Below are 72,089 nucleotides of genomic sequence, written 5' to 3'. Positions count from 1 at the left end.
AGAGAACCAGTGAGGGAGCAGTGCCATCTACAGGCTGTGTCCCTGCATCCCTCAACAGGGCTGGTTATCACGGTCTCCTTCAGGCACAGCCATGAGTAGCTAAAGTGTCTCTCAGCAGCCTGCAGTATGTATCTGAACAACTGCTGGGGATGCTCTGAATAAATTTCGCATTTTCCATTATTCCTTCTGGCTATGGGTTCTTTCTAGCATGCCCAACAATCTGAAGGTTCCTCTGAAGATGGGAGAGTGCTTTATTTTGCATTTTTGAATTGAAATCTCTGAAGGGCTGCAAAACACTCTGAGAGCAAGAGTTTTCAGTGTTGAAAGGAAAATAATTATTTCCATAACACAAATAATTTTAAAAAATCTCCGTTGTTGAGGAGACGTCAAATCAGTAACATGTATCTATGATGTTCTACTAGGAGAAAAAATGTCCCTAGTAGACACCAAAGCAAATATGATACAGAATATTTAAATAAACAAGTACAACTAATTTGTGGAACTTACTGCCAGAGGTTACTGTGGAGCTGGAGTTATATGGGTTCATAATGGAATTAGACCACTGCAGAGACAGGAGCAGCCGGTTCTTAAACGCTATTGAAATTAGTAGCCTGGATCCAACTTTTTTAAGGAAATCTCTAAATTTCTGAGCTCCTTTGTGACATCTTGTGCACTGATGCTTGTATTCATTCTCTAGACATGTCTTTGCTGCTAATGGGGATATGATAACCAAGTGTAGTGGAATTTCTCATTACTCAATGCATCCATTACAGTTGTATTTGCAGAAAAATCTGAGCATGCTTGCAGGAACTAATCTTTGTGCGATACTAAAATCCTGAATGCAAAGGAATAGATGAAAGGCCAATAAAGGTCTAGTAAACCATTGTTAATGTCAATGAAAATAATAGGCTATGCACAGAACATTCTCCACTGTAATAAGTTTAAAAATAGTTTATCTTGCCAGATGTTTCCCCCCAACAGGTTTGTAAGCGTAGAGACTGAGAAGATGGCCAGAGCAGAAGATATCAGAACATGAGTAAAGAGATTTTGTCACTCTGAATTTCTATTGCATAGTGATGATAAGAACTGAAAAAAAGTGATTGCAACAATAAGTCTACTCCATCTTCTTTCAGGAACCCAAATAGATCTCCTCCTACATTCACCCCATCTCTTTAAGGTTGTGAGGAGTCTGTAATTTGCTTTGAGACAGAGATGTAGACACCCATCTTCAGCAAAAATGTTGTTGGTAGGATTCATGTATTTTCTTTCATTTCCTTTTATGCCTAAAAAAATTCCCATTGTTGCTCATAAAATACTTCAGCACAACTAACCATGAATGTCTTTGTATTTTTCTCTTACTCAGATCAGAATTCTTCCATATTCTGAGCAGACATGGGGGTGCTGCCCACCACCAGAGTTTTCCACATTCTTTCGTTTCCTACAATAACATTTTCCTTTTGTCTTTAGAATGGCAGCAGCCCTGAGGTGGTTAGTGAACATCTGATAAGCTACAGGAGATTCACATGGTACCAATCTGAAGCTATTCTTTTTTTCTGTCTTCAAAGAAATGAGAGACCTGATAGTTCTCATTTAAAATGTGTTAATTTAAAGGCTATCACATTCCCTCTGGAGTTCTCATACTTTCTCTCTTCTCAGATATAATCAGAGGAGGCTTCCAATGTTAATCTCGATTCTCTTAATCAAAAGAATGCAAATTTTACTGTCCTATCTCAGTTTGACATCAGCAGGACTGATTACTACTTAGGAACAAGGGTTATACTAAGCTTATTCTTCCAGGGTAGAAATAATATATAGCTTTATGCTGTTCGTACGATGCCATGCTATTGTCCTTCCTTGTTGTCATCGTCACTGATAATGTTCATGTTTGACTCAACATCATCATTAAATCTTACAGTAGTAGTACTGAATGACCGTTTTTGTTGCAAAGACTATATATATATATACATATATATGCTTTTCTCTAACTGTTTTGTCTCTGCTAGGGAATTTAGGAACAAATTACAATTTAATGCCAGATATGTTCTCCATTGTGAGCTGCATATATTTATTTGGTCTGGAATTGGTAATCAATAAAATGATGTGCTACATTGTTTGCTGTGTATGGGCTTGTTCAATTCTCCATGCATGCTCTGGTTACTTAAAAAATAATGTTGTTTTCCAAGGAAGGTGTTCTGCCTGTATTCTGTTTAGGATTGTTTCTGCATTTCCTTAATGTTGTTCACATATTCCCTAGCTGCTACAGATAAGAGCATAGCAACCGTTCTGGATGGGAATGCTAACTGAAGGCAGATGAAACAAGGAGATATGCAAGAGAATCGACTATTCAGAAATCAGACTTAGAAGGCAGAGTTAAATGATTAATAGTCTACTGAATTTTACCAAAGTAAAGCTCAGTGGTTCTTTTCAGTATTACTTAGACCTTTCCATGTTCAAAGTACCGGTTGTACCACTGTAAGTAGTCAGCATTATGCAAAGCTAAGTCCCTAATATTAGAACTGCCAGTAAATAACTTGTGTAAACTCAATTTTTAATTGATGCATCAGGGATGTGTTTCAGTGTACTGCAGGAAGAGAAATCTGAGATATAAACAGGGATTGTAAATGGATCTTCTTTTATCTTCAAGTTGACAAATACACCAGCCACTTCCAAATATGATAAAGCCTACTTTATGGAAGGAGTTTGTACTTATTTCATCCATGCTGGGACACACCAACTACCACCCAAAGTATTATTTAGAAATACACAACCCACAGACTTGAATTTTAAAGTGCTCAGTCACCTAGTCCAACTAAAAATATGCGTGTTTTAATAACTCATCTGTCAGAGCAATGGATAACAAGGAGTTGAATAAATAGCAGGTTTTTTGTTTGTTTGTTTGTTTGTTTTACTTAAACCATAACAAAAACCTAACCCTATTTCGAAGTACTGCAACTGAAACTAAAACAATTGCATTCACAGCTGAATCCAAACTGGAATAGATCAAAGGTGTTTGTTATGTGAGCCCCATATCTCAGATGCTGAAGAACAAGAATGTAATACCAAGATGGGTTTATGAAGTCAGTGATATTCTGGTCATTTTGCTCCGCTCATTCTTAGCTGTCTAATACCTTTCCATTGACTGGGTCATTTTTTTTTTTATTCCTACTAAACTAACAGTAATGCCATTTTGGTTGATGTAAAATTGCATGAATGAACTATGAGATGCTAAACCATGGCAGAAAAGAAAATTACTGGAAAAAATAATAGAAAATTTACAGACTTTGCATTCCTCCTGATGCACTTTTCAGACAAGCTAACACTAGCCAAAATTACCCTACCCCTAAACATTTTATTTTCTACTGTCTGTCAGGCTAGAGAAAACATCATTGAATCTGACTCAGAAAACATGAAAATTTAGAAGTTGATTCTGCCCCTTTTGAGCCTTTGCAGTACAAGGTGTCATTTGGGGAAGCTTGGATTGAAAGAAAACCCGAGCGTATGGAAGCTGCCTACAGCCAACTGAAAAAGCCTTGCACAGCTTTCTCTTGAACCTGCCTGGGAATGGGTGGAAGAGTGGGGGAAGAGTGAGAAGAATCACAGCAAGTATTGCAGGACAATTTAAGCTGTTTTGAGGCCTGATTTCTGTCCTGAAATACTTGCTTCGTGCTGTAGCTTAGTCAGATGCTTTGTCAGAACAAGAAATAGAAATTTTATATGAATGCTGGCAAATCCTATATGGCCTTTTTCAAAAAAATATTTAGAAAAATGCACATTACCTTATCATAAACCTTTGGTTTTAGTCTTTCTGTCACTTCTCTTAATCTGAGCATGTTTATCAGCATCATCCCTCCTGGGCTGCTCCTGTAGGGTTATAACGTATTCTGATCACATAGGGTCTATTCCTCCATAATGCTCTTGAGTCAGTTACAGTCATATTTAAGCATTTGATAGTTTAACTTTGAAATAAATGGCAGCTGAATATCTTTTCACCACACCCAAATATGTTCCTGACTAGTCATCAGTTTTTACTTCCATTCCCCTGTCATTATTATAATTCCATTTTTACTGCAGAAAATCTCCCTCTTTAAAATATTGTTCATCATCCAGAAATAAATGCCACCACCACAATGCTTAATATACACTAGTTTTGTGGGGGTGTTTGCCCACATGTGGGTGGGTGAATGCATGTTCTTTCTGAAATTTTGTCTTGAAGTTAAGCTGAAAATCTGTGCTTTGGTTCCGAGCAGGAAAGCAGCCGAATTCCTAAGGGAAATAGGGAGACTAAGAGCAGGCCCTGCTGGAGCAAAAGCAAAACAGCTACTTGGCTTCAACAGCATCAGAATTTTTCCCTCCTTGCACTGGAAATATTAAGATATGAAGGACTGAACAAATAACTATTTGCATTTTACAAGGAATACTGTGCATCCTGGAGTATAAAAGTCGATGTTATTTGTCAGTAATTACCTACACTTTGTAGGAACTACATGCTGTTTATGGGAACTATACCTGATAAGAACTACTAAGAACTGCAACCAGTAAAAACATTTTTAGGAACTCATTCAGAAATACATGACGATTTTCCTTATCATCCTCTATTCTCATATGGGTGTAGTGGTGCCTCATGTTAACCCAACCCGGTATTAACAGGGCTCAGTGAAGGAGGCTGTTCAAAAACCAGTTTTTAGGCGCCACCTGAGCAATGGATAATTATTCCCTGGCATGTGTCTGTACACCTCTTGAAAGCTGCAACTACGTAGGAGTTAAAAGGAGTTTTGTAAGCTGTTTATGGTTCATATGCTGGAATCTGGACTGCTCTGAATCAGAAAGTAGTGTGAACCCTTGCCAGCCGTGAAGAGGTTTTGAATGCACTAAAGAGATGTGCAAAAAGCATTAACTAAAGATGAAATTTTGAAAGTACAGAGTCATAGAGACAGTACTTCTCCTTATTATTACATGTCCTTATTCTTAGATATCTTTAATGTTAAATTACATATTCCTACACAGCAATCTTTCTGGATATCTTAGTAAGCTATAATTTAGATCTTTTTCAATCTACAATAAATTTACTTTGCTGATAACTTTCACTATGTTTTCTTTTTTTTTTTTCTTTTTTTTTGTTATTCACCGTATGAAAAACCTTACCAATGAAACTCCTAAGCCTGCATAACAGGTCAACTGGCAAACAGAAGTCTTATTATGACAATGACAGTGCAGTCTGTTTATGTTTTTCTCCAGATTAGGTATTTGACAGTAATTTGCCAAAATATAGTGGACTTATAAAACTGAAAAAGCTAGAGAGTCCACACTTGCCAAAGACAGGAGTTCATTAAATAGATGGACTAACAGATAATGAAAAACTTTTGTGCACTACAGTCCATAAAAACAATACACTCATAATTACCAATAGTGAAATATTCAGGAACAAAAGTTCAAAGTTCAGATGATGGAAGAAATCTTAATTTTCTTTACAAGTCTGTTGTTACTAAGGAAAGAAAGCAAGATTGCTATGACAAGATTCAGTTTTATTTAGCTCCCTTGTTTGTCATAATATTTCTTCAAATATTCCAACAAATTTTTAAAGTCATCTCTGTAGATATCCAGGATCATGGCTTCAATTGATGAAATCAGGTTTTTAAGTTACTTAGTTATAGCAAATTATATAGAGATGATCCTTTTAAATTATAGAATTTTTATTAATTAGAATGGAGTGAATAGTTTTCCTAAGTCTTTTTAATAGTCTTTTGAGATTCAAATAGGTATTTTTATGCTGTAATTGAGCATATTGTGAAGTAGTTAAGGATGTTGATATGGTCTGTAACTGAGTGTAAGTTTTATGTACTGAAGCAAGACACCCACTGAACTACTAAATTTTAAGTACAAAAAAGTTGTTTAAAATAATCTAGACTTTATTACCACACAATAATAGTAACATCTAGAAGCAAACTGACACAATCATCTCAAATTTTTCAGTCTGTCAAACTTAGATTGTCTCTGCCCCAGTAATGCCTCTTTTGCTAGTTTTTGCTGCAGGTATCAATGAATGTTTCAGTATTACTTTGTACTCTGAGAGGGATTTTCACAGTGTGCTTTTCTCTTTGGTGTCTTTTAAATCAAGCAGCCAGCAAGGTGATTGCCCTGTGTGGATGCTATAGGTTGAATTGCTTCTCTTTCCTCCCAATGGTATTTGGGAAAAGCTATTTTTAAGTTTCTGTTGCATTTTGACATTTTCCCTCACTGCTTTGAAGTGCTGCATTCTGAAAATGTTACTGGTATGTGCAAATTATGTTTGGTTTATTGTGGTTTTGTTTGTTTGGCTTTAAATAAAAATTACAGACTTAGAAAACAGATACAGAAAAAACATCTCAGGGGAAGGAGAGCTTACTAGTATAAAAAGGATGGCTTTGAGGTAAAGTAATAAAAGTATTCTGCTACCCTAACAAAACGATAAAGAAGACAAAAAAAATAACCTGTAGTAATTTGCAATAACTATTTCTTGGAAAATCTGTAAAAAGTTATGAGAATAATTAATCAAATGGAAAAAAATACCGAGGATTTAGGAAGTTAATACAAAGCAAAAAGTTACCCTGCCTACACTACAAAATAGATTAAAGTTAGTAATGAACATAAAAACTGGAGAGTTACCTGTAAGGAGTCAAATATTTTACTGATGCTTGACAGATAATAGCAACTGGATACTATTGTATGTACTAAATAACATTCTTAGGACTGGGAAGTCAAAGAGATGTTTTGTTGCCATCTGATAATAGAGAACTCATATTTATTGCCATATTAAGCCTTCTGAAAATGTTGAGGAAGATGAATAGGAGATGAGATGATGGATAAACAATCCATTTAATCCATTTACTGCCACTGTTGTCCCACGTGTCTGTAAAATTCTCATTTCCATATGCTAATGAGCACTTATTGTCAGTCCCCAATAAATTTCATATTTAAGAATATATTTGTTTATCTCAAAATTGTACTTACAGGGCCTTCAAGTACAGTCAAAAATTGACATTGCAAATCCTCTCACTTCTTGCCCCACGTTACAGTATTTTAGCAGCATCCGTTGACTCTTTCACCTGCTCAGTTTTCAAAGCACTGCCTAAGGTACAAAACCTGCTCTTTACCAGTTTTACATTTCACAGCTGCCACACCAAAGCAGAAGTGAAGAAAATTTGTTTAATTGTGTTTCCCCAAAGCAGTGATCTGTTCTCTTCCCTGCCACCTTTTTAATGCATTTTTATTTTCTTTACTACAAGTGCAGCAAAGATCATTGTGCTTTCTCAGTAGGCTACAGAAAGCTTACAAGCACATTAGTGTCTTAAGTGTGGCTTAGTGGTATATTAGTGTCTGAAATCTGGCAAGAGGGCAAGACAATGGAACTTAGATCTGGGACTTGAGAGCACAGTGTCTCACAAGCATAGAGGCTTTGATAATTATAATAAATGGCTGTCAAACAAGAATGAGTCCTCAGACAATTTAGACATAGATTTCAGAGGGATCTTCCAACCACCCCCTCTGACCCCTTCCCATGCGTGCACACTGAAGTGCCCTGCTCCTTAGCAGCTTGTTTGCAGGGAGGTGCCATTTGACAGATACTTACCAGAACTATGTCATAAAACTGTGTTATAAAGCTGTGTTATTCTACCCTCTAGGCAAACTTAACCAGCAAACACCTGTATATTCAGCTCATGTCTGCATTTTTGTGGGACCCCGCTGGTTGTGTAAGGTAGTTCTTTTATTCAGAACAAAACATGAGTCAAAATTTCAGATGTGTAAAAAATATGAGGCTTCAGTTTCCCAAAGCAGGAGATAAGTTTTGTTCTGGTTTTACTTGCAGTCCAAGTGTTCAGTGATATTTTCCTGCATCACTGTTTCATGGAGCTAAAATACATGCGATGCTCCAGTAAGAAATCAAAGCCAAATTTACACTGCAGCTAAAACAGAGGCCTCAGACCTTAAAGAGAGTGAGTGGACAGGACCTGGCATATCCTTAGCAATTAAAAGAGTTGTGTGGGATGTGCTGCAGCCAAACTCCTGAGAGCGGCCAGACCTTCTCATCACAGTGTAGCAGCGTGTGGTCAGGGCTGCAAAGGCCAAAACAAGAATCTCAGCTATTTTACCATTCCTGCCAGTTACTGTTTATATGGTATTAGAGTCCAAACTGAGTCCAGAATGAAAAGTAACTCCAAGAGCATCATATGAATATAAATATATGCAAACACATAACTTTGTCAAAATTTATTTTAGTATAGCTGTGTTTACATAAATGCATTACATATTTGTATTTATAAAAATTAAATATAGGTATACAAATATAAATGCTCATCTTGAAATAGCTGATTGAAATTTCAGAACTATATTTTCCACATAATTTTAAAAACCTACCCCATAGGACACTAATCTAATGAACTGTTTCTGAGGTATTTTCCTGTATTAAAAGCAGCCGTGACAGAAATGTTTCATGCCAGGTTTGATCATATGGGCAATTTACGATAGGATACAGAATTAAAATTGATTTATTCCTAATTCAGGTATGCAGTTTGATTCACTGTGTCTTTCACACTCTTTGTGGTTCCTATTCACATTAACATTATTGGAATAAAAAAGGAATATTTCTATTTTTTTTTCTTGCAACAGAAAATTCAGACAGCTTATTCCTTTACAAATTAAAAAATATAAGATTTATTTCAAAAACATAAAGTACTGTAAAAAAAATAATACAAGCTCTTTGGTTTGCTTTTTTTTCTCCTAATTTTTTTCAACTGGAAAGGAAAAAGCACACTTCCAGGAAATTTAGTGCTTCACTGAAGTAAGGGAAGCAGCAGTCATGAAATACGGCATGAGAAAACAAAATAAAAAGTTAAACTCCTTTGTGACAAATTACACTACTTGAGGAGAAGCCGTGATATTATTGGTTCGAACCCTGATGGCAAAATGCCACAATTTTCCTCTGAGGGCAGTGATCATGTTTAACAAAATGCTCCTCACCTCTTCTGTATCTGTTGATGGCAGCAGCATATCTTTTTTCACTTACAAGAATATGCCTGATATTCTAAGAGAAGTATATGCAATACAGGGAACTGCTGGTTTCATGCAAATCAAACAATTTTCAAAAGGATTGTTTGTCATTTTTTTTACTTCTCCTAGGACCTTTAGCCTCAGTGTGCCTGTGTGACCTTCAGTGGACCTCCTGGGAAGGTGATCACTGTGACTCAGCCACTCTGGCCAACATGGGGTGACATGCAGGTGACCACTGAGCTGGTCCACATCCACACCTGCCCTGCAGCCTCCACAACTGGTGTCACTCAATTACCAAAAGCTGTGTTCCCTTCTTTACCTTCCCCAAGACATCTCAGCTTTCCAGGTTACACACCTTGTTTATGTATTTTCTGTAGCCGATAGTTATGTGTTTTAATTTCTCATGGCAATCATGTAAATGTAGATGTTATCTCTTTATGCAGTCTCTGTAATTGCTTCTCCCTGTGGATATGTAGGTTTGTTAGTTGGAAGCATAAGCTAAGGAGATAACAAAATGAAGGATATCATACCTACACTAAGGCAACAAATTTGCAAGTTCAGTCTGTTTATAAAGCCAGATGGACCATAACATTGTAAAGATTGTTTAAGGTATCAACTCCAAGGACTGTTCAATGCATGCACTCTGAGAAGGCAACAGGAAAAGAGAGGGGCAAGATTGTCTTCCCTTTCTCACAAAATGGGCATAACAAAAAATCGAAGGATCTTTCATTCTCTGTTTCCTTGGTATGGCATCAAAATCAGAGCTGAGAAGGGGAAGTCATCTCTATGACCAATGAATATGTGAAAGACTGGCTTTTCCAAAACAGCGTTAGCCTAACCAATTATCACCAGGTCCGGTTTTGTTAAGTTTTCTTAATCACCTCTCTAGGATTATTGTTGGAGATGGCTGACAAGACTGTGCCAGCATGGAACAAAGGCTCCAGGACTGCAGTAAAACCTGCCTGTGGTAGAAGCTGAGACACGGTGGGGTCAAAGACCAAGCCTCCAAGCAACACAGGAGGACCTGTAGAGTGAAACCTTGTGCTGAAGACCTATTATTCACACTATGTGCCTTAAAGATATTTTACTTTGAACTAACTCTAGCCTAGTCCTGTGAACTGGATGCCTGCAAGCAGATGGATCTCACCTCCTGGCTTAGTTTCATCTGAAGGGAATTCAGCTCCTGCTCTTCAGGCCCTGTCCACGCTGTGAGCCAAGGCATGGTAAACAGGAATGACCAGAAAATTCACTTCAAAAGCACACTCCCAATCCAAATAATACTGCTAGTGTTGACCAGATCCACAGGGACACTAAGATAAAGTCTTTTTTTGAAAATAGGACAGCACATCCAGCACCATATTGAAAGAAATTAGAGGTTTTTAGGTACAAAGCAGAATTATTTGTTTCTTGCAGTATCACTTTGAAAACTGCAGATATTTTAATCTAGTCTGAGGATGGGTTGGGGGCAGACTTTGTTTGGGTAGGGTATGTCTATATATATGAATTCTACAAAGCTAATTTAATTCTCTTTTAGGCCTAAAAAATCCAGGAGTTCTGAGTGAAATACTTATGTCACCTGTCTGTGTGTTGCCTGAGTCAAGTCAATTCTGTTAGTTCCCAACTTTCCCATTACTTCCCATCTTTAAAAAAAAAAAAAAAAAATTAGAAAGTAATCTAAGAAGAAGGTCCTGGATTTTTTCTATTGTTGATTTTTAAAAGAATTTTTAAAAACTATGAAGAAAAAGAAACAACATACCTGGATAATCACAAAAGTTACAACACTGTAGTCATTATCTTCTTGTATTTAATTTTGAAGGAAATAAATTTTTCACATGTTACAATGCTGAAGGGGAAAAGAATTTGTGCATGTAACAACTTTTATTTCTGCTGTGAAGTAATATACCTTAAACAGTAGTAAACATTCTAATGAAATAGCAGCTGGAGCAGTAGAGCGTAAAATTAATATTCATCAAATGACAAAAAGGAGATGATCACTTGATGGGCTGTTCCATAAAGTTTGCATGCATAATTCAAATGATGTTTAGCAATTCATGGATCTGAGTTACAGCCCTTTTTTATTGTCAAGTCACAAAGTATATTTGTTCAAGTAATAATATCACTTTTTTTCATGGCAAAGTTTAAACAATTCAGATGTCAAGTATGTGATCCACCCATGAGTGCTTTACAAATGGGGGGCAGGGCTTTGGGGGAACAAATATAGCAAAGATTTTACTGAATACAAAGACAACAGAGCAACTTTTCACTTTTTTTTTTTAATATATGTATAACTTCAGCATAACTTCAGCTCCTGGGGAGAGACTTAAACTAAAAGTATTCCACTTTACAAATCGATTAGGTGAAAATTATTGCGACTGAAAAGCCTGCAATTAAAGCTGTGAAATACAATACCATACAGATTGCTATAGAGAAAGTGTTGAAAATGGTTGAGACATAGAGCAATTTGTATATGATACACAAAAAATTTATATGTAGTAACTGAGAAAGAGTCTGACATATTCTGCTGTTGGCATTTGATACCCAGATAGGAATAAAATGTTTTTCTTAACAACAAAATCTTGAGCTTTAGTCCTTCCAGCCTAAGGATTATAACACAGACACAAAATGATTCCACTCCTTGAGTGTTCAAGGATAGTCAGCAATGAAAATGACATGGAAATGTAATAGCGAGGAAGATATCAAGAAACTGATATGTTACTGTTACGTATCTGAAAATATGGTTGGATTCCTAAAAGAGGGAGATTAATGTAGCAAAGGAAGAGGCAAACAGCAGGTTACTATACAGCCACGCAGATCTCTGCTAGTTGGAATAAGGAGAGCACTGAACTTAGATATTTGGAGAATTTAGATTTCATTAACATTTTTTTATATAAATTAACTGGGTAATTAAACGGAAAATAGCACAGTCAGTTGGACTATGAAAAGGCAGTATAAAGACGGTTTTTATTATTTAAGTACCAGTGTGCCATTGGAAACCTTATCATCACAGGTTTTAAACTAAATAATTTATCTTGTTGTGGGACTTTGAGGAATATCTTCCACAATCAAAATGCCTGAAAGAGGCCAAGTTCAGGTAATATATCGACTAACCAGAGAATCATTAACCGGGAAAGAATATCCAAAAGGAAATACTTTAAAATGTGTCCAAACGTTTAACTTGCCATCAGTGAAAGAAAAGTCTAATAATATGGAAATTCTCTTTCACAGTTAATTTCAAAGCTGGCTTTGTTTTGAATTGCAATGAAACACAGCATTTTTTTACACAATCTGTGGAAGACCTTATTGAGGGTAGAGGGGAAGAATGCTGTCTGTCAATCAAACCTACTTCTTGCTACTTCATACCGGTGCTCATCAAACTTAAAATATAAAGACAAAACTAGACAAGCAATTGGAAAACAAAAAGTGAAAAAATGGATCTCTTGTTTCAGTGATATTGGAAGGATGTTTGACTATCAAAAAAACCTCATGGATTTCTTTTTACATAAAATTACTTTCAAATGCACACAATTCTTGAAATTTTAGTATTGCTAGAACTGCACATTCTCAGAGGATTTAGCTCTTCTGACTGAGAAGCTCCTTTTTAAAAAAAACAGCCACTAGGGCCCATATATTAGGAGAAAACAAAAGTATCAGTTGAGCCACAGGACTGTGCTACCTATAGATACAGAACATTTCATGCGTCTGGATTGCTGAATGGGTCCCCAAGAGACATTTTACTCTATGTAGCCCTGAGAAATAGAGTAGATATACATGATATTTTTGAATCTATTCTCCCTCTCTAGAGGCAGAGTACGATTTACATAGTGCTCCAAGTTATGAGTAAGAAAATGTATTAAACTTATTTGGGATTCTTTTTGGACACTTTTAGTCATGTGAGATGAAATCCTAGATATGCTGAATTTGCTGGGAGGCTCAATCATGATTTCTTTCACCCATTAGTGGCTATTTCAGCAAGGCAAACTTGCATTTAGCCTTCTTAGTCATTCAGATTCTCCCCTACTGACTAGAAGAGAATGATTTAATATTGTGAGAATAAAAGTTGAGATCCCCAAGTGTTATACTTTCTTTTTTTTCATTATGTGCTCTCATTTTCTTGTGATTTTATCCCTTTGTCCTCTCCTATTTGATTTTCTTGCTAAGCATCCATTTTAATAAAGTGCCATGTTCAATGGAGTTGCAGTGAGCTATTTAAATAATAGCAGGTGTAGATGTGTAGGAATTTTGATTGTAATGCGCTACTGTGAAGAACTCATGCATTTATAGTGCAGTATATTTCTGAAACCATTATGGCAATAAGCCAATCAGCTTGAATGCGCCAAAGGCACTTCTGCAAATGCACAGAGTTGATGGAATTCATTTCAGTCACCTATTCTTGAGGTAGGATTAGAGCAAATTCTGATCAGTTCATGCATCTCCAATTTGGCCTGTAGCTTTGAGCTCTGGCTACAGCAAAGCTCTCAGGCTGAGCGCAGATGGGGCTGGATAGTATCTGGGTGAGAGGCTTCCAAAAAAATCTAAATGCTGCACTGTGTAGGTGTTGGTAACTCAGTAGGCAGTATGCTTCCCTCAGATCTGCTCCTTATATCTGTGCCTTTCACCATGGTAGCAAATGCCAGCTTGCTAGAGGTATTTCCTTTGAAGATAAGAGATAAGATCGAGTCACTTATCAGTTGAAAATCCTATAATATGTTCTCCAGTACTAGTCTTGATATCGTGTCTAGCTTCCAACTCAAGAAATTCCGTTATATTATCTGCTTTTTCCCATTTCATTTTCAAAAGTAGCAAATTAGAACTGCTGTCAATACAGAACAGCTATGACTGCATTTTGCAGAGACTATCTGCAAAAGAAGAAAGGGTATTAGAAGAAAGGGGATTTGTTCTGGGTAGTAGGCAGAACCAACTGCAAAAGCTCACATATATGTTGAGAAGCTCTTACCTTTAGGACTGTTACTTTGTTAGTATAATCTCTATAATCTCTTCAAATTATTCCAAGTCTTACAGTTAAGCTTTATATTTTGAGCTATGACTTCAGTTGTACGAGAGGACCTCAGTTACAAGTTCAAGCTGCATTGCAGCTGGGAATACTTTCAGCATACTATGTAGATAAATATAACGTGATTTACATCTTACTTATGAAACATTTGCACATCCACTAGACACAACGTTGAACAAGAACTAATATGGACTGCCCTGGGGCAGAGTAGAAAAGGTCATTTCTGAGGTGCTTGGCAGCATGTCTTACCCATTGGTTTTAACACTACTTTGCAATCCGGGATAGGTGTTTCTCAGATCCACTTCTAACACTTTTGCTGCTTAGGAAACTCTATTAAGGTCTTCAAATCTGAAAGACATTTTTACTGAGTTCTCTCACACTGCAGCTGTCCATGGAAACTGGAAAGTGAGTTTGGTGCCCAGAAGCTATGCTGAAATACCACTGGGAACCGGGGGGTGGATGATGTGGCACCATGGCTGTGTGAAATGTCAGTCATGCCATGGGCCAAATTGTGCTTGAGTTACTTTTCCTGCCTGTAGAAAAATCATTTGAGTTGCATGAATGTATACTAACTAAGCATCTAATCCTGAATTTGCTAACCTATTGACATTACTTTGAAATTACACAGTAGATCACTGAATATTTTCCTGCTTCACATTGTTTACAGGTAAAGTGAGTTGGACAAAGCATAGGTGGATGTAAGAATGACACTGTGAAGTTATATGGAGGAATGTTACTTTTATGAAGTGCTTAGTAATCAAAACCTGCCTTTGCACACACTGACACACCATCATCACATCTCAGTAATCCACCCCCAAAACTAACAAATGTAGACAGGATGATAACTGATGTAATTTTGGTGATGAAATTATATATGATCTACCAAAATTTATTCAAGAGATGTTGTAATCCTGCTCTTTTTAGAAGAAATACAGAAAAAAATAATATTTTATGTATTAATGGGAGTGTGTTTTGAAAGACAGGAGTTAAAGCAGCCTAATATGCAAATTATATCTGTAATAGAATGGCCATAGATATTGTGTATCTCTAAAACAAAAGCAGGCAAGATATCAAATTTCTCTCGGAAGGCAGGTGGTTAGGATGGGTTATCTCTTTCATTCTCTTGAAGCAGAGTTATTTTTTCACTCTTACTGAGTTTTTGGTCACTGTAGTTACAAGACAAACTGAATGTGTCAGGTTATCTGCACACCCACAGAGGCTCAGAGAGACAATGGAGCGAGGAAGACCAAACAATACCCTGCCTGGCAACTGCCAGGTCCATCATAGGAGTTAGCAGCCCATCAAAGCCCAGGAGGAGGAGCACAGGGACATGACAGCAGGAAGGGCGGGAACCCAAACTGAAGATTCAAAGGGAAGGGGACTCTATCCAGGCCCCTCCCAGGGCTGTCCCAGCAGAGCCTCCGCTCTCAGGTGTGAAACCTGTCACCATGAGTCATTGGGGGAAGCTTTATGGACCACCTTGTGGACTGAGGGTGGTTGCTGTCTAGGGGTGGGATGCATGGGAAGAACATTTTAGGATTGCACAGAATTTACTGGGCAATATTTAAGGGAAGAAGAGGAGAGAAAGACGAGGAAAAGGGAGGGATTTAGGCAATTTGTGGCAGAACTAATGGAGAGATAAAAAAGTAAATGGGTCCATTTGTGTGTAAGCAAAGTCAGTGCAGTTGTCTGGCCCTGCCCTGCATTTGCTCATCACAGTCTGCCTGTCTACTTATCAAAGTCCACCTTCAACTGCTTTCCAGTAAGGAGCTCTTTACCCTCTGTGTGTGTGTGGCTGTCTGTCTGTCTGGGGATCTGTGGTGCCAGCAACTGGAGAATGGTTGCAGCCTGGGAGCTCATGTGTCCAGGTGCCATCAGCTAGGGAGACTGAGTAAGCCCAGATGCTGGATAGATCCACTTTGTGGAGATATATATATATATATATATATATATATATATATGTATATCTATTCCGATTAGTGGTCCTGTGTCCTACCCAGCCAGAGAAGGGAACAGGACAAGGCCATCGGTGCTGCCTGTGTTTTATGAACGCTCTGAGTGTCCATCTGTGACCTGCACAGCCAGCTGTCTGTCTGTATATGTATATATGAGGTGCTTGAGTGGGCTCTGTGTGTGGGTGCCTGCTGAGAATATGTTCTCAGCCTCGATACCGGTTGGACCTGGGGACACATAGTGGTAGCAGCCTTGCCTCCCTCAAGCTGTCAGATCTGGTGTGATATACTTTATATTATATTTGGAATTTCCCATTCCAAATCCCTCTAACAGAACAAAGACCGATTTTTAACGAGTTTGAGCAGGTCTCCTGCTCAGCCTCCTGAATGCAGTTCTTTGCTTTGACAGGACAGATTTATTTCACTTGTTGGAAATAATGTCTGTCCCAAGAGTCCACTGGTCACCATGATAGCCATGATATCCTCAATCAGTGCTAGCAATCATAATGTGCAGATTTTAAAAGTCCCCATTAAAACTACTCAGATACAACCAAACATCTTAATACATCCTGCCATTTAAGTGTTAGATTATTAAAAGTTCAGACAGAGTTCAGTTACAAATGGAAGAGGTTCTTCAAGGTACAAAGACAGTCTTGTATATCTATCTTTCAAAACTCCATGTGTTAACAGTGATTGTTCATCCAAATTAATAACTAAGTACATTAATGAGGACTTGCTTAGATACACAAAATTTGCGTGATTGCATGTGCATACGATAGCATTGGAAAGTGTTGTTCAATGGGAATAATTTCTTTATATGAATAGTCATATGCAAAATATCTTGAGGGAGAAAACTACTTAAACTCAGAAAAAATACTTCAACAGAGATTAAAAAAATCAGATTTCAAGGAAAACTGAAGGGTGTCACAGAACATAATAGCTAAAATGCTGAGTTTCATGAAGTTACACTGTGAGTTATAGAAGAAGATTAATATTCATTGTGCAGATTACTGGAAAAATCCATAGATGTTTAAAAACCTTAATTGGCTATTCCAGTCTCAAGAGAGAGGGGGAAAAAGCCTGTTATTGAAAAGTGCATGAGCAAGAAAGAAAGCTTTTGATAATGTCAGCATGGATCCCAATCGCTTTTTCACTGGCACAAGGTGAATATTGAGTAGTGTAATTTCCTTCCCTTTTAGGCTGTGCTTTTTTACACTTCTGTAAGGATGTTCTGAAACAGGCTTCAGGGTTGGGGTTTTTTTCTCGTTTCTTAGGATGCACACAAACAGCATCTTCTTTATTCCCCAGCAAGAGCAATGACATTTTACTATTCCCTTAGTTTTAACCAGTTTAATGTGTGGAAAAGCACAGTGTTGCACAATGTCAGCAACTCTGTAGAGCAAAATGTTGATGGAAAAGGCAGACTGCTGTTAGAGGCAGTTATGGGGTTACGGGAATCCCAGACTCTGGAAAAAAAAAAGAGTCAATGAGGGTCTCTGGGAAAATATGGAGCAGCAACATCTGTGTTTCACTGAGCTCTCATGAGAGAAAGCATTCTGGATGCTTTTTATTACAGGCTTTTGATGAAACTGAGATGGCACCATCAAATGTTTCCAAGATTAGAAATGTTAACATTTCCTTCACCACATTTGAGAGCTGCTTTTGATACAGTATGGCATAGCAGACAGAGAGAGACCTGCTGTGTTGCAGATTTTGCCAGGCTCTATAGCAGCCATCGTCATACACTCCTTTAATCTTTCTGCTTTTGTTTTATTTCATTTCATTCCCTAGCAAAATTCCTGATGTATAAAAGCCCGTGTTATTTGTGAAGCAGAAGTTCTGCTGTAATGACAGTGTTTAACTTTTGATGTAAACATTCTTCTTTGGGCACGTTGCAAATGAGATTAGCTATTTTCCTTTCGTATCCTCTGCATATTAATTCCTGCAGAACTGCTACGTTACATAAGCACTCGATTCCTTTTCTCCTTTTATTTCCCCTCTATTGTTTAAGACAGTTTAAATAAGTAAATTCAAATCCACGGTTAAGTGGAACCTGATTATTTCGGGAAAACATAATAATGGTCATTGAGACAACTGCACATGCTGATATTGTAATGAACTGATGTCATGCACTGCCTCAAGGAAATTAGGCACTGAAAATTACCCACCCACCAAGTTTCCCCACCCACACTGACAGTTTAAGAACAGTCCCTCTAGGGTATTTCTAAGTGTTTTGACCAGTCTATTTGTCACTGGGGCATCCCAAAGTCGGTTTTAGGCAGACAACAAGTTCCAAAACAGTCTTTATTGTAGCTGGAGAAGTGCAGCCAATAAACTCACTAGAAACAGGGTTTATACAATTAGTTAGCACTCCGACAGCATAAAATACAGGTTCATATATCAGTTGAGAAGATTATTGGGGTACAGCAAAATAAGAATAATGAGGATCCACAGCGTGCACAACTCACTAGAAACAAAAGCAGAGCCCTCTGACTCCAGGGTACCCAGAAGAAATAGTCACTTGCCTGGGTTAGGCAAGGACTCATTCAAGGATATATCCAGTAAATAACCACTCACCCAAACAAGGAGGTGAGGCCCTCTCGGTTTCTGGGAAGTCTTCTTAGACGGCGTCCCAGTCTAAGGAGAGGGCTCCAGTTCACAGACCTGCTGCTCCAAGAAGGCCACCCCAAGGGACCTTTGGTGGGAACCCCATTTTATAGTGTGGTCAGATCTGGCTGTGGGCATTACAAGAAGCTTTGCAGCTACTCTGGGCACCTTCTCTGCTAACGACCCTGTCAATTGATTCAGCGTCCTGTTAAGGACCCTGTCAATTGACCGAGGGTCCCACTCCTCCTGCCTCACCAGCTGGTGGAGGTGAAGTCACCCTCCCCCTGGGTAAGGGAGGACTTGACTATCAACACCTTGGTACCACCCACTGTACCGGGGGACAGGCACAGTGGGGCACAAAAGGTGCTAAAAGAGCCATCAACTACCCCACTTAGGGCTCCATATCTCAGGCGGATGTGCAACTGCCACACTGTTTTTTAAACTTCAGAAGTGTCAAGACCACTTCTAAAAAAGAAAATGCAAGAGATATCAAATACTACAACCATGAGATTAGAAAAGTGTTCTGATTTACCAAAATGCAATGTATATCTACTCAGAGTGTTTAGAAATGCAGCTGGAAAATATGTTTTAACCCTGGTTATTGACTATCACAAAGTACTACAAAAGTATACAAAAGAGATATAAAAGAAATTAGTACAAAATATTATCTGTAAAAGATTCACTGTGCTGTTTAAATTTTGACAAAATATATAAAGGAATTCTAGAGAAATATTATTCATAAGTAATTTTTTCCATTCCAATAGAAAATCTTGAAGTTGTAGTTCAGGAGTTATATTGAACAAATGTGTGTCCAGAGGAGGTAAGAGGCCTAAGAAACATGAGTGGTTGAAAGAATAAAGAGAAGTAGCTTTCCACAAAATTATGTGTAAGCTTAAAAGCCTTCAAATATGCGAGGATCTTCTGCCACAAAGTTTATCACAGAATGTCAAGGATTGGAAGGGACCTCAAAAGATCATCTAGACCAATACCCCTGCTGGAGCAGGAACATTTAGATGAGGCTACAGGTGAAGGTGTCCAGGTGGGTTTTGAATGTCTCCGGAGAAGGAGACTCCACAACCTCCCTGGGCAGCCTGTTCCGGTGCTCTGTCACCCTCACTGAGAAGAAGTTTCTTCTCAAATTTAAGTGGAACTTCTTGTGTTCCAGCTTGATCCCATTACCCCTTGTCCTATCATTGTTTGCCACTGAAAAGAGCCTGGCTCCATCCTCATGGCACTCACCCTTTATATACTTATAAACATTAATAAGGTCCCCCCTTAGTCTCCTCTTCTCCAAACTAAAGAGACCCAGCTCCCTCAGCCTTTCTTCATAAGGGAGGTGCTCCACTCCCTTAATCATCTTCATTGCCCTACGCTGGACCCTCTCCAGCAGTTCCCTGTCCTTCTTGAACTGAGGGGCCCAGAACTGGACACAATATTCCAGATGTGGTCTCACCAGGGCGGAGTAGAGGGGAAGGAGGACCTCTCTTGATCTACTAACTACCCCCCTTCTAATACATCCCAGGATGCCATTGGCCTTCCTGGCCACAAGGGCACAGTGCTGGCTCATGGTCATCCTGTTGTCCACCAGGACCCCCAGATCCCTTTCCCCTACACTGCTCTCTAATATGTAATTTCCCAACCTATACTGGAACCTGGGGTTGTTCCTGCCCAGATGCAGGACTCTACACTTGCCCTTGTTAAATTTCATCAGGTTATTCTCCGCCCAACTCTCCAGCCTGTCCAGGTCCTGCTGGATGGCAGCACAGCCTTCTGTTGTGTCAGCCACGCCTCCCAGCTTAGTGTCATCAGCAAACTTGCTGATAGTACACTCTATTCCCTCGTCCAAATCGTTAATGAATATGTTGAACAATATTGGCCCCAGTACTGACCCCTGAGGCACTCCACTAGATACTGGCCTCCAACTGGACTCCGCACCATTGACTACCACTCTCTGGCTTCTCTCCTTAAGCCAGTTTGCAACCCACCTCACTACTCTATTGTCTAGACCACACCTCCTCAACTTAGCTGTGAGGATGCTGTGGGAGACTGTGTCAAAGGCTTTACTGAAGTCAAAGTAGACCACATCCACCACTCTGCCATCATCCATCCACCTTGTTACATTCTCATAAAAGGCTATGAGGTTGGTCAAGCATGACTTACCCTTGGTAAAGCCATGCTGACTGCCCCTAATAACCCTCTTATCCTTGATATGCCTCGAGATGGCACCAAGGATAAGCTGTTCCATTACTTTCCCAGGGACAGAGGTGAGGCTGACCAGTCTATAATTACCCGGGTCCTCCTTCTTGCCCTTTTTGAAGACTGGAGTGACATTTGCTTTTCTCCAATCCTCGGGCACCTCCCCCGTTTCCCAAGACTTGGCAAAGATGATGGAGAGCGGTCCAACAATGACTTCAGCCAGCTCCCTCAGCACCCGCGGATGCATCCCATCTGGACCCATGGATTTATGGATGTCCAGACTATTTAATTGCTCCCTAACCCAGTTCTCATCAACTAAAGCAAACCCCTCCATTGACCTGGCTTCGTCCGGGGTCTGAGGGGTACAGGGCTCCCCAGGACAGCCTCCAGCAGAGTAGACAGAGACAAAGAAGGCATTCAGTAATTCTGCCTTCTCTGTATCTTCTGCCACCAGGGCACCCACCCCATTCATCAGTGGGCCTACATTGCCTCTGGTATTAGTTTTATCCGCTATGTATTTAAAAAAGTTCTTTTTGCTGTCCTTGGCCCCTCTCGCCAGCTGTAATTCTAAGGAGGCCTTGGCTATCCTAGCTGCCTTCCTACATCCTCTAACAGCAGCCTTGTATTCTTCCCAAGTGGCCAGCCCCTGCTTCCACGACCTGTAAACTCTCCTCTTCTGCTTGAGCACACCCAACAGATCCCTATTCAACCGCGCAGGCCTCCTGGCTCCCTTCCTTGACTTCCTACGTGTGGGGTTGCTCTGGTCCTGAGTGTGGAAGAAGCAATCTCTGAATGCAACCCAGCTATCTTGGGCCCCTTTTCCTTCAAGCGGTCTTGCCCATGGGGTTTCCCCCAGCAATTGCTTGAAAAGGCCAAAGTTAGCCCTGCTTAAGTACAGGGTTGCAATTCTACTTGCTATTCTGTTCCTGCCACCCAAGATGCTGAACTCCACCATCTCGTGGTCACTGCAAACCAGGCAGCCCTCAACCTTTACTGCTTCGACCAGACCCTCCTTGTTAGTGAGGATGAGATCCAGCAGTGCACCTCTCCTAGTCGGCTCCTCCACCATCTGCATGAGGAAGTTATCACCTCCAGGCAGGTTTTGAATGTCTCCAGAGAAGGAGACTCCACAACCTCTCTTGGCAGCCTGTTCCAGTGCTCTGGCACCCCCAAAGTAAAGAAGTTTCTCCTTCACATTCTGATGGAACCTCCTGTGCTTCAGTTTGTGCCTGTTGCCCCTCATCCTATCATTGAGCACCACTGAAAGAAGTCTGGTCCCATCCTCTTGACAACTACCCTTGAGATATTTGTAAATATTGATGAGATCCCCTCTCAGCCTTCTCTTCTCCAGGCTGAACAGACCCAGCTCTCTCAGTCTATCCTTATAAGAAAGATGTTCCATACCCCTAACCATCTCTGTAGCTCTCCACTGGAGTCCCTCAATTTATGTGCAGTTTAGCTGATCTGGAAATCAGATAGAAAAAGTTCATACAGTACAGGTCATAAATGCTTCCTCACGCATTTCACCTTGTTTGGGAGTAGCTAACGCTCACAGCTCAGATCCCACCTGCAACAGGATTTTGCTGTCTTGACCTTATTTGAGAGTCAACTGATAGAGAAGGAGGATTTCCACCTAATCATTCCAGACATTAGAAATGCAACACTGCTCCTCACCTTCTCAGAAGTCCTCTCTAACGATCACCTCTAGCTCTGGTTCATCTGGACACTGGAGTCTTTGACAAAGGAGTAGCACAGTGGATGAGTGCTGCCTGCCAAATTCCATCCTTTTGAACACAGACTCATATCTGTTCCTATGGTTTCCTGACTTGGTAAACATAAGAAAGAAAAAGGGGAAAAAAAAAAAAATAAAGGAAAAGAGAAGCATCCTCACTCCAGCTCGCTCCAGCACTGATCATTTTGGACATTTGGTCACTCGCTCCTAAGAGCTTATTTCAGTTTCAAAAATAATAAGAAGATTTGACAGCTGGGATAATATAATCTGGATTCTCTCTTTCTTTGAGAAATGGATTAATTTTTTTAGTTCATTCTTATTTAAATTTGGCAGGTATTTATTAATTGTGTACTTAAAGCCTAAAACAGGAGGCCTGCCAGCTCCTGGCATGAGCGGGGTTACGTGCATGAATGTTTCCTTTCTAAATACCTCTGTCTTCTACGCTTGTATGCTTAACTGATTTTTTTTGTTATTTCTCTTATCCCAGCTGCACTAGAAAAATAAGATAAGAATTGTTCTGCTTTATTTTGCTATGTATGTGTATGTGTGTATGGTCACATGTATATGTGAGAAGCTGGACCACAGTCTCAGATGAAATCAGAGAGCTGAAGATTTTCCAGAAGTGAGGGTGACTCCAAGGGCTCCAAGTTTTAACTTTGCCAAACTGCAGTGACTGACAGTTCTGTGTATAACCTGAATCTATCCCTACTCTGCCAAGTATGAACCAATAACTCCACCGTAAAACAGGTATGCTGGGATCAAATGCCATCTAGAGGTCTTCATGCCTCTTAATTCACTCTGAACAAAGCCCAGAAGTCCCGAGATAACTGGATATCAAATTTTCAAGCAGTTCAGTTTAAACAAGGTGAAATTCATCCTGTGTGACAAAAGGGTGAGTGGTAATACAAAAGGAAAAGACAGGTTATTTTTCCTGAACCTGAAATTAGTGTAGTTTTTCTTATATAAAATAAGGAAATAGCATAAGTACACACAGAAGAGAAAGTGTCTGTATACCATGTGTGCTTGTATAAACACTTGCGAGGTTATTTACCTACATCTAGACATGGTGTGAATATGTAAAAGAAGCTGGGCCAATTTGATTGCTGACAGAAGCAGTGACAGGACTGCTGATTTGTATCAACAACATGAATGATTTGTGGATTTGTGCACAGTGCCATCTAACAAGTTATAGACCTGTGTCCTCACAGTGCTTATTGATTAAGAACATTTTTGTTGAAGTTCCTCTGTCGGTCTCTAGTGGTTTCAGCTATTTAATCTTACTTGTGTACATTTCACATTTAATTATTAGACTTCCATAATTTAAAATAAATGTTAAGAGTGCTAAGGCAATATGTGCATGCAGATTGCTGCATCTAAAAATTTCAAAATGTCTTGATATAATATTTGCTTACACTGTTTGGTAATTTTTTTCAAGGAAAGAAAAACAGATCACCAACTGGCTGACATTTTAATTTATTTTAATTTATTTTATTTAATTTTTGGCCATATATTGCAATGCTTACAAGGTCCACTAGAGGAATAAATTCTGTCTTTGAAAAGAAATAAAAATGACTGACCGTGTAATAAATTCCAGTCAGTACATGAGGCCACTTCAAAAGAAGTAAAATTAAGCTTCAGAACCACACCTTTGGGAGCAAAGTTTCTGCTTGTTAGGCATTAACAACGTTCATAGTCTACTCACAGCTACAAAGTGCTGTGAAATTTAAACTGTTAAAAAGACTACCCAAACAAAGGTTATATATTAAACCTCGAAAAGTAAGATTATAAATAAATGCCATGCTTTTTCTTATCTAAAAGAAACACTCCTAACCATATTAATGAAAAATGCAAGTTGATTTCTAAATTATACTTTCTCAGATCTCTCCAGAGAAAAGGACATTGCGGGGCAGCAACCTCTGCCAAATGGTGATTTGTGATTAGCAGACGGTGTCTGGACTGCTGGTGTCACAGCCCTGACCACAACCAATGGGCATCTACGCTGAGGTGGGTGGGAATGGCTTTACGTAGAGCACTGCTTCTATCTAGCTGTGTCAGTCACTGCAGAGATTGCAGGACTAAACTGCTTGGCAGGCTGTTCTTAGTTAAAATGTCTCTAACATCCTGGACAGCTGAGAAAAAAAAAAAAAAAATGCTTATGAGAAGATTCGTGCCCAGATGCCAGGCATACAGAGCAAACAGAGAAAATGCTTAAAAGTCCTCAGAAGTCATGTTAATATCTGAACTGGAAAGTGGTCTTTAATGATACATTTAAGAACAGGAGGAGAAATGTTATGCTGAGTCTAGCGGCGCAGAGCTGACAGCGTAGCACTGTTTATCAGAAGGTGGGGCTGAAGTCAGGCTACCACTTCTGCAGGAGACCCAGAGACCTGACAGAGGTCTCATCCACTACCCCTTTGGGCAACTGAAGCTGTGGGAGGCTCTCAGCCCTTGCTCTTTCTGGTAAAGGCTGCATTATCATGGGAGCATCCTTCTCCTATGCCCAGCCTTCCCTCCTTCTCTGCCTGTCTGAGGCCTTCAACAGGTCGTCCTACAACGGTTGCCAAGGATATCCAGAGAGATCACCTCTTGTGCACAGCGGTGGCCATGGCCATGTGGGCTGTCCAATTCAGAGTTCATCCACCCTGCACAGGACAGAGTAGGGGCAGAAAAGGATCTGGCCCAGCACTTCTCCTGCACAGTGGAAAACTGTGCTGTAGACCACCCAGGGTCAAATAACAGTTTTGCTTTCTTTGAGCATGCACCACATGCTCACAAAGGCTGAGCAACTTGTTCTTCGCATCTGCACAGCTGCCACTATGGCCACTTCTTCAACAGAGGCACTAGTGGAGGAGAGTGCAAGACAACCAGCCATGTCAGGTTGGTGAAGATGCCTGTGTCCCTCTCTGTGTCAGCTTGTGGGGTAGGTTCTTCCCCACTCTGCAATGTTTTCTGCACTTGACACAGAGTTCTCCCACAGGCACCCTTTTGCTCAAAGCTCTGGCTTGTCTTGTGAGTTACAATCACTCTCCATCTGCTTCCAGTCAGTTCTTGGCACATTGTCCCCACACTAAAATCAGACCCTTTCCCACTCTGTTCCAGAACCATACTAGTCTCTTCTCTCTCATTCCTGTGTGGATTTCCAAGTCTTAAGCCTAGTTTCCCCATAAGTCTTTTAAAGACTTCTTTCCTTGTCATTCCTATTCCTTTAGCCTATGAACAGATGCGCTTTTTTTGCTTTTCTCTGCAGAAAGCCTCGACAAATTGGTTTTCCCATACACATTTCCTATGTAGTGTTCCCAGATGCTTCCATTTGAGTAGACAACAGCTAAATGAGTAACAGTATTGCTAGTACAAGAGAAATATGATAGAGTACAGAGAGTTCAAGGTAGGTTCGTTGTGCACAGAAGCAATATTTTTCATGACAACTTCAGAAAATTGAACAGAATACACAATTTGTTCAGAGGGAGATATTTCTGCTTATCAAACCTGGAGAAGTAAGCAGGTCCACCTGAGTCATGGAAACTTTTGTTTTTAGTGGCACAATAGATCCAAACTGTCTCAAGGTGACTATTCAGCTGAAAAATCCTTGCCTGTGACCAAGGTTCAGCTATTACAATTCATTGTTAGGACTACTGCCAACAACTCTCCTCTGCCACTCGACAGAAAAGTCTGAACACTAGTGTGCATATTAACAAATTCTGAGGCTGTCAGATTTTTTTTAGTCCTTACCCAAGATTCATCTTCAGCCACTAACCACTATTTAAATGTTTTATCATTTTGCTTTGTGCTGTCATGAAGAGATTTCTTTGTCAGGCATCCTTGAAAGCTAGCTATTGTAAGCTCACATGCTGTTTACAGAGAAACAGGGAAATACATATATTCATGTTACAGACATGTTAGGCTCAGAAGCCATTGTAAACTCACAGATCACTTATACACACACAGTAAATATTCTCCTTATGTATATGTTTATATTTGCTATGTGTGTTTACATGCATGTGTGTGTACATATAAAAGCATCAACTCACTATAAAGACTAAGTCTGCTCTATTATGGTCTGAACTGGTCTGAAGTCTGAACTGGTAGTGAAGAGCACTTCACTTATGTACTTTCTGTTATCTGCAATTTTGAGGAGCTCCTCAGGGTACACAACTCTACCCAGAGCTACGCGAGCACCAGAAGAGTGTCTATTTAAGCTACTCCATTGTTTATCAGCATAGCAGTTGTATTTCTTGCTTTGTTTTGTTTGTTCAGTGACAGTATCCTTGTTCATTATGAGATTCTTATTCCCATGGCAATACAGATCTCCATGATAATACTTATGAATGGATGAACTTGTTCCCCTGGAGATGTTTGGTTACCTCTCCAAAGGTAGGGTAAGTACAAGACAACAAGAGACCCCCCTGCTCCTTACCTGAGTATAGGAGCTGTGATTATCCCTTGCGCAAGGTGGCAGCAAAAGAAAGCTCTTCAAACTCATTCCTCCCCTCTGCACACCTCCTATTAAGGAGACTAACTGCCTCAACTATGCTACTTGTGTTTTAAAAAACACTTCTTATTGCTAGTGGCTAATACATATGTGAATGGTACATAGACTTACTGATATATTTTACTTTGGGAACACTATTATACTTCTCTCTACGTTTTTTACCAATATACCCCAGGGGAAAGGCTAGAAAGCTGCACACAGAGAAAGGAAAACCATGAAACAAATCCCCGTTAAATCATTGTTTTTCACTTTTAAAAGAGGAATCTTTAAAACAAACTAACTAAATCCCTGCTTTAGGTGAAATGATCAAGTCCAAGACAAAAAAAAAAAAAAAAGAAAAAAGAAAAAAGGAAAATATGTAAGCTTGATGCTTAATTAAGACACCTTCATGCTAGCTGACAAATTCTGCTGAATGTACCAGCAGTACACCATGGTTAAGCATAATATTTTTTTAAAATTTCTATAGGAATAAGCAGTGTGAAGAATACAGCTTTTGAAATCCTAGCTAGCAATTACCTAGATCAAAAGCAAAGAAAAGCGTGGAGTGCACATCACTAGTTGTCCTGACATTATTCAGCATTTGTTGTTTGGATATCTTTAGAGGTCTTTTTGTTTGCTTGTTGTTTTGAGGAACAGAGTTGCTTTATCTCATGGAGCCAACGTGTGTTGGATGGAATGTTTTACTGCAAGTGTTAGAGCCAGCCAAGCTACTCTAAATCTCAAACAATTCCAAACACATTTTCCACATATGGAAGAAAACGTTAAGAGAACATTTTCTTTAATATTCTTTATAGACTTCAGCTCTGTTAATGTCAATAGAAGTTGTTCCCTGACTGCAATAAGCCTTTGATAGAGCCAGTACTTGAACTATGAGCAGAATTGACTACAGTATCCCAACATTGCTGAAATATGTGAAGTAAATAGCTTGTTCATTCCCTCTCCTGTGTGCCAACTATGTTAAGAATGTAAACCTAGACTGCTGCTAATTTTGAAAAAACGGGGATTATTCACCCTGAAAGTACAATATAGCAAGTGTGATCTTTATTCAGAGACATGGTAAAAGAATAGCCAGTTGACTTTGGATATGAACATTCTTCACAACCTTAAAGCTTGTTTTGATGCCTGTAATCTTATTGCAAAAACAATGTTTAACAAAAATTGATTTCAGAACTTGAAGAATATTTTATTATGGAATACAAAAATACTATCTATGTAAAAACAATAAGTTAGTTTATTTACAGTACTTTACATTATTCTGCTCTAGGGATTCCTTTGCATTTGTTTTATTTTCATTATTTTATGTGCTTTTACAATTTTGCACAAAGCATCTCCAAAAGCATGTCATCCATGTTAACTGCTCCGATGATGGGCCTAAAGAATAGTTCAGCAATCACATTAGCATTAATAGATCTTAACAAGGATAGAACAACATTCAGCTTGGCAAATCTTGCTTCATCACCTCTGTGAATGAGTCTGACATGTTCATTTAAAGCTTGTTGTGCTTCCCTTTGCAGTCCTTCAATGTACTGTGTACACTGCAGTCCAGGTAGATCTGAAAAGAAAAATAAATTATTTTGTTTACATAAGTTTTGTGTATAAAACGAGATTCTTCTCACAGAACAAGTACGAACAGCTTACAGATCATATTTTTCACCAAGAAATGAAACAAATGTAGTTGCTAGAGGACTTCTTGTATGCAGAATCAACATGCCAAATTTTATACAGCAGTTCAAAATCTTATCATGTTGGTGTTCCGGACATTCAATACCCTTCTTTGCTACACAAACTTGAAATAACAATATTTGCCAACATTCCTTTAAGTGTTAAATAAGTTAACTGCTAAAACAAATACTTTGATTGAAGAATGCCCTTCAAAACACCTTTAGAGTGACAAACGCAACCTGTAAGCAGCGAGAAATACAATAAAAATGCATTGTTAACTTGTTCACTTCTACAAAATGCATCGTTCACATTTAAGGCATCTTTTGACAACTGTTGCTGAGTAGCTCCAAGCAACAAGTGACAAGAAGCATCAACTCCAACGTATGCCAGAAAGTTTCCCGGTGAACCACAGTTAAGGACTCCGGGACAGAAAGTGAAGAATTTCTCCATTTCAGTCTAACACTTTGACAGTGGGGAATGCAGGAAGAGCCGTGTGCCACATTCACATGGCAGGACACACTTAGGAAGTGCCGTATCCAGACTGCCGGCTGCCTTTCAACTAAGTCATGGACATGATAATCACTTGTTAGAGCTGCATCTATGGAGGTCTCCACAGAGAGATGGAAAACAAAACAAAACAAAACCAGACAAAAAACCCACATAACTCATCATAAATGCTACACACAAAGCCGAAACAGCACTTTGTTCCCGGAAGCCCTGAATCTTTTCTTGCTTTCCTTCGTGCACGCAAACCTCCGGGACAGAGCAGCCTGGACCCGGCACCCTCGGGCGGCCGGTGACCGCGCCGGCGGGGAGGGTCCGGCAGCTCCAGCCGCCTCCCTCTGAGCAGACGCCGCCGCCAGCAGCCCCGCTCGGGAACGATCAAGGAACCCCTCCTGCTCCTAATTTCCCCGAAGCGGCTGCTTCATGTTTGTTTCGCTCTTGGAAAGACTCTCTGGAAAGCGCCAGCCTCCGGGACGCAGGACCGAGCCTCAGCCAGCTGGTAACGGCAGGCGGGGCAGCCGGCGGCGCTCCCTGCCTGCCAGCGGGGCCCTGGGGAGAGCACCGTGGGTGAAACCTTCCTCCGCGTCCCCCCCCCCCCCCCCCCCCCGTGAAGAAAAGCCCCGGATTTTTCGGGGTACGGGAAGGCCCACCCCACCACCCCCCCCCGGCCCCCGCCGCCCCGCCGGGTCACTCACCCGGGTTGAAGAGCACCGTCCCCTTGAGGTAAGCGTACTCTTTGGTGCTGATATCCAGGCTCCAGCACTTGGCCAGGAAGCCCTTGATGGTCTGAATCTCGCCGGCCGAGGGCAGATGCGAGCCGCCGCCGGCGGAGCCATGGTGCGGCCGGCCCTGCGCCGGTCCCAGCGGCGGGGACTGCTCGCCCTGCCGCCGGGTGGTGAGGATCCGCTGCAGCATGCTGGGCTCCGCGCTCTCCACCGTCTCCAAGTGCACCCGGTCCTGCGCCAGCCCCAGCACCAGCAGAGGCGCCCAGCAGCTGCGGACCAGCAGGAGCTGCTCGTCCAGGGGCAGCTCCTGGAAGCAGGGCACGTTTTGGACGAAGCGCAGGGTCTTCACCAGCACGGCCGAGGCCGCCTTGCATGCCACCTGCGGGCTCCTCAGGGCCACCCGCCGCCGCGACCCGCACGGGCAGCCGCGGGACGCCTGCCCCCGCCTCGGCCCCTGCCTCGCCGGCGACGCCGCCCGCTCCTCGCTCCTGAGGATGCTGTAGAGGATGCTGCTGTGCCGCCTGCTGTCTGTGCAGCAGCGGCAGCGCTCCACGCACGCCATGGCACCCGGGGGAACGGCACCCAGGGGCCGCGCCGGCCGGGCTGAGCCGCCCTGGAGGTTCGGCGGGGCAGCAGCAGTCCCTGCCACCTCGGCCGGCGGAGAGATGCGCACTGCTCGCCCTCTGCCCGGAGCTTAACTTATAGCCGGCGGCTGCGTGTGTGTGTGTGTGTGTGTGTGTGTGTGTGTGTGTGCAGCCTCAGGCGCTGTACCAGCAGTTCAAAGGGGCAGACACTCTTTACTGGCTGGAAAAGAGAGAGAGAGAGGAGGGGGAAAAAAATGGAAAAAAAAGAAAACCCTCCTCCTCCTTGCCTGAGACTGCGATGCCTAGAGGGAGCCGGCGAGACGGCCCCCTTGCCTATCGGCTGCGGCGTGATGAGCGGCCAAACACCCACCTCCCTCGCCCAGTGCGGGGCGGCGGGACGCCCCTTCTCTACCCTTCTTTCTTAGCCCGGCCCATTTTATATTATCCAGGGCCTCTTTGAACAGGTCAGGGCGGGACAAAGAAGGCAGCTCACACTGCCTTCTCGTTTTGCCCCCGCCGTGCTGGGCAGCTCCTGCTGCCCCCTGGGGTCCCCGCGGGCCCTCGTCGTAAAATGGCCACCGACCCCGCTTCCCTCCCGATGTTTTTTACCCGAGCGGTCTGAGGCAGGAGTGAGAAAAGGTGTCCTGTGGGGAGGGAGAGCAGAATTCGTCCAAATAATAAAATTTCAGCAGGATGGAGAAAAGGAGACACCGCTAATGATACCAAGGGCTTTGGCACATGCCTGTCCTAAGGAGTGCTGTCCCATACACCGAATTCACATAGTGCTGCTGTGTGTGGAGGGAGATGCAGGCAGGTTCCTGCCCAAACTAGGGTGGCGCTGTGAAGATAGGATGCAAGCAAGGCTCCATCAGGGTGCCCTGGTGCTGGTGCCCCTTCAGCATCTATGTGGATCCCCTATGAAACCCTCTCTCATGAACAGTTCCCTTCCTCTGCTTTTCAATACATGGCCCATCTTTGTGATCTCAGGTTGTTCCACCTATCAGTTTAAAACATTTCCATTTTCCTTCCAGACTTCACTTGTTCTGAAGTGAATCTTTCCTCCAAGACTTACATACACAGTTTTCTGCAACTCATGTCCTCCAAGTGGCATATGGACTTCAAAACAAGGAAGAAATCCTTCCAGGACTTGATGTTTACACAGGAAGGATAGGAGAATAGTGATTATCCAAGCATCATTTTACTCTTGAATGAAAAATAAGCACATTTACTTTCTCTGTAGGGCTGACTAAAAGTGAGTGTAGTGGAGAGGAGAACTTACTACAGAAGGTAAAGAGTTCCGTCTCTGTGCCACATAGGGGCTAAACCAGAAACATTTTACATTTCCTGTCATCTGGAAGAATCTTGTCAGAGTTCTAGAGAAAGTAGCCACTTGCAAGCAACCTTCTGTGCCTGCTCCATCAGTATCTGCTACCAAGGGATGTCTAAATCACCGCTAGAAAGCTGCATTTTCTTATAATTAAAGTATGCATGGTTGTTTAAGCAAACATCGAGTACTTCAGATTTCTTAGAGACAAAATAACTTTAGGCTGGATCTCAACAATTTCTTTTCCCTGTGATGTCAGTCCTACTCCATCAGCTTATATATGTATAGAGTCATATAGTAATTTCTAAGTATTTTTTCACATGTGGACTCAGAAGAGATATTCTTTACAAACAGCACAAAAGGCACTTTTATATAAGGCTATATAAAGCACTGGTGAGTTATCTTCCTCAAGTAAACATTGTTTTCCAGATACAGGTTGTCCAAAATCTGGATTATTATCCCTTTGGTTTTATCTATGAAATGCAATTTTTTCCACAGACCCAAATGTGATAAAGTCCTTTGTTGGTTTTGCATTAATGGAGAACGGTTACATTGCACCAAGGAAGTGACATCCGCAGTTAGCAGACAGGTGAGCTGGGTCCCTGGAGTAGAAAACAACGATGTTTCGCCAAACATCCTGTAAGAAAAAGAAAACACTTAAAATTCCAAAACAAATTTAATGTTATCAAATGTTACCAAATTTTTCATTTACAAAGATTCACTGTTAGCTAGAAAACAATCCTTTATTTGTCAAGGACATTTCCTTGCAATTCTAGATTGTTTCCTGTTATCTTCATAGGTATTTTCTGAAGTTTGTTGTATTAGGATTTTAGAGGGTTTCTTTATTCCTTTTTTGTCTTTTTCCTTCTTAGTTTTTTGGGGGTTTGTTTGGGTTGTTTTGTTTGTTTGTTGTTTGCTTCTTTGTTTGTTTGGGGGGGTCTACTAACTTCAGAGAGAAATCTTGCCAGGCATCCCTAAGCTTTTAATTGGCTTCACTAGCACTTCTTCCATGAGGTATATATTAGTAGGCTCACTGTGGAATCTAACAGTGTTTTCTATGAGCCTGTAAGTTGGAAGGTATCTACGGGAAGACTTTGTACAGTCGAGACTCAGGTCATTGCCTTTGCAGTTTCAACCTTGGATTCCAACTGTGGGAACATTCAGCTTCTTATGAGAAGATGCTGCTTACACAGGGCCATAGACAAAGGCAATATTTAACTTTTATACCAGGTCTATAATAAATGCTTTTCCTGATTTAGCAATATGGGTTGTAGGTGTTTCATTTTTCAAGGCATTGCTTTTTCAAACAAGTCTCAAATGTAGATGCAGTTCTACTGTCACATAATGTTTTCGCTGCTACAGTTAATTTTCTAAACCAACTTATACAGAAAGGGTTTATCTTTGATAATAACATCAATATGGGTATCCCATACTGAAACTGAAACTTAATTTACTATACAGTGCCAGAAATTACATTACTGCAGTTATAAGCGTACCTCCTTCTCTCATAAGTGAACATAAGCATTCATTTTTGTCTTCCTAACTCTTAATGTATCTTAATGTATCCTAATGTACACGGCATTTTATTCAGGATAGATCCTCTCTTTCCCAGGTAAAACATCAATAATATCCTACAAATACATATTACTGTTTTTCACATTGATATTTAGCAATTTGAACAGTTTTTATTTTCACATCCAAGTTCTTCCTATTCATAGCATTCAAGCTAAATTAAAGGTAACAAAGCTTTCTATTTAAAACCAAGACAGGTAATTATGTTTTGACGGAAAATGCATGAAAACACTTTTAGCAAAAAGTGGATGTATCCAATTTCTGCTAAAAGATCTAATGTTACATGAGTGTTACGAAGCTCCTTGTGGTACAGTCATTAATAGATTTGCATGCTTCCAGACGAAAGATTACTTATTTGTGTATTTTTTCAGTTGGTCTTGGTTTGGGTTTCTTCTGTGTTTGTTTTGTTTTGTTTTTAACTCAGACAACAGCCTTGATTATGGAGGTAAGACAGTGCAGTCTGGGCAGTCTTACTGTTCCATGTTGCTTTTCAGTGTCTTTGTATCACTCATCTGGTAGCACATTTGGTTCTTGGCCAGAGGGCAAAACTTCAGTTTCAGAACAAGACCAAACAAGCATTTGTTTTTATGCAGTCAGTGCTTCAGCGTATTATTAGCTTGAGAGTGAGCTTTTTTTGCAGAGGGGAATAGGATCCTGATGTCCTCTAAATACCTACTATTCCTTCCAGTAAAAGTGCTGAAAAATAAAATTTGATCTTAAGATTAGATGTAAAACTGAGACTCAGTTTAGTGATTAGCAAAAGAGAAGTTATTTTTTTCTCTGGAAAAAAAAATCAGTGTGGAATATGTTATGAGAATATGATTAGAAAGATAGCTTTTGTATAAGACAAATACTCTATTAAAACAAGGTTTTGGAATTCAAGTATATTGCTGGTTTTTATGTGTTTCTTATTGTGACTGTCCATTTGTTACACTGTCCACCATTCATATCTCCCCTATTTTACTGGGATGTTTACTTGAAAACAAGTGGGGATTAAGTGAAAAGGATCACCATGAGCAATGTTTTACCTATATGCTGTGCCAGGTATTCCTGATGGCACTGTTGTCTCCTTCCTTGATGGGCAATGGATTCCTTGGGAGGATATTGAGAGCCTGATTGACGCTGCCTGAACCAAAGACAGTTGATGTGTACCTGGTCAAGGGATGATGACCTGAATTTACAGAGCTTTTGCATCTGTAAGGCTGTGATTTGACTATCATTACCATATTCCACCACCAGCTCACCTAGTGATATGTGTTTGTTCTGGATCAGGATGAGCATATGGTCACATTTTTATGGAATTAGCCAGAGTGTATTAAAAAGGGTTTATACCAGGTTTTGACCTTTCTGCCAGCAGCTTGAAAGCAGGTGATGTTTAATCAGGTATAAACTGTAATGATGCAAAATCATCCCTTGAATATTTCTTAAACAAAACTGAACCTACAAAATGGATTTTTTTTTTTCTTTGTCAGATGTGTGCTTTGCATCATGTGGCCATGGCATTTTGGAAACAGAAGCAGGAATTCTGAATTTAAATTTATTGTTACTGGACTGTGCACTTTACTGTCATATTTCCACTGGCAGATAGCCTTTATATATACCAGACCTTTTTTTCTCTCAGCCATATGCTAATTCACTTTAGTTAACACAGCTAGGATTCAGGGGAGGCAAAATTAGGGGAAGAGAAGAAACACTGTGAACTTTTTTCCAGTTGAAAGCACTCAGCTTCTTCCCATTAAAAATAATTAATTGATCTTTGGGCTCTGAAAAGAGCTGTGGGTCCCAGCAATCTAAAACCGTTTTGATATGCTATTGGGGGATGGCCGTTGTAGTGTTTAATTATAAGTAATACACTTTTTTTTTTTCCTCAAAAGTGAGTTCATACAGCTCCCAAACATCTGCCAGTGTGCCATGCTTATGGTTGCAGTCCCTTAAGACTGACAGAGAACAATTTAGTACCTCACTGAAGCTGGAAGAGGTGACTCCCACAGACACCCTTGTTGCCACTGTGTTCCTTGTGCCGGCTCTGGCACTCACCTGACACCTTGGTGAGCCAAACCCTGTTACAAAGCTGGCAGCATTTTTATAACAGCCAACACAAGAAAGGCAGCAGAGAAACAAGATACTCTGAAATGTGCTCTCCTTGCTTTATTTTCCCCCTTGATGCTTTTCAAGTTTCTGCCCAACCTGACAAGTTTTAACACTTATGTGATATGGCAGACCTCTGCTTGGCTGAGTCAGCAAAAATCCTAACCCTTCAAGAAAAAAACATGTCGTTTTCTGCCAGTTTACTGAGTTTACTCAGTAACACTGTACTGAAATGTGCTAAAACCTGTAGTGTCAAACTAAACACAAAGCCACTGTTTAACACCAAAACTGGCATAACCTCCATTTGAATGGCCTTGAAGAGAGGGAAAAGTCTTTTTAAACAAGGCAAAGTCTGAACAAGAACTTTTGCTTAAGATCCAAAACTAAAGAACAGATCAACAGAAGATTTATTAAACCTTTTATCTGAGCTGTACCTGTAAGATCTCATGGTGGAAGGAATGTTTGAGGAACCAAACATCTCTGCATTATACAGAGAGTGATCAGTAGCTGGGGAAGGAGGTGGGTTCAAGATCTAGGAAGAGCAGCAGTGTGAAAGTTTGGGTTAATTATACAACTCTACTTATTTTGTAAATTTTATTGATGTTTTCACCCTGCCACTCATCCTTATTTTAGTTTCCTCGCTGCCTGGGCGGGTAAATGCACTTTTAAAGATCACAGAAGTTCATTACCAGACTTTGCTCTGGGCTTAGGTACACTGCAGGCAGCCAAAGTTCTCAAAGCACAGGGAATTTTCTTCCTTGTCACACACATTATTACCTGGAACAGTGGGGTAAAGCTGGAAATTAGACCCAGTTTTACAGAATCTCAGTGCACTTTCTTGAACATAAGGACTGAACTCATTCAGCCAGGGATTAAACGAGTGCCAGAGCGGGTGGAAAGGAGTGTTGCGAGTTGCCTTCCAGGAGTGGGAGGAGAAGGGGGGAAGAGCAGGACCACTGCTGCAAGCCATTATTCCACTCAGCCACCATGTGGAACTGCTTCCTCAGGGAGGTAAAACCCTAAAGCCTGAGAGCAGAAAAACTAGAGGTAGGAGAGAGAGGGGTTGGAGTAATCTTTGTTTTTTAATTGTTTTCTTAAATATCGTCTGAAATTGATCTGTACTCTTGCTAATGACACTTGGATAGCAGAATCATGTTATATAATGTTAGCGTAGAAACAACTTTCAATTACTGAGCTTATTACATTTATTTGCCTTGAGGAATATGTTGCTGATACAGAACAACAGATGAATAACAGGAAAAAAATGGCAAATTAAGCTCTTTAATGCACTGTTCAAGGTTGTGGCATAAAGAAGAAAAGACATTCTACCACTGGTGTTGCAATAGGACACTATATATCCATTACGCTAAATCCTGAGTTGAAATTTCTGTATAAATACGTATGTTATTGGAGCTGATTGTCTGAGACCGAAAAGTTCACAAATATATTTGTGAGTAATATCATAGGATACACTGCTGATTGAAAAAAAAATCAAAAAACAAAACCAAAACCAAAAACAACCAACCAAACAAAAAAAAAACACCAAACAAAACCAACATTTAAATAGGCTTACAGGTTAGCCTGCATTTTATTTGCAAATCAATGTGAAGGCTTTTAAAATCCATACATCTTTCTGTAGGTTTTAATTCAGACATATTTCACCCAAGCTGGGTATTTAAAAATACCATCTGTCTGGTGAATCAGTGATTTAATTTCTCATTAAATCAGGTTCATGCTATGGTTTTATAAAATCATTAATTTCCTTTTCACCATTCTTCATACATGAGTTTGACAGATGCATAGATGATTTATAGGTTCACCCTAAAATATAAAATCTGTATCTCAAATATTTATGATCTTCAAATGACTTCTGCAATTCTTTGGCTACATTCTTTGCTTCAGTCATGATCCACCAGGTTTCTAAATCTGTACACATTCTGTAGCTAACAGGAAAATCATTTGGCATTCTTTTCTGCTGGCAGACAAGACAGACTACATCTTCAGTTTTGTCAAAATAATCATGTTAGCTTACCCTCTTTAAAGATAGGACTTTGCTAACCTAGATAATTTCAACAAAACTGGATTATGGAGTGAACCGGCAGTTACGCTGGTACATCTAGTGTACTCGCAGTCATTGATAGCCCAAAGTACAGTGAGAAGTGCTAACATCTTAATCTGTCTCAGCTGCAGCCAGACAACATCCTTGGCTAGTGTGAGATCCAAAGTCTCTAACGCTGGCTTGAACCATCAGCTCCCTTTGTTGGACTTCCTAAAGGCACTGTTAAACACTGAGCTTTTGTTGACTCAAGTGCAATTTCTGCTCGTCAGTGTGCCTCTGCAGGAAACCATTCAATTTTGATTTGAAAACTGAGTCCAAGAGATAAAAGCCTACAACCCCACTGTTTGTTTATCTAGGATTTTATCATTCTTACAATCTAAAATTAGCACTGTGCTACTCCTTTCCAGATTCAGCTTATAACTTCAGTTTATAACTTCTAGGCTCCTGTTATAACTTTCCTACTACTTTAAGAACACAGGAATTATTTCTATCAATAGTAACTAATTTTTTTTATAAAGTAAAACATATTTTAGGTTACAGACAGAGCTTGCAAGCTAACACTTTGAACTTTTTTTTTTTTTTTTCTCTTAAAACCTATTCTGTTGTTATCCTCCATGGCTATTGCAAAGCTTTTGCCAATTTTCAACACCCCTTCAAGTATGAACATCAGAACTGCACAGAGTATACTGATTATACTGATCTCACCAGTACTATAGAGAGATATACATTCATTCCCCGCCTCACATTCATTACTCTAGGTTGCATACATTAAAGGATCATGTTAGCCTTTTTGAGTCATTATTGCACTGGGAACTCATGTTGGATTGCTTATCTGCTTCAACTCCCTAAATACTTTTCAGATCTCCTTCTTTACACAACAGAGCCGTTTATTAACAGAAGTAGGATGCCTTGCTTGTTTCAATTTTGTATTTGGCTGCATTACAATGCATTTCATAGAAACAGGTTCAGCAATCCAAGAAGAGAGCCTTTTTGGACTAGGATTACTTCTCATCCCCATTGATCATCCTCATCCCAGAACGCCTAGGCATACAGTGAGTTATGGGTGGAAATATTCTTCTCCATAAGTGTGTTTTGTCCATTTTATTTTTAACTTTGTTAAGTCCTTTTTTGGTACTGCATAGTGCTGATGTTTTAAATGGCATGTCATATTATCTAAAGGATATTCTATCTGCATGATTACTTTTGGCAGGGCCTACACACTGTGGCATGGTGTACTACATGATGCCCTTGTTCATATTGTCCAGACCAGGGACTGAACCACAACACTCTGTGGTTTTCTTTCAGTCCATGCATGCAGGGTGCCATGGCCCTAAGTGAAGTGCCGAGGTTCTGCAACACCTTTCCCCCCACCCTTAGTGTTTAGCTCCTGCGCTGAAAGCCAACTCTGATATGTGCAGTTATGTAGCCTTAGATCAGAGCTATGTGAGACAGAGCTGTGAGAAACCTTATAGGGGCCCTCCCATACTTTGTTCGGGAGTTGCTTTTATGCTTAGACCCAGGCTCCTTGTCCAAGCGGTGGTGTAGACACGCCTGTGCCTGACCCTGTACTTTGCTATTGCTGACTGTGACCTCTCTGACTTGACTTCTTGGCTTGACCTTGGGCCTGCTACAGCCTTGCCTGCTGATCACTGAATTATGGCCAACCCTGGCCATTGTTACTGGACCTGCTGCATTCTGCTTGTTGAAGTACTGTGAGAATGCACACCTTGTCAATGACGAAACAGGCCCTGTCAACCAATCCTCAGCCTCTGGCTCACCTTCCCTTGCTATGACACCCTTATCAAACAATTAACTCTGAAATGCCATATGATCCTGCTTCCTGACACAAGGGCACTTCACATGAACACCAGGAATAAGAATGGAAGAGGAAGAAGTGCTGCCTGCTTGGTGTTCACCCAAATCAAGAGCCAGACATAGCTGGTCAAAGATCTCAGAAGTAGTCTTGGCTCTGACATTCTAGGCCTTCCCAGAGAGAACACTATTGCATAGATTTGCATAAATTTCAAATAAAATCCACACAAATTAAGGGTCATATGGTATTTCAGATTTAACTGTTCAATAAGGGTGTCATAGGCAATTCAATTTAACAATGTTTAGGTTGTTCTTCCATTAATATTAAACAAGCAATAAAGGAAGTTCATTTAAAACTAGAAAACAGTGTGTTTCCATGAGAGAACACCTTTTATATTATGTTAACTCTTGGATAATGCATGTTATGTGTTTTTTTTTTTTTGGATTTGCTTAGAAAAAAAGATGAAAAAGACCCTACAGCATTGATGTATATATAACTTTGTCATTTCGTTTTGGTTCAGGGGACTGAAACAAAAAATAAAATTTTCTTATGATTTAATAATCTTTAAATTAATATTATTGGGTAGTGTTACAGTCCCGCTACATTTGGTAAATATGAAGGGTTTGTGAGGTTTTCAGTGACCATGACAAGGAGAAGGTAGGGACACTGAATGTTGAATTAAGAGAAGGAAGTTTGTTTATCTTTACTGAGTGGTTTTTTTTCTGGATATCCAGGAAAACACAAAGTACTGAACAGAAACGTTACTGAGAAAAAAAATGTTATAATAGTCTCCAACGCTCATACTTGTGGCTTTAGTTCAGAGAGGTAAGCAAGTGAAACACATGCATGCTGTTGCTTGGTGAGAGGCACCCATGATGGAGGAGAAATGTGTGAATGAGTCGAAGAATAAGTCACTGCAAAGAAGGATAAAAGGCACTGCCACTGGAAACAGAGAAAGGAGAAGGAAAAAAACCTGAAAGTACAGTAGAGCTTGCAAGAGGAGTGAGACCTAAGGACAGACAGAATGACGATATTGATAGTTGGCCCATAGAAAAAAGGAAATATTAATAAATATGTTTCTCTTTATTCTGCTTTTTGGCAGCCTGTTGTTAGGGGGTTGGTTAGTCTGGGTTTTGAAAAAGGATAGGGAGATGGATTTAGAGAAGGAAGACATCCTCTTTTTCTCCTTCCAGCCTGTGGAAACCATACTTCATGTACCTCTGTTTCTAGTGAAATTTCACTAGAATGTGACCATTTTGCTGTTTCGCTAATTTCACTGTCATCTCAAGGCAAGTCTTTCCAGGTTTTGGCTTTGAAAATGTGGTTGTCTTAGAAGAGGAAGACTGGGAATTCCTTCTTTCACACCTTCATAATCTATTTTGCTTACCAATACGCACCTTGCGGAAAGTCCATGTCAGAAGAAGAAAAAAAGCAAACAAAACTACAACAAAACAAACAAACAAACAAACAAAAATCATCATTGACACTTCGCTATCTCTTTCTTGCATTCAGAAACATGCTCAGTTTAAATCTCTCACTTTTTTCAAGGACAAGTTTTCTCTGTACACCTGTAACACAGTAAATCACATCGTTACCTTGGACTTTTGCTCTCAGAACTTCAGGAGCGTGGTCTGAGAATGAGAAATGAGGATGTTACTCATTGTAGACATTAATATCTAAACCTTTTGCAGTTACATGAGAGATAGTTTGGAGTAAAATAGCTATATTTACGTACAATTTGAAGTATGATTTCTAACTTCTAATTAGCTGTGTTATGTCCTTACAATAATAGTTCCCACATAAAGCACAGAAAACTTAATCTTATATTTTGTAGCTTCTTTTTACTTGTCCTAAAGCAAACTTGTGTGCTTTTCTTTACCAAACTTTACAATGGTTAGTCCTTTACACACACAAATCCCAGAAGTTCCCTCAGACCTCCTTTTCCTCTCAACAGTCTTCTTCCATTCCACCTTCAAATCCCATAGTTCCATTCTTATAAAATTTTGTATGTCATAGCAAACCTGCATCTTCACAAGTATTTCCTGGTAAGCAAAGAAGAGGTCACTTTGAAACAGGTCAGATTATAATTTAAAATGTGGAAAGAGGGGAGAAAATAATTCTATAACTATAAGTGAAATTGGGTGAGTGTTTTGTTTGTTTGTTTGTTTTTTTTTTTCCCAAGGTTTTGCTTACTGAAGATAAGAAGATATGAAGAGTATCATTCCCTTCCATGGTAGATCATAGAATCAATCATAGAATACCAAGTTGGAGGGGACAACAAGGATCATTTGGTCCAAACTTTTCTTGTCAAAAGCACAGTCTAGACAAGATGCTTCTGCACCCTGTCCAGCTGAATCTTAGAACTATCCAGTGTTGGGGAACCCACCAGTTCCCTGGTTTGTTCCAACAGTGGTTTTTCTCATCATGAAAAATTTCCCTCTTGTGTCCAACCAGAATCTCCCCAGGAGTAACTTGTACTCATTACCCCTCATCTTTTCTATGTGACTCCTTATAAAAAGAGACTCTCCATCTTCTTTGTAGCCACCCTTTAAATACTGGAACATGATGATGAGGTCTCCCCTAAACCTTTTTTCTCAAGGTTGGACAAACCCAATTCTCTCAGCCTTTCCTCATACGGCAGCTTCCCAGTACTTTGATCATCTTTGTGGCCCTTCTCTGGATCTTCTGCAGCCTGTCCGCATATTTTTTTTTATGGCAGGGACCAAAACTGAACGCAATATTCCAGGAGTATTCTGATAAGTGATAAGTAGAGCAGAATAATTACTTCACGCCTGCTGGTGATGCCCTTGCTAATGCAGCCCAGCATCCTGTTGGCTTTCTTTGCCACAGCAGCACACTTTTCTCTCATATAAATCTTGTTGTACACCAGGATCCCAGGTCCCTTTCCACAGAGCTGCTACCCAGCCAGGTAGATCCCAGCCTGTGGTGCATTCCTGGATTACGTTTTCCAAGGTGCAAGACCTTACACTTGTCCTTGTTGCACTTCATAAGGTTCTTGTTAGCCCACTCTTCCAGCCGATCCTTGTCGCCCTGCGGGGTGGCTCTCTCTTTCAAAGTGTCCACTTCCCCACTCAGCATGATGTCATCAGCAAACTTCCTGAGGGTACAGATGATCCCACCATCCAGAATCCTTCCAAAAATGTTAAACAGTGTTGGGGTCTATATTGATCCCCGGAGGACCCCACTAGTGAACTCCACTCTGATTCATGGCATTCTTCTCTGATTACTGGAATTACACCAGTGTAAGTGCTGATGTAAAACCGCAGTGGCTCCAACTGTTCAAAGAAAGTCCTCTAAGGTTTTCTTTACCCCACAAAATTAAACAAGTGTAGTTTTAGTAAGTCTAGAAAGAGCAGCAATGACATGATGGAAATGATTCACCTTCCAAATCCTCCAGGCTGTCAGTTACATGACCTTCATTCCTATGGCTAAATTGAAGCTACAGTCGTTTCACATCTTCATTTTGATAAGTAGACATAGTCCTAATATATTTTATTTGATCCATGTAATAACCACAGCTCCCTGATGTTATGAAACAACATAAGAAGGAAATCCCATGTGTTCCTGGCATATGGTGTCTATGCTGTACTGTGAGACTGGAATTTGGGAAGGATGACACAATGCTAAAAGAAAATTACAGTGTTTTTCAAAAACATTTAAAAGCTGAGTTGATGTTGCTGAAACACCATCATTTCATGTGTCTGTTGCTGACACAGCTCATGTTGAAACAGTTTTATTAAAGTCATTACAGGGTCAATGGAAAATCTCCATGCATATCTGAAGTATTCTGAGTGATTTATGTGAGTGCATGGATATTCATTATAATGATATTCTTTCATGTTTCCATTGACAGGAAGAACAATGTCACCCGTAATGTACAAAATAAATTATATCAGCTCAAGCTGGACCTTAAATGCAACAAAATTAAATTTAAGATAACTCTTAAAGTTTGACAATTAAGAAAAGTTAAAGGACATATTTCAGGTAGTACTTGTCAACCTAAATTGCCTTGCTCTGAGTAAGTGTTGACATGCAGTAGGCTTTGTGACACAGAAACAGACATATCATCTGTAATCTGCACTACAAATGCAAGGCAAAGAATGTAGTGAGAAAGCCTATTCTAAATTCTCTCATGTTGTCTGATTTGTAGGTATTCCATATCAATATACTATTTTCAATGCCATGTGTCTCAGAGTACTGCAGCTTTCTATATTAGGTGTTCGCTGTTGTCTGTGGCTATCAAAAGACTCTCTTCCAGGAGGGTTCATCATTATCCCCAGCAATTCTGCAGCTGGGTCCAGTGAAAATATAGAGTGCTTATGGATTTCCTGATATAGTCTTCTTTTATATTGTCATTTATGTAGGGTGATAATAACTAAAGACTGAGATAAGAGTGTCATTTGACTCTGTAGGTAGTAGTAAGAGACTGTCAACTGTTTATCACAGGGTCTATCACAATTGACTGAAGAGGAGCTAAGCCAGAGAGGAGAAGAAACAAAGAAGTGAAATTATTTGCCTGAGGTCATCTGGCAAATTAAAAAAAAGAAAAAACTGGGAAGCAAATCTACCATTGGAATTATGGCTTTGTTTAAGCCATCGGCAAATTTTCCCCTAGATTCAGTGAGGCTAAGGTTCATCCCACATGTTATGGCTTCCCTGTTCTACTCCTATTCCAAAACAGGCCTACCATATATCTTAGTTTTAAAATATTGCAGGCCATATCCAATACTGTATGTTCATACAAAAACAAAATGGAAACTTGGTTCTTTAATCTGCTGAAAGAGAGGTCAGCCAATTTCCTCGTCAAGGAAGTATTGAAAAATGTCAGTAGTATTCACAAGGGTCTGAATCATGCTGGCTATTAAATGTTCTGGATTGACATGTCACTTTCAGAGAAACAGTGGAGTAAGCAGCATTTCTAGTACCACCATCGGGAGCACTGGCCTATTTGTTCTCCACTTATGACATGTCAGAGCCCTTTCCTCCCAGTAAATATTCCAGGGCGGATTGAATTGTGCAAAACTTCCCCTTCCACTTCCCTTAATATTCTTTGTTTTCTTGTATTGCGGTTTCATGTAGGCTTTCATTCTCTAAAGCCTGAGTTTTTCTCTGAAAATGTTTGTGTAGCTATTACAGGGCCTCTGACTTCAGGATCTAGTAATATCTCTAGTAGTTTTCTCCAAAACATAGAAGATACTATCTCATGTCTCTGTCACATTTCTTGAAAACATGCATTGTTCCTGGGAAAGGTGGGCTGGGGAGAAGAAAATATGGTTAGAAAAGCTGGATAGGAAGGCCTGTTCTTTCATAATTGTCTGAAACCATCAGAGGGTTATTTTAGTTCTTGGCGTTGAATTGTTGCAGCTAAATGAAAACATAAGCAAATAGGACAAAGATCAAGCAACAGAGATTTTCCAGTGCAGAAACCTAGCATTATGCTGAAATTAAGTATGCTCAATACCCTCCAGGATATTATCTGGAAAAAAAAGCGCCAACATTGTGAGACTTAATTCACACAATTTGCATGCTATTATCCTCGATTTGACTGTCAAAAATGAGTGAAAATGCCAGTGTTTTAATTCAATGATAAATAGTGGATTAATGAAGGAGTGAGTTTATTTTCCCAATTTAAACTTGTACCTTCATGATAAGCTTATTGTGTATCTATTATCAGGACATGTAACTGCTCAGTCCAGCAATTTTGGTCAGTGAAACAGTACAGCTTAACAGTCCCATAGTGAACTGATGAAAACAGGTATAAAAATAACGAGCCTTGGAGTTATGTTTAGAGAAACACCTTGTTCTTTGTTTAACGACTTTACATTTGTTCAGCTTCTTCATTGCAGGCCGAGAGCCATTGAGAAGGGAATGGAAACAAGATGGTTAGAATAAGCAGGTAAAGGAAAATTTGTATAGTCAATATATATCTGCAGTTTCCCAGCAGATAAAAACGCTGAATATCAAAAGATTTATTCAGGACTTAGTTGTATGTAGGAGATTTGTGATTACATTTTTAATTAAACACCAAATAGTCAGACAAATACATGTGATTTTTAATTTCCATTAAATTCACCCTTGAATGAGTGCTTCTGACAGAACTCTTTTGTTGACTCTTTTTTTAGTACACCGATACAGTTATACTCTGCTTTATGTAGCTTTATTACTTCTATGGTCAAATGGTATTACGCACTTAGTCCTTTTTTCCTGGTGCTGTGAATTAAACGGCTAATTTGGGGCAATGGAGAAACCCCAGCCCAAGAAGCAAACCAGCTTGTTTTTTTCTCTTTTTGCTTATAGGAAGATAAAAGAAGCAATTTCCTTAAATTTCAGATTTATATGCCAGTGATGATATTAAACTTACTTCAGAAATATGTATTCATACAGATAATCATAGGGATGTACTTTATCCATCCTAAAACAATACAGGTATTTCTGAAGCAGATCATTACTGTATTAAGGAATTGAAAATTCAAGATTTGATGACTGCTGGAAAGTTGATTACTTTCTTAAAATACTCTGATCAGGGAGAAATCACAAACCTATATAGGTTAATTTGAATCACTGTCAGATTGAAAGATTTTTGTAGAACTTTCTGTTTTGGTTTTCTTTTTTATTTTGATCATAGAAGTGTGTAATAAGAATACAAATACATTTCCCAGTGGTTACAGGAGTAGCATTTTTGAAAAAAAATAGGTAAATTATTTTAATTTGTAGCTCAATGTTCAATTTACCAGTCTGAAGATGCCCTAAATCTTTTGGTTAAAAGATAAAAACACTGAATCAAATCCATTTATTTGGAAATGAGCTGGGTGGAAACAAAACCAAAACCAAAAAACACTAACCAAAGCCCCTACAAAACATATTATTTTACAAAATGATGGAAGAAAAATCAGGACAAAAAGAGTGACTGAAAACCAATTCATGACCTGCAATGTAATTCAGACAAATAGTTGTATCAGATAGCTGTTCTGAGAGGTTGTAAACACCTTGATATGCCCTTTAGCTCATTTTGTTTTGACTCTGAGAACCATCCATCTTCCATCCATCCATCCATCCATGCATTCCTTTCCCTCAATAACTAGTATTTTATTTGATGGCATTTTTTTTTATGTCTTTGAATTAATTTCTGCTTAATCTTTGAGTTATGCTAAGGTTTATATTCATTTATTCAGAGTTTATACCACACAAAAAGGTCATATGTGAGCCAAGTCCTAAAAGGTGCTCAGCTAGTAATCAAGGGTAGCAGAAGGTTCATATAAATTGCATCCTATCTTTAGTTAGTCTCTGGTTTTACATTTTGTGTTCTGAGTGTTATCATGATTGTTAACTGAATTACGTAAGGCCCAAATCCATGGGAAATTCTGTCAGTGCTTAACTTTTGGCATATGATTCTTTTCCATGAATTCAAGAAATCTCACCTAAGGATAACTTAGAATGTTGGATAATGTGCCTTTGTGACTTAATTAAATTAACCTCTCTCAGTTCACCTCCTTATCATAGCCTTGCAATTTAGTCCTGTAATACATAAAGTCAAACCAAATGATTCAAACAGATTAGGATATTTGCCTTGGTTTATCCCTAATTTCTTGGCTACACTTCCACTAGCAGACATTTTCACCAGTGAAACAGAAAAAATCTACCTGTCTTATTCGGCTTTTTCTGCCCTGGCTTCATTCACTGCAAACAGATGGGAATGGCACAAAGATCTTAGAGCAAAAGAAGCTCTAGAAAAGGAATGCAGAAGACGCATTCTGCACAGCTTGCATATTCATTACGACATTAGAGAATTCTGTATTAAAAAATACAAGATCACTAATAGATAAGCTACAGATGCAATCAATTTTGCTTTCTCCCCCACTCCATATTTATCTGCCACTAGCCTGTGTCTAGTGTATACTAAATAATCCATGTTCATCATTACTCTGACCAGAGTATTAAGTCAATTTTTTAAAGAAAAGGTAATTTATTAAAATGAAATAATGGAATGTCCTGAATTGGAAGAGATCCACAAGGATCATCGAGTCCAGCCCGTGTCCCTGCACAGGACAACCCCACAGTTCACACCACATGCCTGAGTGCACTGTCCAGTCTCTTCTCGAACACTGTCAGGCTTGGGGCTGTGACACTTCCCTGGGGAGCCTGTTCCAGTGCTCCACCACCCTCTGGGGGAAGAACCTTCTCCTAATGTCCAGCCTAAACCTCCCTTGGCGCATCTTCTTGCCACTCACTCGAGTCCTGTCACTGGTCAACAAGGAGAAGAGCTCTGTGCCTGCCTCTCCTCCTCTTCTTGTGAGGAAGATGTAGCCTCCATGAGGTCTCCCCTTAGTCTCCTCCTCCAGGCTGAACAAACCCAGTGAGTTTAGCTGCTCCTCATACAGCTTCCCCTGTAAACTCTTCACCAATTTTGTGTCCCTCTTCTGGACACTCTCCAGTAGCTTAACATCTTTTCTATCCTGTGTTGCCCAGAACTGCACACAGTGCTTCAGTTGAGGCCGCACCAGTGCAGAGCAGAGTGGGACAATCACCTCCCTCGCCCGGCTGGCAACGCTGTGCTTGGTGCACCCAGGACACGGGTGACCCTCTTGGCTGCCAGGGCACACTGCTGGCTCACGTTCAACTTGCTGTCTACCAGAACCCCCCAATCCCAGATTCTTTTACAATGGATGCTCTCCACTCTGATGCTTGGCAGTATTGATTTTTAGCTGATGATAGATACATTTCTGTATCTGACAGGCTGCAGAACTTGCAGCACTGCTGGCAGAGACACACTGGATGGATAAGAAATAAGAACACGGTGGTTTCTTCATGATGGTAGCTTCAGTAGCCGCATTGAGCAGCAAGTACAAACTCCTCTATATTCTCAAGTTTTGGTGCCACAGGGCACAGAGCCTAGGCACAGGAGATGAGGGAGTGATTTAGAATTGAAACATGTTTTGATATAACCACATCATGTCTTGGATTCAGGGTGCAGCTGGAGTATGCATCCACTCTGAGGACCTTGGAAACAAATCTGATTACAAAATTTCAGTTTACAAAACCTACAAGTTTATCTCTTTGCTGTTACAGCTTATTCTTAAAAAAGGTAATATAACTATCCTATTTGCATGTTTCTTACACTTTAGGATTCAGTCTTGCTTCTGCTGCTCCCATTCTGTCTCCATAGTACTTCATTCTTCTTAGATGATTTTTTGAGAGGACATTATTTTCAATTTCCTGAAATATTATTTTTTACATAATTATATAGAGAGATATAGATATAAATACTTTGTAAATGTGTATAGATGTAATCCATTCCATTTAAGTGTATTTTTTCTCCCACAGAATTCTCATATTTCAAAAACTTAATTTTCCTTTCTTTTTTTGAAGGCTGAATTTTGTCACATCTAGTAACCTCTTCTGAAATCTGTAATCCTACTTGTACTGATAAGGACCTAAGGGAGGCAGATGGTACCCCAGAATCTGTTTATGTAATTTCATCTGTATTGAAAAAAAGCCCCACTTTTTCACATGTCAGGTACATTTACTTCCTGGATTGTGAGTTGAAATATCTAGTGATAACGAGAAAACAAAGCAAGACCGTAACCCCATCCTCAGCCTTCTCTTCCCCTATGATTCTTAGTTCAGGGTTCTCTGTAGTTTTCAGTATTCAAGCTTGCTTTTCCCAACCCTATTCCAGCCACGCCTAACTCAACCTAATTCAAAACCATTTGTCTTAGCACAATACAGAGAATTCTTTTTACTCCTTCAGGAAAATCCCATCAGTAAAACAAAATGCCTGGGCCATTTATCAGTTAGTAGACAGTAACATGTTCTCGTCATTACTGGGTAAATACAAATGCAGACTACATCGTGCATCACTGTTGAAGCGGGACTACAGTGTGTGTTTCACTTACTGTCTCAAACAACTTAGTGTTGACATAGGTAGAAAGCCTATGAATCTCCACAAGGCTTCTAGTGCCCGTTTTCCACTGATTTTTTTTTTTTTTATTGTTATTATTCTCTTACTAAATAATAAGTAGGAGAAGACCTTTCTCCAGAAAATTTGTGAGATAAGACAGTGCAGATGTGGTTTGACTGTGTCATTTTAAAATAAACAGAAGGCATTTTTTCCTGATATACAACAGCTGACTGATACCAGTTTTATTTGCTATTATTACTATTAGAAAAATGATCCATTAGGACTTTTCTTTCCCCCAGAGACGCTCAACTTAAAGCTCCAAGGACATTTTCAAATAGACTGTAATAGTTCAGACATTCTTATCAGCAGCACATTATGAAACTGTGCTGGATTTCTCTTACTTTTTCTACATGCCTGTGAGGTGTTTCTCATAACATCAGCAGAGAAAGGGCAGATTCTATGCATGTAAGTGCAGAAACAACACTACCAAACCACATGGCACTAGTATATAATCACCTGCAGGTGAACTCCACCTTTTATGAACACCCAGACTTCTACACCTATTATCTGTATGTTACCTGTTAAAATTCCATTTGTAGAGAAGAATTTGTCCATACTCCAATGAAAGTTGCAGCTGATTCATTAGAGGTTAATATGCCTCCTAAAACACAATGAGCAGCTTGTGATCTTAGTGATGAGGCTAGTAATATTTAGAAAAAAAATATTCAGCTTAGGCAGTTGGCGCTAAATAGCTTAGTATCTGTGTAGACTAAATAGAATCAGTCTCTCCTTACTCAAAGCAACCATCCTGGAATTCTATCCCTCTGTTTTGCTGTTGGGTTTTGTTTGTTTGTTTTCATTGTAAATCAGAGCCTCATTTTGCTAATTGTTTGTAATTCCTTATTTACGTGTTGTAAGTTAGGGACAGACAAAGCCTGCGTCTTTTTCATTATTGTTTATAACATATTACAGAAAGAGAGATAGGTGCATGTGGTTTATCTACTGTTTCAACTAAGTCAACAACAAAATTAAATATACAGCAGAGTTTCATGTTTTTCAGTACATAAACCCTCCAGATACTCATAAATACTGTCTCAGAGTAGATCATTAAATTCTTAAGTATGCCAAATCATGCACTGCTAAGACTATAGTCCCCTTTGGCTTTGGAAAATAATAGTAGATAGTTTAAACTGTGTCTGCTGTAAAATGGCGTTAAAATCAAATTTATCCACCAGGTCAAGAATCAGAACTTAAACAACAGATTAGGCAAGTAAATTCTTATTACATGTTAGAGCCACTTCTATTTTATGTCTATCCATACTGCACGAACTGTGCATAAAATCATAGTTTTTTCTGATTAGCTTGCACAGCTCCTTGTTGAATCTCATAAATGTCTATTGCACTACATCCATTGTTTTTATGACACAGTTCTTTGCACGCATTTTTCATTTCTGTTTACTTGAAATTCACCTTTTTGTATACCGGATTTTGTGATGATCATTGGACAATGAAAGTACAATGCTTGAGAACGGCACCACAGAGCACAGAGACAGGGAAGGTGAAGGGAAATGTGCTATAGCTCCAAATTACCTCAACAAGATAACACTTCAGCACATTAACAATGATATTTTTAGACTGCAGTTTATGGTACACAGTAGTCAGTCTAATGGTTTCAAGTGTACCACACAGACACATACTGTCACATACAATTATACTGTGATGTGCTGTGAAGGTAAAAGAGCAAAGGTCCAGAGATTCAAAGTACATAATAGACTGATAGGTTTTCTTTATGGAAAAGCAATCACTCAAAGCAGAGGCATCTAATTTTTCAATAATTTGTAATGTGTTATAAATTTATGTGCTAATTCACAGAATTGTAAAAGTATAAGCTGCAGTCCAGAGGAGCTTATGGCATCTGTTACCCGTGTCTCAGGCTACTCTGAGCTCCATTAGCACTGGTGGAGCTTTGCTTGGATATTGGGTATAACAGTTCAAAAGTTCCTATGACTTTCATTACCCAGATCATCATAACATAGCGACAGTAGAGACTAGGACTTTGTGGGTGATATTGCGATTTTCCTTTTTCCTTGTAACGCAACAATGGAAAAAGGTATCTTATATCCACTTCTTTTGTTGTTTGGTTTCCTTGATTTTCTCAAATTAGTGATTGTGTTGAGAGATTTTTGAGCTTATTTTTCTGAGATTTAAAATGGTTATGGTTAGCTCAAAAACATAAGCAGAACAGCTCTGCTTCTATCTCAGTGTCTATGATTTAACTGTCTGGTAAACAAAAACCAAAATGAAAAATTTTTGTGGCTTTACACACCTAAGTAAGGGGATTTTGTCTAAAGAAAAATTTGTTTATTAAAAATTCTATCTATGACCTTTAAAAACATGATGTACATTATTCAGAAAGAAAAGAACAGGGACAAGCCAAGTGTTCTTTTCACTAGGAACACTCTTCTGAAGTAATTTCATAATAACAAAATCTGAAGAGATACCAAGGACAATAGAAATATAATGTTCCTTAGAGAGAAAAGAAAAAGCATTGTTTAACAAAAATGCTGGCAGTGCATTGAAGTAATTAAATAAATTTACAATAGTATAATAAAGAATGTTTAATCTTTCTGCTTACCAGTAGATGTTGTATTTTTTCCCATGTGTTAATGGTTCTCTAGGTAATCGCCATCTTAAAGCACAAAGAGGTTGTCTTTATTTTTATTTTTGAAGTTTTTTCTTCATGCAAAGAATATTGAAATTATGTACATACAAAGTGAAAGCTATGTAACTGTTACCTTGACTATAAAGGTCCTTATAATTGGCTTAATGATATGAATTTGGCACTATAAGTTCCAGATTTTGTATCTAACAGATTCTACTGTGCTATAGGAATCATGGACTCCTGTGGTATTATTGACAGCAATAGAAGGTGCGATGTTACAGACCTCATGTTAGTCTTGTTAAGAATTGTAAAGAAATAAAATAAAACAATAGTTTGTTTCCATTTTAGCAGTCCATTTAGAAGGTTAGACTGGAATATAACAACACAGGATTATTCTCCTGGTGATTTAAATATTAACTTTGATTAACTTCGTGTTGCTGTACCACTTCACGCTTGATATTGACCTATTTTTCTTTTAAATTATTTGAAAAAGTTATTGTGTAGAGACGTATGTCCTTGGTGTTTGGAGAAAAAAAATATCATCCGTTGTGGGCTGTAACTAAAATAACTTGCACTTACTGAAAGTTTTAGCCTCAACCGTGTTAACTCCTTACAAGCTTGCAAGGAGGCTTGCAAGCAGCAGCTTATTTTAAGCAGATATCTAGTCTAAATTAAGGTCATATTCAATATAAACCTAATGATAGCATTAGAGGGGATGTTGTCAGAGTACTGATGTAGGACAGTGGAGATGTCTGTTCATTTCCAAGCTTGAACAGCAGATACTGTGACTGACCTTGGATAAAACAGTCTGTCTCAGACTACTATTTCCCGTCTGTGAAAGGGGACTAATATCTTCCTATGATGAAGGCATGTTTTGGAAATAATGTCTATTCATGACAGTGAGACAGTTACTCAGTGAGGTTTACATAGATATTTGATAGTTTCATCAGCAGTAATGCCAGGCAGTGGCACAGGTTATGAATAGTGTGCCTAAGACGGAAGTATTCCACCTACTAGAACAGGTTGCTCTTATACTGCACCTCAGAGCATGGTTAGATTCCGGACTTATTATCTTTATTTTTGTACTATTTTTTTTACATATCCACTGACTCTAGCACTTTCTGTTCCATGTTTTTGAGCTGTATTTGAATTTACTGTTCCTAGTGATTTTTTTTTTTTAAGTCTACTGATTGAGATTAATTGTGACTAATGAAGCCCTAAAACAGAAAAAGGCTCAGAGGAGAGGGGCAAGGAAACGTACTCATGAAGCTCAGGGAATAATGTAGACTTTGACTGACCACAGCTGCTGCAAAGAAGCTGCCTTAACTCAACACCAAGGGGATGGAGAGTGGCCTTTGGTTTAGATAAACAGCACTGAAGAGTCGAGTGGATCAACTGCTGGTATAAATTATTCTTCCTGAGTTCATTAAAAGGGTGTGAATGTCTCCCAGAGTTAGCCCGACAAGCAAGGTGGGCAGTGCATTCCTGGGTCAGCCCAACACAGGGTATAAAACCTGAAAAAAAACAAAAAAAAAAATTTTGAAGAGAGCAATGGACTTAAGTTGGCTTCAACTGACGTACGGTTTCCTGACACCTGGGGATACCCAGCGTGATGATGGTGAGCATTTTACAGAGACCAGTAATAGGAATCACTTTGGTATTATGATTGAAATGTGTATTGCAATTGCTATATACACATTTTGCTAAGTGTAGCTTACATTTGTCTTGTGTTATGCAATGTATTTTGTACCACTCTGCTAAATCAGAAATCTCATGTAAAATTATGTTTAAATAAGTAAATTTGATACTAAACAGTACAGTCTCAGTGTGTGGACTATTAAAATAACCTGGTCAGACAGTACTGGTCTTTGACACTAATCACACCCAGCTTCTGAAATATGTAAAAGACAGTGGCGGTGGAGTAGGTATTCCTCAGCCTTTTAATAGGCATCAGTCAACAGTTTTGATCTCTGAACATGATGGCTTTTTAAAAATACACAGTTTCTCTTTTGTTTTCGGAGCAGTTCTCTAAGCATCCCAAAATTTTTAGCTGCTATGCAGAGTCCAGATCAAGTACATGCTAGTCTGTCAGTATGGGTCAGAACAGATACCCAGTAGGAAGAGGGAAGGAAGGATATGCATCTTTTTCAACGTATTTTCCATTTTGTTGATGTTAGATATGAACAGTTACAGGTTTTTTCTCTCAAGTGTTTGAGACTAAGAAATAGCAGCCTTTGTCTGAAGGCTAAAATTCAAAGGTTTCATAGAGGGTTTCTAACTGGAAGTATGATTCCAAACTATGCACTAGTAATCTCTAAGGAAAAATATTCATTAATTGTAGAAAATTCAGCTACTGATATCTACAAATCTCTGGGTTTCATTAACCTTTCTTTTTAGGCATTACTATAAAATCTGGGAAGAGTTCATATCTTGTGATAGAAAAAGGTAAAAGATGCTCTAAATGTAGCTGACAATGGGTAACCTCACCAGATTCTTTTCTTCATTGCTTTTTTATTATTGTAAACTTTTCTCCTACCTGTAAGCTACAGTTTCTTTGATTGGCAGTTAAGCAAAAGATGGCATGGGTCACCGCGATATTCATGGTTTGTACTGCTCATGAACTGCCAGCAGGACCCAGGAAGAAGTTGAACTGAAATATTTTAAGAATTTCTAATGTTTAATATTTGTATATTGTGGCTGGATGGAACTCGTGTATTTTCCCCTTAGAGTGTGTGCGTATGATGAGAAAACCATTCAGTAGACTTTCTGGAGGAAGCATAGTTCAAGGTGAAATTCTGCTATAAGGAAAGAGTGCATTAAAAATAAGTGCACTCAAGAGCTTAATTCTGTGTGAGTGTAATCACAGCTGCAGAGCTGAGTACTAACCTTAATCCAGTACTGCCTCCTAATAGTGCTTTCAGAATTGCATATCTGTCAGAGAACGAGAGATCTACTACTACTTTAATAACCCTAGGCATTCCCTAAATTCTTGCTTTCGTAATTCATACCTTTTGACTCCCATCAAAACATGTTTAAAGATGATAGTATTTGCACAGCAAACTGCTAGGTGACAGTGTCAAATATATCATTGTTTCATTTAAAAAAAAAAAAAAAAGTGTAGACCTAAGTAAAAAAGAAAAATCAAAACAAACAAACAAACCAATTAGCAGGGAGTACCAGGCTTTCAGCAAGATACACAGCAATGAAAAGAATGGAGTGAGTAAGATTTTACTGAAAATCTAAATGGAGTCTGCCTGAATCCACCTTGGTTTCAAAATTTGTTTTGGAAATTGCCCAGAACTGGACAAAATTTGAATCTGGGGTTTCAACTGCTTCCCATAATAGAGTTTAAGTTCTCAATGTTAAATAATCTACATAGCACAGTTTAACATGGACAAAGCTAATTTGGCACTGACTTGATTATCTTTGAGCACTACAATGAACAGTATAATTGTATTGGTATGGCTCAACGAAGCAGCAGATTGGAAAGCCTCATTATCCAAACTATTACCAATTTCACTGTATAAGGTAGTCCACTTAGAGTTATTTGGGGTGTATCTACGCATAGCAATTCCTTTTCCTGTGCTCTGCCATTTCTGAAGTGTTTGACCAAATTTTTCCTCAAAATACATGGACATGTGGATTAAAGTCTGCAGCAGTGAAAAATGTCTAAAAAAAGCTGAGGGAAATTATTGTTTAGTAATTTAGCCCAAATGTTTTGTTGATAAGGAGTTATATTTTCTAGACTTTTTCTTAATTGCGGTTAGTTTAATTCTCTCCATTTTAAAAGTAATTATGATGAAAGATTAGTGATGTGAAATCCTAGTTTCTTCAGGGAATTTACAGAGAAAATTGCTATACATAATAACAACTTGGCCTTATTTAGGTCAAGTGCAGTTATGGGATCCTTTGGCTTTAATTATGAAATTTTAAGCAGACAAAAAAAAAAATTGTGGGAAGGCCTAGGCCTTGGTGTTACACAGCCTGTTTTGTAGCATTCGGTAACTTTTTTCTTCAACAGTTATTCTATGGTTGCTACGTTTGTTTCACAAAGATACTAGAATAGCATGCCTGACCAACCTTAATTTGGCTGTAGATGAGCAAAAACTTGTAGCTAATTGCTTCATTCTGTCAAAGCCAGGAAAATCTTAATTTGGATCCATCAAGGGAAAAAAAGGTTTTTTGACAAACAACTTCAACCTATTAGAGTACTCTTAGCCTTACATGACTGAGATCTTTCAATAGCACACAAGGGCAAGCTGACCTCATACTTCTAATGAAAAGTTGTTGCTAGTTTATACTTTTTTATCCATTTGAGAAGATGCATTGTGAACCTGATTTTGCTTTTTCCCATTGTCTGTGTTTTGAATCCCTTTACTTCCTTAGCACAGCCTGTCATGAGTATGCTGATCTCAGCCTGTATTTATGCACACAAAAAAGTGTATCAGTAAATATGCTCATAAAGCTTTAATGAGGTTTTCAAAATTTTGAAATCTGAATTGTGTTTTACATGTTTAAACCACAATACCATGTAATTTTTATATTCTAAGCTTTTGCTCAGAAATTGTGGATTTTATATGGATTTTTAAAAGGAAAGTTAATGAAGGGCAAAAATATCATAGGGGAAGTATCACATCTTCTGAAATGTGAAGCCCTGCTGGCTTCATATAGGTTTAGATATCATGCATACATTCAATAATGCATCTCTTCTGATGCACCATCTACATAATGCAAAGGAGGTCTTGCACTGTAATGTCCATGCTTTTTGGAGGAAAAGGTAAGAGGCAGGGGGCTGCAAATTTGATACCCAGGACAAGGCAATTTACTGCAGTACAGCCTCAGGATGTGTTATTTTCCCCATAAAACACCAATGTGTAATCCTTACTGCTTCAGCTCAGCTTGACTAAAACCCTGGAAGGAGGGCTTGGATAAATGAGTCCCCAGGCTGCAGGAGGCAATAAGCTCCGAAAGAAGTAGCAGGCAGCTGACATGGTTGCAGCCAGATATGTGAAAAGGGTTATTTTTCCTTATGGAAAATGTTTCTGTCTTTTCATTCTCCTTCTGTGGCAGACTCTTTATGGGCATTTGAAAGACTGTTTCTTTAATGACTAGATAGTAGAACTGGTCAGAGTGCAGGTTGTTTGGGTTTAGTTTTGATTTTTTTTTTTTTTTTCACAAAGCCATTTTCAATAAATGGCATTATCAACTAAAAAATTACAACATTTTAATAAAGCCAGCGCATTTATGAGGCAAAAAGCCATCAGCATAATTTTTAACCTATTGGTTTCTTCAGAATTTCTTCCAGTGACTTGGAGTGAAAAATGCCACTTCAGTTGTAATGTGTCCTTTCAAGACACTCTGTGATTCTGTGACTTCCAGCCTGTTGGATTCATCGGTACTTGAGTGCAGGTGAGACAAAAAGTAAAAGTAGTATCTCCAATATGAACAAAAACCCCCTTACCAGGGCAAGATTCAAGCCCCCTTTATGAAGCTACAGATCAGTCTGTTTTTAAAGGGAATATGTTTTCCTACACGTCTACAGACTGTTACTTTAAAAATCACCTTTGTCTATGTATTAACTGACATATCTAGTTTCTGGAACTTCTGAGTGACAAATTTCAAGTCACACTCACTTTTCTACTTTCTCCTTATCATGTGTGTCCACTAAAATGCAAATTTTACTTCATTGGCCTTGCTCAGAATGTCAATCAGGTATGAATATATATCTACTATCTTTGGGTTTCTTTCTTTCTTAAAAAATACAGTTTCATTTAATAGCTGATGCTATTCTATTCCTTCCTAATTTAATTTTGGTGACAATTATGGGTTGACTGTTTTCCTTTCTTTTTAACTTATACAGCTTTCCAGTTTACTTGAATTTATAGATCACATTTCTTAAGAAACAGCTAGTTATCTGATACCAATGAACAAGCCATCTCTAATAGTTCAGAAATACTCAAAATAGTATATAGACACAATAAATATCAAATTTAAAGACGGTATTTAAAATGCACTTTGTTTTCCTGTATATGCATTCATTCACAATGATTTAGCTGTTTTCTTATAGTCTTTCGTGATGTGTCTTTGAGTGATACTTTTTAAAAAGTTTTTCAAGACAGTGCTGAACTATGTCCTGCTGCAAATATTAAGTAGAAAATCAAGAGAATAAAAGCATAATAGAGCTGAAAATAATATTACCTCAGCTGTTCCTTCCATCATCACAGGTGCTATTGTTAAAGAGAACATTGTACTGATTTATCTTAGAGAGCTTGCTTTACACCCAATTCTGAATGACAAAAGGAAGAGGGGAAGGCAGAATAAAAGAAGTTCAAGGAAGTAGTCCAGTCATTATTTTAGTTTAGCTCAGAAGGACATTTACAAAATGCACCTCCTCAGTTTGCATTTTGTTTCAGTTTGCATTGCTGAGTGGTTTTGGATTGTGCAAACTAGATTCTTCTGGGTGATTTTCCTCAGAAATGTACCTGATGCTCTCCATCTGCTAATGGGATTTGTTCTACAAACCAAACTGGAGTTAGCCCAAAGTAAAACCCCTGAAATGCATATAACATTGATGATGAATCCTCAGCACTGTTTTATTCTACATATTGGCTCCCACTGCTGCACTGCAGTACTTGCTAGTGTAGATACAGCATGATTCTGTTCCTTTTTTATATAATGTTGCCTGTCCATCCCTCACACAGCTGTTCCCTGGAGAGCTGTTGTAGCAGATCCCAGTATGAGACAGATGAGAAACAAAATCTGTCCAGGAGAAGAAAGGTTAACGCTACATATCAACAATTAAAATTGCTCAGTGTAGAGGATGCTCTTGGAAGAGCATCTCCATTATATAGAGATCCCAGGGAGAAATAAGAGAGTAAACTAGATTCCTTTAAGAGAGATTAATCAGCAGGAAGAGACAACACATTCAGAAAAGGAACATTTTAATGTGACCAGGCCAGAGTTCAGGAACAGATGGAACAGAAAAGGCATAGATGCAGGCAGAAGCCAGCAATATCTTTGCTTTCTCTGATATTTTCTGTTTTGGTTTTGGAAAGAATAAAGAAGTTAGAGGAAAGAGACAGTCATAGAAGGGTATTGTTTTTTCCTCTGCATGCATTTTTTTTCTCAGTGGCATCAATCATCACACATAATTTCTTGTATATTTTTTCAATGTATGTTAAAAATAACTTATGTAGTGTTGAGAAAGATTTTGAGTTGAAGGCTGAGACAAAAGTATCACCATTTGCAAACACTGAGTCAGTCTACGTGGCGACCTGCCAACCCACAGATATCACATACGCTGAAGTGCTTGTAGCCCAGTCACAAAGCCCTTGCATGACACTCGAGGCATGGCACTCAAGAGCCTCACAGCAAAACCAGCATGGAACAGTTCTCCAGGAGAGCAAAGCTGACATCTCGAAGACAATATCATTAACTGACTGCAGTGTGAAACATAATACTTATCTTCGGATATTTCTGCAATAAGTGCAGCAAATTTTGAAGATATGGAATGATCAGTATGAAAATTACTCTTTTTGGCAGTGCTTCTATTGATAGATGAAGTTAATGATATTTTGGAACTACATGAATGGAGCATTTCTGGTTAAATGGCTTTTGGTCCGCCAGAATATTCTTACCTCCAATTTGGAGAGAGATAGATGTGATGGATGGACTATGAAATGGATAAGGAATTGGCTGGGTGGCTGTATCCAGAGAGTTATAGTCAACAGCTCATTGTCCAAGTGGAAAGCAGTAATGAGTGGTGTCCCTGAAGGATCCATACTGGGACCAATATTATTTAGCAACTTCTTTAATGACATAGATAGTGGGATTAGGTGCACCAAGAGCAAGTTTACAGATGACACCAACTTGAGTGGTTCAGTTAATACACTAGTGAGAAGGGAAAATGCAAAGAAAGTTGGCTGCTTTCCCTGTAAAAATTTGATTTCAATTAGTTCTGTGGTGAAATACAGAGATACACATTGTTGAAGGATGTAGAAAAGGTCCCTTCCTAGGATTCTGTGTGGCAGGTAACTTGCTTCTCATTTAAACATCCAGCAACTGTTACATAAAAATAACTTAGAAATGGTCTTTTCTGCTAGGCTGACTCAACTAAATACGGTAACTAGATAATAGTAAATGCATATTTACCTGAAGCTAACAAATAAATAAGTAAGTAACTAACTAAATAAATAAATAAAAAGAAGTAATTATATTCTAATTTAGACTGTTATAAACAAAACATATCTTCTGCAAGTAAAATTCCTTCTGCTCCTGACCTAAGAATTAATATTTTTCAGCTGCCATATTTATACTATTTTGTAACCCACCTATTGAAACCACATTTTATACAAATATAGATAAGAAGGTGAAGAGTTACTGTTGTTCACAAGGAATCTGCACACAAAGACAAACATATATGTGGTTTACACTCTTTCTTGAGTAGCTTACTGAATTGAAAGGATATGTGACAACCCTAATGTTTAAATTCTAGTTTTAGCAATTCCATGAAGAAACAGAACAATCACATGCGTAATTTGCCCTTCAAGATTCATACACAATCCTCATTACAACTGGTTTCCTTGACATTTGCATTGGCTTAACTCTGCATTCATTAGCAAATGCATATGAGGCTGTATAACAATGTCCTCTACAACATGGGTGGACAGAGCTCAGTGCTCAAGTGATCCCTTCTAGTCATTATCCCCTACATTCCTTCTGATTATGAGAACAGAATTAGCACAGTTTGGTTAGCAAAGGTGGTTTGAAGAATTCCAACCATAGTTCATAGCTTAAAACTTGTTTTGATTTTTCCTAAATTTCATCTACATCCATGTTTTCTCATATTTTTTGGTAGTATGCAAGTTTAGGTTCAGCTCCATAGAAGACAGCAGTTCCAATTCTAGCTGTATTCAAAATTCAGAACAATCTTAAAGGTCTGAAACACAGATTTTCATGTCACTTAGTACTTTCTATAAATGGATTCTCCCCCTAAATTATATTATTCCTCCAATAACTGATCAACAGACACTAACAGTCTTTGTTATAAAGACTTATTATGTGAAATAAATCACAACAAATTGATAATACAGGATGTTCAAGTCATTTAAATAAACTTGTGAGACATTAAAAACTTTTCCATTAATCACTTTAGCAGAATTTAATTTTAAAAGTTAATAGGAAAGTTAACTCTCAAAGTCACCCTTACACTACCCACAGGGCTACTTCTTTGAAACTTCTGATATCCAGCACTGTACATGTACTCACAAATTCTCAGCTGTCCTATTCACCTTTTTATATTTCTTATTGATGGTGTGGAGATCTCAGATGTAATACCAACTTCTGATTTCTATTTAAGTACAATTCTTTCTCTTACTGATTGTACTTTATTGCAAGGTGAACATATGTATGGTATTCCAAAAACCCTTCATGGTGTGAAAAATACACAGGTACATAGATTTCTTGAATTATTCAGGAAATGTAGTCATCAAACAGGTAATACAAGGAAATAAAAGAATAAGAGTATTGAATTTACAACCAATTCTATGATTTGATCTATTTATGCTCAGAATCTACTGTTTGTAAGAAATTTGCCTTTGTGATAGCACTTAATGGCTCATGAGACTTTCAAAGAATCCCTCAGAGCTCATTGAGTTTCTGATTCCTTCACATCATTTGCCCGAGTGCTGATGGACTTCTATTGATTTTTAAATTATTTTTTACATGACCAAAAGTAACACTACTCCTTTTCAAAACCCTTTAAGGAGAACAGGGAAATCTTACCAAGAACTGTGATCTTTGCATTGAAGGGCAGAAATGTTTAAATTGTGGTCAAGGCTGGAAAAACAAGAATTCTATAATGAAGACAGTTTTGAAATCCATATATGCTTGATCTTTGTATAGGTGCTATACAATGCAAACGTGTTCCAGGGGCCTCTGATGATGGAGTTCTCAAAGTGCTGCTCCAGTCATCTTAAACTTCTGAGGATGAAGTTGCAGTGTTGCCTCTTAGTTTCTCTAACACTGTGGGTATAGTTCTGAAATTGTTGTTCTTGGGAATTGCTAAATTAATGCATTAAAAATGTATTCAGTAGCATAATGAATCATTCTTGCAAAATGAAATTGAGGACTAATTCTTCAAAGACTGCCTGAAGAGTTTTTTGGAGGATATCCAGATACTGCAAAAGCATTATCAGGACTACCAGAGAGTGAGGCATGTTCAGAAAGGCAAAAGCCCCAAGAATAAGTGTTTAAATGCTTCCTGTTTGTGGCACAAGCATGCATCTCACACACTGTTCTCAGTGTGAGCTAAAAATAAAACAAGGTCTGCCCCAGAGTCTCAAAGTAAGTACTAGTACAGATTTTTCTGCTATCAAAAGAGAGAAAAACACATAAACCAGCTTTTTTTGAAGGAAGATTGTTAGCAGAGTTCCTTCTCACTGCTCCTACCTACTATTTTCACACAGAGGAATGTATTTGGTTTGTGACTTATATCTGCTTTGGTTGAAATTGGACAGTTAAAGTTGTTGAGATGGGGTACTACCAAGCAGACTGCTGAGCAAATTTAGGGTGACTACCTAATTATTATCTTTTCCCTTAGGGAATGTCCTGGTTTCAACTCCAGAGAAGCAGATTAAAATGCAAGTGGAGCAACAGTTGGTAATGGACTATCAAACATTTCACACATCCCTGGCCCTGGATCATAGTCAAAATTATTCTACTCTAAAGCATGTTACAGTATAAGCTCACAAAGACGACTTGCAATGTGAAAGACCTATGTTGCTTAAAAAAATCGTGTGCTGCCAAACTGGTTTGGATCATCCACTCTAGAAGATGACGGTGACAGCTCTAATGTGGAAAGTTCTTGTTATTTCAGTGTGCCTTCAATAAAAATAGTCTTGTCTGCCTTCTGTACTACATACTAGTGATAGCAACAATAATATTCCTTTTAGGAGGAACCAGTGTTAAGAGTCCTTTGGTCATAGCTTGGAGTACTTCTGAAGGACAGCAGAGAGGAATTAGAATTCTTTTCATTCTCATGAATGAATTGAAAAAAATGCTTGTTAACCTGGTGACTGTTTGGCATAGGAGTGTGACAGTTTAAAAGTTAAAAACGGAATTACTACTTTGTCTTTTTCAAGGTCTTAACACTTATTTAGTTTAGCATTGTAACTGTTTATGTTGTTGATAGGCCACCTGTCCATGCAAGTTTTGTCAAGAGGATTATGTTGCAGCAATTGATTTTCTTTCAATGAGTAAATAATGAAGTAATTTTACTTTGGCCAGGCCTTAATCAAAATATCTCCTATATTTTGCTGTTAGAGGCTGAATATTCTTGAGTCTCTATAGGTTATAGTATGTCATATATATATATATATATATGTATGTATACATAAGATATTTTTGATAAACTATTCCTGCAAGTAGCAGTGTCCTTCGAAAGTCACCTGTCCCTATTTCCATATAATGTAAAAAAAAATAGAGGGTGCATTTTTCCAGGGTCATGCACTCTCACCACGCTAGCCTGATTACCTTGTGTTATATTAAATATTGCCTCTTGTTAATGCTCTTAAAATAGGTCTTTCTCTGCTGTGGTAGCATGTTAAAGCAGATTACCTTCAGGGACAGGTAATATTATTTATTTGAAAGAAAAAATACCACATTATTTTTTTCCAATTTCTATGTAATCTCATTTCGTACTAAATTTCAATTGAAAACTCTAGAATCGAAACGAAGCTAACATAGCTTCATTGATTTCAGTGGAAGTAAAGCAGCTCACAAACAAATGAGAATCTTTTATTTACATTGCCATATCTGAACACTAAAGTTCTTATATTCTCAATACAGTATATATTTTATTGTCAGAGCCAGATCTAATGAGGGTGGGGGGAAGTAAAAATGCAGTGATTTCTGAAAGGTTCTCTAAAAAAAAAAAAAAATTAGAAACAAGATGGGAAATCATTGCAAATATTCTGTTTGGTCTTCAAAACTGAATGTTTAACACTGTTTCAGTAATAAGTATGAAACAAAAATAATGGCTCAGTTTTAGCTAGAAAAGCTTTTCTTAAATTTCTCTGTGTAACTTGCTCTGAGAAAGCAGCATTACCACTGCTGTCTTCTGTGAAACAAACTTTTGCAAAGGAAAATAAAAAGAGGTGAGACCTTGTACAAGCCTGTTTAAAATAAAGTGACTGAGTGTGTGTTCTTCAATATGCTCAGGAGGGTGACTGACAAAGACGTGTAGGTATCAAAATGTTCAGAGAGTGATTCTACACCTAAGGATGCATTTCAGAGTAGGGTTTCTGTGAAACATTAGTTCTTTTATTGAAAAACCTTTATTGTGAATTTTCAAACAAAATTATGGCATTGGATAGGAAAAGCAGAATGGTATTTTAAGTACTTCACAGAGACTTTATATGCAACTCTTGTTGGCCCATATATCTCCAGAGAGCCATTGCTCTTTTTAATCCAAGTGACTCACAAGATCTGTTTTAGCCATTCCCATCAGTAGGTCCAAAGTATTTACCAAGCATTACAAAGGTTTAAAAATTAATACAGGAAAAATCGCATTTTGAAGCTTTCAAAATTACTGACACAGAACCTACCTGCAAAGAATGGTAATGTCAAAGTCTCATGCCAGCATGTTTCCTTCACACACCTGTACTAATCTTAATATGACCATTAAATTTTTGTTATTTCCTCTCTCGTTTGTCTCCTCCTCCTGCAGCTGAGATCCTGTGAGCAAAAAGAGAGATTTTTATTAGAAATTTTTTGAATGAGTGAAACCACAGTTTGAGCAAGCAGCAAGGCAGCTGCAGAAAGGACTTGCATCCTGTGAAGACCTGTTACTGAGCAGCTATCTGTTCTGAAAAGTAGCGAGAGAAGACTGAGGCTAGAGCAAAAAAGACATGGGTTTTCTGAGTATGAAGAAGTGAGAGAGGTCGCAGTGTCTGAGACAGACGAACTATCAGTTGCAAAAATAAGGTTATACCATTTACCTACACCTCGCCTTCATTATTTGTTCTCCTTAAAGATTACATTCTAAGTGGAGATGACAGCTATTGTGAGATATATTACCTGAAGTACACAGACTGAGAAAATGAAACGTTCATTTGTCCTTAAAAATCACATTGTAAATAAATGGAAAGGTCATTGAATGAATCCATTTCCTGTCAAACCCACTGTGGAAAATCCCTGGGCAAGGTGAAGTAAATAAATATGTTTGCATAAGCCATATCAGAGTTTTCTATGGCTTCCATGTGATGTTTATTCAGCAAACAGGCACAGTGTCTTTTCTGCATTATCAGTGGCTGAGATGCATTCAGTCTGTGAAGCTCACTTTGTGATCTTTCATCAGTATGCAGTGTTCCAGGTTTCCTGTGACTTTGGACAGATTTTTATGCCCGCTTTTAGCTTTGGACCTCCAACCCTTGCCCTTTTGTAAGTCTAGTTAAATAGGTACAAAAGGTTCCTGAAAAATGGCAAAAATTGCACAATAAAATGTGTTGCCTAAGTGTACAGGCTGAGAGCAAAGCTGCAGTTATCCAATGAATGGGTCACAGCTGGAACTGTACACTCAGTGAACTGAGGCCGTGACGGTTAAACTTTCTACAGTTGTCTGAAAAGTGGATAATATTGCAGAGGAGACAAATGTGTGGAACAGAACTAGGCACCAGAATATTTCCCAGGTTTATGGGCTACATATAATCATAGATCCAGCAGTAATGAAGAGAAAACCAAGAGTCACATCATTAAAGTCACAGATGTCTTACACAGGTGGAAACTGCATCATTCTTTTTAAAACATCCACTGAGTTTTATTAATTTTTCAGTTCAGTATGAAGTCTGAAGCTTTTTGTAGACTCCAGCTCCGAGGCTTGCAGTGCCTTTGTTTGTGTGACAGTTTACTATTTTGATACTGGTGGCTACTGGTGATTTGCTTTTTGTTTGTTAATGTTTGGTTTTCTTTATTTAAACCATGAGGTCATTGACAATGGACACAACACAACAACTGAAGATCCTCAGGTGCATACAGCTGTAATGGAAATCACTTTTAATTAAAGGAATTGAAACACAGGTTACTTAATTGGTTGGGAGTGAAAAAAAGAATATGAATGAAGTTAAAACAGTCAGGAAACAGGAACAACTGCTGATGTGGAGGGCTGCACAGCACTTCCTTCAGGTGTTTCCCTCTTTAGTTGAGGCTATCCAAAACCACTGTGAAAGTCTAGGGCACAGTCAGTACCCAAGTGGAATAAAGGAAATTAGTTAAGATCTCATTTCTTAAAACTGAGCGCATGGTACTGTGCCAGCATCTGGTCTGAATGAGAGACCAGATGCTGACACAATACCACACACTCAGAATCTAATGAACTGGTCATGGAAGCAGTAGTTCAAGTTCCTCAGACTTTCTCTTATCCTGAAATGAACCTATAAACTTAATTTTTCCTCAGTGCCTGGTAATACCAGTCAAGTAAATATAATTTTTCTTGTATGTATTTTTTTCTCAAAACCGTAATTGGCATAAAGGCATGTAAAGTGCTTTTTTTTTTTCTTTCTAAGCAGTACAGTCACTACAGATTTTAAAGGAAACTATGTTTAACTTGTATTTTTTTCCAGTCTGACATGTTTATTCTCAAGGTTGTAAAAACCCATACTTGTGAAGACAAAGTTGAGTGATAGCAGCTGTCTTAAAATGGTAGAAAATTCAGGGTTTATTACAACATAAGCAGAAGTAGTAGATCCTCCACACTGTGTACAGCTGAGATTGTATCATCTAAGAGGCTGAAATTCTATGAGGATTTTTTATTCTTTAGTGTGATGTACTGGAGACTCACAGTCTCCATAGTAGCTCTAGTAACTCTGTGAAATGGCACCATTGATGTTATATCCTCAAAGTAATATTTTCTGATTTTTTCAATGTTCATATTAGATATTTGGCATTAGCATTATACAGTCATTCCTTCTTATTATTGGCAGTTCCATTAAGTATTAGAAATTGATACATTCAAGGACACTGAAAATCTGAAGATCCTCATTGCAAGTGCCTTTATGATTTTCTTATCATTTGGTAGCTTATGAATATCTTTGACTTCCCTGTCATGGAGAAGTCAACTTGACCAAAAATAAACCCCATCTTTGTCATTGTTGTGATTATGTTATTTTAAATTTGGTGTGGGGAATTATTTCTGTTGATCTAAGTAGAGTTTGTGAGGATTGTCTGATGAATGTGTATTTTAATGATACATGCTATTAAAAGCATGAATTATTGTATAGACAGAAACCTCTCCCTTCTATGTGTAATAACAATCAATCAAGTAAGCCCCAAACATTATTTATGTTAACTCTTCCTCTTCTTAATATAATTTTAATTGTGCTATCAGTTTAAGAAATATGAGTCAAAACTAGGAACTTGCATTATGACAATTATGTCTACTTTCTTTTAATGAAAAATTAAATGGGTGTGTGGAGAGTTCAAGAAAACTTGTGAAGCACTCTATTTACATTACCATATATTATCCAATTTTCAGAAAAGTACGTAAATGCAATTAGGTGCAATCATTCGACAGATGCAAAGAGCATGGAGTTACAAATGTTTATGGCTGACTATTACATTGTCAGTCAAAAAATAGGCATGAAAAAAATCTTCTGCTACTTATAGAAATGAATATAAAACAGTATAAATCCATCTTAGTTGCTAATAATACAAGTAATTAAGATTCTGGACAATGTCTCACAGTTTTGGCCAAAACTGATTTTTTTGGTAGAATGGAATATAACAGTGAACTCCTGCACAGCCTACTCCTCAAGTGAGCTGCTATATAACTCACAAGTAAATAGCATCACTCACAAGTAATTCAAATATATTGTGTCAGCTTTCTGGTACCTACTTCCACACTTCCACATAGAGTTTCTTGTAGCTTCAGTGAAACCAAGAGGGGAGCATTCTACCAAGGAAACACTAGGAATAAGATGTTCACAGTAATACTGCTACAATTATATTTATGAGAAATACAGAGAGGGGAAAATACAAACGATGAAGTCTAATGGAGTAAAAAAATTGTTTAAGCCTATTTCTGTTTTCATGTAACTTGTTAAAAATCATAAGCAAAAGTGACAAAATATGCTGGATGTATTTGATTAAAAACTTTAAAGATACTGAAATGGAAAATGATAGCACTTCCCTTTTTATGTATAAAATTAATCTTTGTTTCTCAGTCCAAAAAAAAATATTCCCCATGATTAAAGCAAGATTTTCAGTCTCCTCTGAGCGCCACTGAATGATTTAACTACGGGATCCAAGCTGGGTCAAACTATAGTTGTGGGATTTCCTGGAGCTTTCCAAAGATACTGCATACCCCTGCCAAGAAGAAGATAAATTATGTCATTATTAAAGGTCTTTTTCTGGTTTTAGATCAGAAATACATTTTTTAAGCTCTTTCTTATCTATTTTGCTAGTACACTGTTCAAATGAATTATCCCTGAAAGTGCTATCTATAAAGAATTGCAGATCTCAAAGCAAACATGACATTGCAGACAAAGGTCCAAATTCTTCTCAAAGGGTTATAAAAACCTTTTGTAAAGATCTTGCAGTTAAATTGTAGCTTCCTGTGCTGCTCATCATCTGGACCAATGTAACTGCACAAAACCATCCCTTTACTCTGATACTTAAGCTGAGCAGTACAATAGGGATGAGCTCATAACTCATGTGAGCATGAGTTAAAATTTATCTCAAATAAATTATAAACTTAATCAAAGTAATTAAGGCTCTCTTCAGAGAGAGTCAGTGGACAGAGAGAGGCTCCCTTGCCATCATTCATCTCATCCTAGACTGCTGTCTTAGGATAGGCATGATTAACTGGCTCTGGAAAATGTCATGGTGGGCAACTGTAAGTCATTCATGTTCCTGAGCCCTGAAACAGTTCTTCAAACTGGTCTGAAGCCAGCAGGATGGTTAAATTCCACCAGAACAACCCATCTGTCATACAACTGCTCTGATGCTCTGTTCTCCAAGTGTCCCTTCAATATTGTATTAAAGAGGGCAGAGGTGGCTTAATGAGTTATTTCTGACATATGAACTTCCTTCTTGATGTCCTCTACCCTGTTACATGATCAAAATTCTTCAATTTCTGTCATATGGTAGATGCAGCCAGACATTTGAAAGGGAATGTTCATCTGCCAAATACACATGTACTGTCTCATCATGTATTGAACTTCTGTTTCTTGATCATGTGTTCTCATTTGTCTTTGTCCAATTACAATAAGGAAAACAATGTTTTGTCAGCCTGCCTTATACACAAAGTATTTAATCTTTGCCTGTGGACATTTTTTTTTTTCTAAGGTACTTGCAGGACCATTCTTGAAAAGTCACAGGACAATTTCTGACATTTATCAACCTTCCTTTTAAAGTGAAGATGAGTAGCTACTCACACAGTCAGAAGAGGTGTTGACATATTAGAAAAGTTAACTAGAGAGAAAACTTTGCTTTGTAACATGTGACTACAGTGAGAGATTTAAAGCTTGATGAGGAACCTGATTCAGCAATCAGTAGATGACGTTTCACACTGTGCAGCAGGTCAAATTACATGATCATTGTGTTCCCCTCAGGTGTCAAAATCTAAACATCTTTATTCCACTTATTGTCTATTGGAAATGGATTTCTCTAGAAGTTATTATGCTGCCAGACTGATTGAGAATCACAGAATCAGAATACCAGGTTGAAAGGGACCACAAGCACCATCTTGTCAAACCCTTTCTTGTCAAATGCACAGTCTAGACAACATGGTCCAGCACCCTGTCCTGCTGAATCTTAAAGGTATCTAGTGTTGGGGAACCCACCAGTCCTTGGTTTGTTCCAACAGCTGATTGTTCTCATAGTGAAAATTTCCCTCTTGTGTCCAACCAGAATCTCCCCAGGAGTAATGTGTAACTATTACCCCTCATCTTACTTATGCAACTCCTCGCAAAAAGGGAATCTTCATCTTCTTTGTGGCCACCCTTTAAATACTGGTTCAGGTTAATTAAGGAGTTAGAGCTGTTACTGGAGATGAAAGTAGTCTACATCAGATCAAAGTGATTCCGGCAGATTGGCGGAATTTACTCTTAGAAAGAAAGAGAAGAAAATATGTGAAGAACAGTGAGCCACCAGGAATATATGAAAGAGAGGAAAAAAGCTTGTCAAGAAAGAGAACTAGAAAAGAGAGAGAGCAGATTATTATTCAGCTGTGGTACAGAGTTTTCTGTATTGGTCAGACACAATTATGGCTGCACAAGCCTAAAGGAAGTTGATGTTGAGAGTGCTAGACTGTGATTTGTAATTTATTATATCTATATTTATTATTTCTATAATTATTATTTCTATAATTATTATAATTCTGGTTTTATGGAAGATAGATGTTTTCAAACCTGGAAATGTTAGAGATTTTTAGATTCATATATTTTGGTTTCGATCTAGAAGGCAAGTGATAAGAAAAGCAATTAATGATTCTCTGTATTTAGCTCTGATTCCCTGTGAAGTTAGAAATATCTGATAATCTTTGCTAAGAGTCTAGTGTACGTTTAATTCTTTCTGCCACAGTGATACCAAGAGTTAATTCAGCCTCGAGAAGCAGATTTACACATCTCTAAGTCAGTAATTGGCTAATGATAGTCTAAACACTGATACCTGTGAAGTGCAGGGGTGCCAAGAACTAGTCTTGTATTGTCCATTTGAAAATGGAACACATACCCACAGCTGTCTAAGGACAGGGCTCTGAAGATTACTTGGCAACCACGGAGCAATGATCTGATCATGTGTTAGCACGCTAACTTGTGTGGTTCTCAGCAGTTTCTAGCCTCAGCTTCAGAGTGAGTGCATCTGTTATACATGCCATCCTTCCTCATCTTTTACACTCAAGGCTCTTATGCTCTTGCTCATTTGTATCTGCAGTAAATTCTCCCTATTTCTCTTTCCTCTCTTTATTTCATTCTAATAAACTTCTGGAAAATATGCTTCTACTGTGCAGGACTGCTATCATTTTTTAGAAGCGTAGGAACATAGCATCATTTAAGTTGGAAAAGACTTTTAAGATCACCAAGTCCAACCGTTAACTTAGCACTGGCAAGTCCACCACTGAACCATGTCCCTAAGCACCATGTCTTCACATCTTTTAAGTACCTCCAGGGATGGTGACACCACCACTTCCCTGAGCAGCTTGTTTCAATGCTTGATGGCTCTTTATGTGAAGAATTTTTTCCTAATAGCAATCTAAAACTCCCCTGGTGCAACTTGAGGCCATTTCCTCTTGTCTTGTCACTTAGGAGATGAACACCCACCTCGCTACAACCTTCTTTCAGGTAGTTGTAGGAAGTGATAAGGTCGCTCATCAGTCTCCTTTTCTCCAGGCTAAACAACCCCAGTTCCCTCAGCTGCTCCTCATAAGAGTTGTGCTTCAGACCCTTTGCCAGCTTTGTTGCTCTTCTGTGAACTCTCTCCAGCACCACAATGTCTTACTTGCAGTGAAGGGCCCAAAACTGAACACACTGTTCAAGGTGGGACCTCACCAGTGCCAAGTACAGGGGGGCAATCACTTCCCTAGTCCTGCTGGCTGCAGTATTTCTGATACAAGCCAGAATGCTGTTAGCCTCTTTGGCCAACTGGGCATCCTGTCAGCTCATATTCATATGGCTGTTGACCAACACCTCCAGGTCCTTTTTCACTGAGCAGCTTTCCAGACACTTCCCCAAGCCTGTAGCATTGCATGGGGTTATCGTGACTCAAGTGCAGGACCCGGCACTTGGCCTTGTTAAACCTTGTACAGTTGGCCTCAGCCCAACAATCCAGCTGATCCATATCCCTCTTTATGACCTTTCTACCTTCCAGCAGATCAACTCTCCCACCCAACTTGGTGTCATCTGCAAACTCACTAAGGGTGCACTCAATCCCCTCATCCAGATCACTGATAAAGAGATTAAATAGAACTGGCCCCAATACTGAGCCCTGAGGAACACCACTTGTGGCTGGCCACCAACTGGATTTTATTCCATTCACCACAACTCTTTTGTCCCAGCCATCCAGACAGGTTTTTACCCAGCAAAGACTACATCTATTCAAGCCATGAGCAGCCAGTTTCTCCAGAAGAATGCTGTGGGAGATGATGTCAAAGGCTTTACTAAAGTCTAGGCAGAG

The 72,089-nt window shown here is 38.8% G+C and overlaps 2 protein-coding genes and 2 long non-coding RNA genes across 4 annotated transcripts; 1 reads left to right on the top strand and 3 right to left on the bottom strand.

Annotated features, from left to right (window-relative positions):
* Positions 1 to 20,491: 20,491 nt before the first annotated feature.
* On the bottom strand, positions 20,492 to 21,131 carry LOC135578350 (uncharacterized; the record flags this gene model as incomplete). The annotated part of the gene is made up of 1 exon (XM_065050194.1): positions 20,492 to 21,131. A coding segment is annotated over exon 1 (633 nt), but the record flags the coding sequence as incomplete, so codon positions are not given.
* Positions 21,132 to 28,169: 7,038 nt separating this feature from the next.
* NR0B1 (nuclear receptor subfamily 0 group B member 1) lies at positions 28,170 to 30,811 on the bottom strand. Its single transcript, XM_065070702.1, has 2 exons — positions 29,873 to 30,811; positions 28,170 to 28,563 (listed from the first exon to the last, which is right to left on the bottom strand). The coding sequence occupies exons 1-2, from the start codon at positions 30,462 to 30,464 to the stop codon at positions 28,319 to 28,321; spliced, it is 837 nt and encodes a 278-aa protein (XP_064926774.1). The 5' UTR covers positions 30,465 to 30,811; the 3' UTR covers positions 28,170 to 28,318.
* On the top strand, positions 29,086 to 65,159 carry LOC110365894 (uncharacterized). The gene is made up of 3 exons (XR_010474021.1): positions 29,086 to 29,900; positions 57,217 to 57,332; positions 62,524 to 65,159. It is a non-coding gene; the product is annotated as an uncharacterized LOC110365894 (long non-coding RNA).
* Positions 48,284 to 64,991, bottom strand: LOC135580015 (uncharacterized). The gene is made up of 6 exons (XR_010474025.1): positions 64,922 to 64,991; positions 64,529 to 64,658; positions 53,222 to 53,437; positions 51,897 to 51,950; positions 49,840 to 49,922; positions 48,284 to 48,576 (listed from the first exon to the last, which is right to left on the bottom strand). It is a non-coding gene; the product is annotated as an uncharacterized LOC135580015 (long non-coding RNA).
* Positions 65,160 to 72,089: the final 6,930 nt, after the last annotated feature.

This window comes from Columba livia, chromosome 1 (assembly GCF_036013475.1).
Source record: "Columba livia isolate bColLiv1 breed racing homer chromosome 1, bColLiv1.pat.W.v2, whole genome shotgun sequence".
In the NCBI taxonomy this organism is placed as follows: Eukaryota; Metazoa; Chordata; class Aves; order Columbiformes; family Columbidae; genus Columba; species Columba livia.
This window is presented reverse-complemented; position numbering and strand designations above follow the sequence as displayed.

Excerpts from the sequence above, each read along its gene's own strand:
- NR0B1 (XM_065070702.1), bottom strand. The coding sequence starts at position 30,464 with ATGGCGTGCGTGGAGCGCTGCCGCTGCTGCACAGACAGCAGGCGGCAC. Across the intron at positions 28,564-29,872 it reads GACGGTGCTCTTCAACCCGG|ATCTACCTGGACTGCAGTGT; the intron begins GTGAGTGACCCG and ends TTTTCTTTTCAG.